We start from the raw sequence: 72,089 nt of genomic DNA, 5'->3' as shown, positions 1-72,089 counted from the left end.
GAGCGAGAACTGAAATAAATATTTAACCCGTTGCCAAAGGACAATAAAAAAGCCAGCTCTGCTTTTTGAAATGAAATTTCCTACTGTGATATGTCAATTGAGGATAGATAAAAACGTAGAGAGAGAGAGAGAGAGTGAGTGGGAAAACCTTCATTTCTTGAAGGCGACGATTTTAAGTCCCGATGATATATTTTAAAGTAAAGTACTGGCAGGTTTCACCAAAAAGTGTGTTCTGTTGTCGTAGTTGAACCATGTGACCGGATCGGTACGTTTAGAAATCGGGTAAATGTGTCTTTCTTTCGTCGTATTTGAACCATGTGACCGGATCAGTACTTTAGGTTTTGCTAACCAAATGATCAGAAAGTACCGTACCTAGCAACATTTGCTTTCTCGGCTCAAATCCATCTGAGTTTTGGCACCAATGTCAAGAATACTTATAAGGGTTATCAAACTAATCAGTACATTTTTAAAGGAAAAGATGATGGAATATAAAGACGAAAGAAATTTTATTTTCGTCCAGGTAAATTACAACAGGGTAGTTTTGTACACAAAAGATCAGTGCAATCGAAGAGCTTTATCTTTGGTGGAAAGAGCAAATTAGGCAATATATGAAGTTTTATTGGCTTCGCTCACTGATCGGCTGGATTGCAGTAACGTGGCCTTGGGCGACTTTGGCTATAAACAATAGAGTTGCATGATCATTTTTTTGCATGCTTAAAGCTACTGTTAATGTAATTTATTGTATTTTTTGTTTATTTGGCGAAATATTTCAAATTTCAAAGAATTGTTTTTCGTTTTTTAAAGAGTTTTTTAGCCGTTTCAGTTGAAGAATGCTGTTTATTTTACATAGGAGGGTGGGGGTGGGGGGAGGGAGGGATGGGTGATTTTCGCTTATTCAGAGAGTGATTTTTCCCTGTATCAGTTTTTTAAAACGATATCCTTTCGATTGTTTCATTCTTTTTTCATACGGGGGATGTTTGCAGCGGGATTTCCCGTTTGCTTTAGATGGGTAGCTAGTTTTTTTACACTTAATATCTGAGGACTTTTTTTATAATTTGAGTATGGCTGGAGGAACAAACCATCAAGTACGGGAGAAAAAATAGCTAATAAAACAACTGCTCAGTGGGCATTAAATAAATCAAGTTTTAATAAATATACGCATTATGACACCAAGCAGCTAAAAACACCTCTCTTTTTACTTATTTTCTTCAACAAAACGGTTCAAACACTTGATAGTTTATTGAAATTTTTTAACTTTTTACCATTTACAAAGTTTGAACAGAATAACGTCTGCCGGGTCCTCTATCACACACACACACACACACACACACACACACACACACACACACACACACACACACACACACACACACACACACACACATATATATATATATATATATATATATATATATATATATATATATATATATATATATATATATATATATATATATATATATATATATATATATATATATATATATATATATATATATATATATATATATATATATAATTATACTTGGCCTAATTGTTACGGAAAAATCTGAGGCCTGCTTTCGTTTACATCTCAGTAACTAGACCTCTTAGAGACTTCGGGATTTTATTAAATGATTTGCTTAATCTTAAGGTAAAACTCAAAGCTAAAAACTTCAATTCTTCTGCTGTTTGCTCTCCCTCTCTTCTTTGCATTCAAAAAGAGGCTCTCTGTATCCCAAAAAGAAGGTTATGAATTCAGTTTCATTATTTGCCGCACTACATATCAAAAATGTATGGCGAGTCACTTGTTGAATACAGCTAACTACAGAATTTCCACTTGTATCTTATGAAATTCGTGCGTGTGTTTTTGCATTTGTTTTGAGCCCTTAGTGCTTCGACCAAATGTCCTTCATGTATGGTAATGAAAGTGACTTGTTCAGGGGTGCCCACCCAGGGGGGTCGGGTAGGGGGGTCATGGCGCAGACTGTGCCATTGAAATTTTTAGGGGGAGGGGTAGTTTGAGGGGCAATTTTTCTCTTGTTTAGGGGAGCTCTTGCTAGGAGGGTATTTGCGATATTTAGGGGAGCCTTGCTCTTAGGGGGTGGGCACCCCTAACTTCTTCCTTGGAGAAGACAAAAATTTAATTTATTCAAAAAACAAAAGCTATTTAACACACACATACACACACACAAAAAAAAATGTTACCTTCCTTGCCATTACGCATGAAAACAAAACACACGAGCATTATTTCGTCTTAAATGTCCGGAAACAGGATCTAAACTTAAATAAGATAACAATTTTTATATTCAAAGCATTGAACAAAAAAAAAAAAAAAAAAAGAAAAAAAATTGTTACAAAATGATATTTACGTCCTGTTTAACTGGAACCTTTCTAGAATAACTAATTCTGTTAGTTATTCCAGTTATTTCTGTTAGTAATTCCCTCTCTTTTGCGTAGTGAAATATTTCAAAACTCCAAGGTCAATTTGGCAGGTACCCGAACGACTTCGAAACTTACCCTTTGCAGTATTATTCTCGTACTACTGTCAAAAAAAGAAAGAAGAAGAAAAAAAAAAAAAAAAAAGACGGAAACGGTTTCTTATGGAAATAGGGACTCTGAGGAGAAATGTGCGACAAAGTGGATTTCCTTCTTAATAGTTTTCCTTAGATTATTAAGTTTAAGTGACATGCTCTGTGATTTTGTTTCCTTTTTGGTGTACCAGTTAAGCTGTTCTGTTTGTCTTTTCGCTCTTTTCTACTACTTAAAAAAACATACAAATTAAATTTAAAAAATTTTAGTATACATAGCTATTTAGAAGAAATATTTAACAAGATATTTTAACTATCGTTTTGTAGGCTAGACTGTTTCAAAAAATGCCCTATGCGATAACTTCAAAATACTTTTTAACATAATGCAGGTTAGCATAAAATAATATCCCGGTTTTAAAAATTTATATTTTATGAACTGTTACACTTACTACTATAAATGATGCATAAAAATATAGATAAACCGTGAAAGTTTTTTTTTATCCTACGTTACTACCTAAACGTGCCCGTTTCGCACTAGCGCAGTCAGAAATTCCTTCTGGAGGGCGTTTTTTGGGCACTACAGTTTTTACATTGGCAACAATGTTAATGCCAAGACCTCTGGGGCGTGTTTTTGTCCCCGTACCCCCAGCTTCTCTGCGCCTATGACGTTCCGCAACGCTGGATTGGCCGCGTAAGTGATGATGATTGACCCTTTATGGCGTTGGTCTGCCAGATCCCCAAACCTAACCCCTTGTCCTTTTTTCTTTTAATGAGGTTTCATCAAAGACAGTGTTCACACACCACCATCGCCTACAACATTGCAAGAACTGAAAGATAGCATATATGTAGCATTACGAAAAAGTGACAGTGAGACACTCCAAAATGTATAATATAGATGTTTGACGCGTTACAAAAGGTACACGAATCAAATTTTTTGTGAGTAAAAAAAAAAAAAAAAAAAAAAAAAAAAAAAAAAAAAAAAAAAAAAAAAAAATTCACAGTTTATCTTTATTTTTATGTATCATTTATAGTGCTAAGTGTAATAGTTTATGAAATATATTTTTTTAAAATTGGGATATTCTTTAATGCTACCCTGTATATATTTCTATTAAGTAATAGTATTGATGAGATTTCCAAATGAGGAAGCACTACACACGATAAAAATGCTCTATTACTTTTTTTTTTGTTTAACAACATGGTGCCATTTGAACGCACGAAGATATAAAATTCCCTAAAATATCATATCTGGAACATTTATTACTTGTTTGCCAACTGTACTGCTCCTGACTACATCTAAATGTGATCTATTGGAAATATTACACCATCGGTTAAAAAACTTATTTATTTTTTTCTTTTGCTGATCCAAACATGATGAACGCATCTTATCGAGATAAAAAATAAATCCAGGCGTTTATCTTGCATCGAACGACATCTTATTCTTTGTCAACTTTCAGAACGAAAAGTAATTCGGAAGAAGAAGAAAAAGTCTGGGGACATAAAAGGACATCATTTATCACCGCTTTCGTAAAGTGCGGCCTACGCATTTGTCCTTACATCTTAGGTTGATCCAGAGAACTTTGGAAAAAGGGGGCGGTGAGAAACTTGATTGGCTCAGAGAGAATATCCTGTCAATTTGGTTTTCGTCATTTGTTCTAAGAAAAGGTTTCTTCATTTGAGTGTACACCGCGAATAAATGGCCCTTGTCAATCATTTGATAAAACAAGTCCATCCTTTAAAATAGGGAGAGAAGGAAAAAAGAACGCGTGCCTTATTTTTAAGTTTAGCAATATTTCGGTGATGTGAAATTAAAAAAAAAAAAAAATGTACTCCTAGTATTATTTCGTTATGTGATTATTCAGAACTGAAATGTTTTAATTGCAGCAAAAACTGCATTGAATTGGTGAGAAATAAAAGACAAGCTTTGCAATCTTTATGATAACCTTGCTCTCGGCAATTTTCAATTGAAATTAATTACAGGAGGTGTTGTTGTTTCTAACCAAGAGCTGCTGAAAGAAGTAAAACTGAGACCCATCCACTTACGTAGGATGTGATCTGTCCAATGAGATATCTGCCTTCGCCGCATAAATTTAAAACGTTTGACATCTTTGGCTAATTTCTTAAATTCCAAGTTGACGTATTCAGCTCTACAACCAACAACGCACTTTCAAATTCCGATCTTCAACTGTCCTTTTCGTATCTCCCCTCCACGAAAATGGACAATTTTGAAATAAGGCGGGGTGGGGGGGGGGGGGACGGCGAGACTCAACTTTTCACGGTCATACTTTATTATGTTTAACCATTTTTGTAGGTCATCCACTCGCCGATGGCATGGATTGTCTGTCGATTATAGCTTTCGATTATATAATCAAAATGTAAATTTGAGCTACTATATATCGTTCGGTTATTTTTTTTCATTTAGAATCCTTCAAGTTATCTGTAAATATCAATTTAGAGGCGATTCATTTCATATTTATACATATATGTAAAAAGATATATATATTGTGTAGATCTATCGCACTAATTAATTTAAAATAGTTGATTAAATACTTGTTTAAAATGCTGATCTTACTTAAAACTTAAAATAAATCTTCATCTGCGGCGTAAACTCGTCCAATAAAAAGTCGAAGTTCTTCTAGGATTGAATTTTGAATATTAATAAAACAATAACATAAAAAAAAGTAAAATATAGATTATTTAAGCTTCCAAGTTAACCTTCTCAAACTCCCGAATTAATAAGATTAATGTTTTTCCTTTTGGTAATAATGTTTGAAAATCTCAAAATCAGTTCTCAAAAGATTTTCAAACCAGCTTCTCGCTCACTAACTTTTAATTTTCAAGTACAATGATGGCAATTTTTTTTACAAAGAAAAAAATCAGTTAATGGTTTACTGATTGATAATGTATGATATTGCCACTAACCTCATAATCTACCCAAAAATTTAGGTATATTTTAATTTATAGAGGACTATGAGTGAGTTTTCTGAATTTCTATTGCGTAAAATATTAAACATTAAATAATATTTAAATTATTTAATGTTTAATATTTTATGAATTATTTTAATACCTAACTAATTATGTACGATCCCTTAATTTTTAATAACCTTTTGAAGTCGAGGCCTCCTATAAACTACTACCTAACGTAACTGACAACCCACGTGAGTTGAACACTAATTTAACTAAATGCGAAATTGGTCTTTAAATCGAAACCTACTCAGTTACGTTAGGAGACCTCGACTTAAAAAGGTTATTAAAAATTAAGAGATCGTATATAATTAGTAAGATATTAAAATAATTCATCGTACGGTAATAAAAATCAGTGTTTAATTTATAATTGGGTGTTTAGTTGATTTTTGTACAGGAATTGTAAAATAAATTTGATTTATACGTTTGGGTAAAAAATCGTATGTAAGTATGATCCGTTATTTTTTACTTTTCAGTTCCTTTTTGTTTTTTGAAGTCAGTTCTTTTTTTATTTGAAAATAATTTATTTTTTGCTTTTTAGTGGAGTAAATATAAAATAAGTACGTAGGGTAGAGTATGTGGTTCACTCTTTACGTACATCTCGAGTGAGAAAGCGCAGGAGTCTGAAAACAGCTAAGATGAACAAATAAAGAAAAAAAAGCACAGCATCTCGGATACTTCCGAAGACTGTGAAGAATGCTTTTTCAAATGCGCAATTATTTGCAAAGAAAATGTCTTCATCATCAGTTTGGCTTTATTAAAGTATGCTTTCCGACAACAATTCACGAGTCACTAAAAAACTACCTAAATCGCTTTGACTTTGCCCATAGAATTTGAAGAGTTTTCTTGATTTTTCAAGGATTCCAGCTTCAGATACTGATTTGATGACCATGGGATCACCTGGGAAGTATATACCTTTTCAACCGAGAGAAAAAAAAAAAAAGAATTTTCCAAATTGGTCCATGCGTGTTTGAGTTTACAGGGGATATACATAAAAAGATTCTGATGAACTGAGAACGTCCTTTTTGAAGTCGGTTAGAAAAAGAAAAATTCTTAATGCGCATAACATTTTGTACGATCGGCACTAAAAACGGATCTTTGTTCCTCTACAGGATTTATTTGTGTGTTAATCTAGTTAGAGCCATTTAAATATCAATGATTTTCCTAACTATTTTATGTTTCACAATAATATGTGTCACGTAACTCGTGAAAAAAATCACATTTCTCTTTACTAGGCCCCGTTATAGATCAATACCACACTAGAAACTGAGTATCTACTGTGATGTTGCATATATGAAGATCAAAATACTACTAGAACAATGATACTGAATGAATTTCCTGTTCGCTTCAGAGGAGTCTTTATTCAAAAATTGCGATATGACTACGAATGATTAATGCAGGGGGAATAGTTAGGGAGGAGGGTACTCCCCCAAAGGCAGAGCCCGCTAAAAAGGAAAAATACACCTCATATGAAATTTATTTTATAATTCCAGTACAAAAATCAACTAAAGTAAACACCCAGTTATAAAATAAACACTGATTTTAATTACTATACGATGAATTATTTTAATACCTAAGTAACTATATACGATCTCTTAATTTTTTATAACCTTTTGAAGTCGGGGCCTCCTATAAACTACTACATAACGTAACTGACAACCCACCTGAGTTGAACACTAATTTAACTAAACGAGAAAGTAGTCTTTAAATCTATCCTCTCCCTCAATTTCTCCAGGATCCCTTATACCCGGACTTGAAGACCATTAGACGACAGGGAGAAGTATACCGTTTCAAACAGAAAAAGAATTTTCCTAATCTGTACAGTCGTCCTCTAGTAATCGGGGAGCATAGTACATAAAAAAATTCCAACTAAGTCTGTAAATTAATATTACCCTAACTGTAAATTAAGCTGACGGCGTCATGAAATTTTAAATCTAGAATACTAGTCAAACTTCAGAAATCGGAAATTTAATCTTCGGAGGGAGCGGCGGGGGGATTTTTGTCTTAAATTACCCTTGAATTTAACACTAAATATATTTCAAAACTGAAATATTAAAAAAAAAAAAAAAAAAAAGACTAAATGAAATTATTTATTAGCAAAAAAAAAAAAAAGTTAATTAATTCAACTTTTTCGCAGCAAAATGCATTTATTTTACCGATTTGCTACGTGAGTAAGAAATACATTAGTTAAAAAATTAAAATTAGCCGGCCGCGCCGTATAAATCAAACCCCGATGCGAGAGAAATATATAAGTATTATTCAAAACAAGATACCTCCGTCGAAAAAATACACCGTTCACGCCAAAACCACGTGACCTCGTCTGACGTATCGTGTAGTGACGAAAGCTGGTTACGTAGCCACAACGTGTGAAATTTAAAGTTTCTTAGGTTTCTCCGAGACCCCTCAACAGATCCAGACAAAATCAACGTGGAACCATCTGGAAAGCATACCCTTCCAAACAAAAAAAGAATATTTCAAATCGGTCCAGTATTCTTGAAGTAATACGAAAACACACATAAAAAGCCGCAAGCCAAAATCATAACCTCCTTTTTTGAAGTCGGTTAAAAAATAGTACTTTTGACTGAAGGAAACAACCCTGTTGTTTAATGTATTCTGCATATTTAACGGCCACTCAGTTCTTAAAAACAAACGTAAAGCTTAATAGTCGGTCCTAAACAAATTGTGTTCAATAATCTAAATGGATCCACTCTTGCAGAAAATATTCTCTAAGGGCTCATAGATGATTCTTTCTTCTCATTGAGTCATATTGAAAAGAGCAGCAAGTTTCGAGAGAGACGAATGTACAGTCATAGAAAAAAAAAACGAAACACTCGATCGTATTCAAAGACTATTGACACTAGAGACACGTGTAAGGTGTAATTGTTTCAGGAATAACAACTTCTACATAATTATGTTAAAAATTTTTTGTTAAGGGGTCGTCTTCATATTAAAACGAGCATCAACTTCAAAATTTTCAATGAGAACCCCTCTCTTTTATTACATATTTGTTATCAGCATCCTTTTTTAACTTCGTATACAAAATTTTGTTGAATTCGATCCAGCCGTTTCTTCAGAATCGAGTTTTGAAAAATTCCTCTCGTAATGTTAAAACGTATTTTGATATTTTTGCTCATAACACAAAAACTAGATTAGGCACGGCAACGATTGTTTTTTTATATCAAAATATGAATCGACCCAATAATAAAAACATCATTTACAGCACCGAAAGTGTAAATTTTATTTTTTTATGAATTATTATAATATTTTTTGAAAAAAATATGATCTGAAACATATTAAATTTTAACAGAGAAACAATCTAGAGTACCTCTTATGAGGGAATCCAAAATTTGAGCTCAAAATATTCAGTAGTTTTCGAGCTATGCTTAAAAATTCATTTTTCCCACTTTAGGGGACCGTATACTTTTTTAAAACAGAAATTACGAAAATTAGTTTTCTTCGTAAAAAAAGAAAAAAATTGTTCAACAAAATAAGCAAACCAATTATAACTTTTTTTTCCACATTAGAGTTACTTCTATGAATTTTTTTAAATGTATAAATGTATTCGGTGTCTCTGCAGATGAACAACACAATATTGCAACCGTCAGTTTTTTTGTGGATATTGTTCAAACGTCAATGTATAAATAATGCGAAACACTACTTCATTGTCTAATAAAAGAATACTTAATGTAACTTTTAAAATTAAAAGTTACACTTAAAATACTTCTGTTTTTTTTTCTTTCTGCGTTTAGCCATTGTTTTTGCAAAACAATAACTCAGAAAAAAAATTAACATGCACAACTTTTCATAGAAACGTACAATAAAATCTCATTGTCTTGCTAGTCATATCGCAATAGGCAGTGTAGAATTAATGGCTCTTCCCGGAGATAATTTGCTAAAAGGAAAAACTATTGAAATGTCTAAATCGGGAAAAAGCACTCGAAAAACAGCCGACAGCGTAAAATTTCCTCTTTAACAGTATCCAGATGGGTCAATAGGTAATATTTGCTCTTAGATAAGTTTGCTGGTTTTTAGGAATCATTTTTTTTTTGTAAAGTGTTTGAATAATTTTCAATGTGTTAAGATCTAGGAGAAGAAATGTCAGTCGCATTAGTGGGCCGCGTGCTTTGACCCCGTATTATGCACGAAAGTAGTAGTTGTGGTTAATTGAGAACTTTTTTTTTTTTGACTCCGTCAAAGATTTAACAAAACATTAATTTGGGGTGTTAGATTAAATTGAGTTTTTGTCTATTCTTAATTATAATTCAAATACTATTTTTCTACTTACTTTCTCTGTCATTGTCCGTGCATTTCACATTTAGTCATTCTCTCAAGACAAAGATAAAATTTCAAATTATTTTCTTCTTTTTTGAATAACATGGAAAAATATCGAAAAAGAAAGTTATAATAAATTATTGTTATCAACTACTGAACGCGTATCTCATTAAATGCATATTTTTCAGAATCCAATATCTGAATATTCGGCTCCAACTTTCTGCCACTAATTCTGCTTTCTCATCTTATACTTTAAGCACGCAACGTGCCACACAGACCAGCTTCGCGGGCTGGCTGTGGCCCGCGTCTTCACTGCAATATCAATGCGCGTTGGTTACCACATTCGAAGGCTGCTGTTGGTCCGAACAATGAGCACAACAGCCCTGAATTAAGTTTAATCAAACAATGAAGCTGATGTCATGTCATTGAAGCTGAGAGTGCCTAGAAACTGGTGGATGAAGAAAATTTATCTCACCAGTGAGAGGCCGTAAACATACAGCAGAAAAATTTACTTTACCTACCAGTTTGTTCGCACTTTCAGCTTCAATGAGGTGACTTCTGCATCGAGCACGATTAGTTCCGATTCCAGTCTGCGAAATCCGCAGCAAGGACAAAATTGCATCCTCTGGAACGATTAAATCGCCTGTCGGGTATGCTGCGTGTTGTTTTGCTACAAGTGCGACAGCCTAATGCCTGATACACTAGAAAATGTTCGTTTGCAAGTATATGGTGCGTGAAAGAAAATTAAATAATGTTACACTTTGCTTGCATGTGCAAAATTACAAAATCAGAGAAATGACAAGAAGTATGATTTCGGTTCACTTTGGTTTAAGCTAAAATAATTTTTTTCTTTTTACATTACGGTTTGGACCATCTCAAATCTCGTTGCTAGAAACAGAATTGGGAAATTACTTTCCTAAATTACTTTTAAGAAACATTGCATGTTTAATTAAAACCGTCAATTGTGTTATGCTTTTTTAATAATACCACGCATTATGATCTTCCGCATCAAATTTGGATTTGAAACAAATTCTCGTTTTTTTATTACAAAAAAAAAAAAAAAAACCGCTAGAACAATTACTGTGTTTGTCCACTGTGTTAATTCATATAAACGAATTTTTCCTATATAAAGTTCGAGTATGAACGGTTTGCTCATTAACGGGTATTTATATTCTCCTGTTTCTTTTTTATTTTTTAGATTGTTACTTCGTTCATTTTATGTATTTAGAGCAAATTTTTACGGAATAAACGGACCTTGCTTCGTTCGAGTCTCCAATCTATTTAATGCTGCGTCTTCCCACGTTCTGCCAATGTTCTGCGAAATTAAAAACGTGCAATTTCATTTTACATCAAAGACTTTCTATTCTTTCCAAAATAAACCTGTAACATACGTGCAATACATTTATCATATTTACATCATGACTCTAGGTATAAGGTTGGATATTTATATTTCTATGAGTCTTGAATGAATATATAAGCAATAAAATAGGTTCATATTAGGAAAAGTTAAAAAGTTCCATTACTTTTAATTTGTCATTACTCGATTTATTAAACAACGGTCTATACGATGGACCAGTCAAACCCCATCCGTCTTTCTTAAGTTAATCCAGATAGACAAAAATCAGTAAATATTTTAACCTTTTTTCAAAAAAAAAAACAAAAAGTTTTCGACCGTAAATCGCTTTGTGGCGCTACATAATCGGCCAAAAAGTGTCGAATTACGGAAAAAAAGAGAACTTGAAAAAAACATGAATTGAGCTTTATTCCGTTACTTTATAAGCCGTGACCTTGAAAGATGCGTTTTCAAATGTGGTGACGGTCCCTAAAACGTTTTTCTTTAATAACTCCTGTTCTACTGCTCAGATTGCAATGAAATTTCGTACCATGGCTGCATTTTGCTGTCTAAACATAATTATGTAGCAAAAAGTAGGGGTTCCTATTGGAAAATCAAGAGTTGGTGCTAATTTTGCTTTGTATATGGTACCTTATCAATATTTGACCTAAGTAGTTTTAAAGTAAATTTTAAACCAAGTCAGATGACACCTTTTTTTTCTTTCTAGCATGTATAATGACAGAATAATTAAAAGTGTTTCGTTTTTTTTCTATGACTGTACCAATTAAAAATGATTTGGAGGCGTTTAGTTATTGAGTGAGTCGAAAAATTAAAAGGCGTAACACATAATGAGTCTGAGGGATCTCTCAATAGTTAACGTAATGGAATTGGTGGTTATGTGTTTATATTTGTATTTGCATTCGAAAAGCATCCAATTATGTAAAAATGGGATCATTTCCAATATTTTAAAAGTATTTTTTTCCGAAAGAACATACTTAAAAACATAGGATCTGACCATTTTTTAAATAATTTGTTTAAGTTGAATGTCTTAAAAAATTACTTAAATCGGTGATCTTTTATTGTTTACATTTCTTGCCGATGACATCACAAATGATGAAATGCCATTCTGTTTTCCCATTCACAGAGCAAAATATTTAATTCGCAACTTTACTCACATGTATTGGCAACGATATGGTTGATAGCAAGAGTAGAGCGCAATTTTAATTCGCTTCTTGATTATCATAACGTAGAAAGATGCGCCAAAAAGCATCATTTGTGACGTCATCAAGACCACGCCCTGTTTGAAAAAGCGGACATTTAAAAAAATTAATTAAAAAATAACTGTTGGGAAAATGAAAGAATTTTTTTGGGTTCATGTTATTATTGTTATTTTTTTTTTTGCTTATTCTATCAATTTGAGTGACTAAAAGTACTACTTTTGACTGAAGGAAACAACTCCATTGAAACAAATTGCTCAATAAAGTGTCTCGAGTTTCATTCGGGACGAAATGTCGATGTGTCAGACTGTGAATGAACTTGACATACATCATTGTTCGTAGTTTGGAATGAAGCAGATTTTGGTGATTGTTGATTTTGGCGATATAATATTGCATATCGACAAAAATCCGATACAAAAGTATTCTTATTTGATCGATTTTCAAGAGTTGTCAATGATTACTTCGCAAGCGTGTTTCGGAGCTTTTGATAAAATTTCAGCAAATTAAATAAAAAAGAACTATAAAATAAGGTTTAAATTGCTACAATTATCTGTGTTTTCTGGTCAACAATGGACGCTATCTACTGGGGTTGAGGGTTCACCCACTGGATTTACGGATAAATTTCAACTATCAAAATATCATCAAACAGGCAATTGCTTTGTTCATATTTAGAAGTAATTTTCACCGTCATACCTTGACGGGCGATTTTCTAGTCATTAACAATCGTATTGGTGTTACTAATAAGTCAGTATAAAATATAGCATTAGAATATTGCAAATCCTAAACGCATTCATAGATAATGTCAAAGAAATTTCACCTTAAGCTTAATTATTATTGGTTTTTACACTCAAAATATAGTCTTTCAGAAAGTACATCATTTTTGACCATAGTGTAGAAACGTATGCTGAAATATATTGCAGTAGCTTAAAGCTCCTGTTTTAGCAATACTCCACTAGATAAAATAAACAACGATTTCAAATTAATTATCCTCTATGCAAATATAGCTTTTTTATGAATCTTTCAATTAAATACGCCAACTTGCACAACTAACGTAAGATAAAATAATTATTCATTAGTTAAAGTTTTAAGGCTTAAGATTTTATTTCCTTGAACTTTAGAAACTTTTCACATTATTTCAGGTATACTACTTAAGGACTTTTTTTGTAAAACCAATTAAAGTTAAAGGTATTACAGAAGTTTTCTTTTGCGGTACGCAGAATAGCGATTAAACTGTTTAAAGGAAAAAAATGAACCAACGATTCTTGACCCTGATGCTACTTATAATGTATGTAAAGTGTGTCTACTCTTATTCAGTGAAAAAAAAAAAGTGTGTCGTATTGTATGCGTACCTGTGCTCATTTCAATCAGAGTTATATTAGTGAACGCAAGTTGGAATTGTAAAAAAATGTTTGTTTCTTTGCTTTGAAACTTAGTCTGTAAAGAAAACACATTTACAGAATTCATTTAGTATCCTAGATGAAGACTAAACACAATTTTTGCCGTCAAGACTCACGATGGAAGTGAAACGTTTATCTTTTCTTTTTTTTTTTTCACGTTCTGAACTACGTTCTCACGTTTTCTCTCACGTCAAGCTCTTGTTCTTTCTGCGCCTGATTTAGGCATATTCACAAAAAAATTATATATTTTAATGTAGAAAATAGATTATAAACAACGAGAAAACTAAACAATACTCGAAATCCGCTTTTTAATTGTAGCTAAAAACAATTACCCTTAAACTTACGTTTTCTGTTTTTAATTACCCCTCTGAAAACACAAAATTAGTTTTCACTGGCTTGACTTTTTAGTTACCTTTGAAAAATGTACAATCGGTGTTTATTGAACAATCCCTGTAAATACCACGAACGTAGGCAGATATTAATTTTCGAGTTCCCAACAAAAATTTTCATATCACGTGGAAAAAGGTGATTTTTTTATGGTAACTGACTGACATCACGAGACTATATAATGTAAAAAAAAAACTAACCTTTTTTCTTTTAGTAAAAAAAAAAAAAAAAAAAAAAAAAAAAACGCTGATTGCTACATACCAAGTTATCACAAAAGTCGTCCAGAAAGGAGATTGGCATCTGTTACGGCATATTTTCAACAAACGGTGATTTAAAATTAAGTTCTCCATCAGTATAAAATAAGTTTCCGACTAGGTGAAATAAAAACAGAGACATCAGAATGAAGGAAAATTCTCTACATAGTCACCATTAACAGCAACACATCTGTTCAATTTTTCTGTCCATCTCTTCATTCTGTCCATGAAGATAGAGTACAGTTGAACAGTTGACTGTGTGACGGCAGGCATCCGTTTAAAAAACATTGACAAATTAACGTCTCTTTCAATTTTGAGAGCAACCAAAAGACAAACGTTGCTAAATCTGGGTAGTAAGGAGGTTTTGAAACCAATGTGAATTTTAGGTCTTTCCATAACATCCTGTGTTTGTGCACTAAAATGAAGTTTTGCATCGTTACGGTGCAAAGGGAAACAGGTTTCTTTCCTGTCTGGCGGATGCCTTGCTTGAGTGATCGTAAGGTTGCACAGTGCCTATCGCAATTCACTATAAATCCTTGAGTCAGATATCCCGGGGAGAGCACACCATTTGCATCCCAAAAGACGGTAAGTTTTTTGCTGGTGGAACATATTTCTGAATTACTTGACACTCGGAGAACCAGGATACAGACAACCCTCACTGTTAACTGTTTCATATGCCTATGAAATTCGATTTAATACCATATAGTATCAAAAACTTTTATCAACTACCGCTGCTTTGTACGAACATTGGTCAGAAAACTCATTGCTCATGGCCACCTCCACTTACAGGTATCAACGATGAACAGAAACTACGCAGGAATTTTACGACAATTATATCAACTACAGAACGCATGCGCAATCGTGTCTCTCTGCCCACTAGTTGCGACACCACGCGGTAAATCTTACTTATCAATCACCCTTCGTAGTATAGAATAATTGTGCTAGTAATGTTTTTCAATAGAGATGATTTTCCGAAATGTAAGTTAGGGGTTCTAGAATCCGTATAAAAAGTTAAGTTTTGCATTTTATGACTCACTTTTGTTTTGCTCCAAGCGTTCAATATGTTAACTCTGTATCTGATTTTAACATTTTTGCAGTTGGAAGTATGCACCTAGAACTAACGGTTGCGAGAATAGAGGTCTTTTTGGTTTAACGAGAACATTCCCTACAGTCTACTTACTCTCTTTAGAACGATGCTCGCCATTATTGTGACTCTTCCGTTATAATGATCGATGCATGAAGACCATTTGCTCTTTTACAGTTGTATTTTAACACTGGTTAGAGCATTGAAATTTTATCACTCATTTCAATATAACGTCAAAAATTAAGGAGTTTTATTTATTTATTTTTTTTAAACTCATCTCTCTCTTCAGAAAAATAGTATTTAACTATCTCATGCGTCTGTAGGTAAAATATTTCAATGGGATTGTTTCCTTCAGTCAAAAGTACTGCTTTTAGTCACTGAAATTGATAGAATAAGCCAAAAAAAAAAAAAAAAAAAAAAAAAGAAAATAATAATAAGATGGAGCAAGAAAAAGCTTTCATTTTCCCAACGCTTAATTTTTAATTAATTTTTTAGAATGTCCGATTTTGAAAATAAGGCGTGGTCTTTATGACGTCACAAATGATGTACTTTGGCGCATCTCTCTTACCACGTTTCCACGTTCTGATAATCAAGAAGCGAATTAAATATTGTTATCTGCGAATGGCATCAGTGAATGTCATTTCATCATTTGTGATGTCATCGGCAGAAGCGTAAACAAAGAAATCGCACCAAGTGAAATAGTTTTTTCAAAAATATTAAACTTAGTCGAATTATTTAAAAAATGGTGAGATACTATGTTTTTATGCGTGCTCTTTCAGAAAAAAAATACTTTTACAATTTCGGAAACGACCCCATTGCCAGGAGTTATTTAATGATAAAAATGTTAAAGAATCGATGAGAACTGTGCAGAGACGATAGACATAAGGATTTTTTTTTTTTTTTTTAACGAGAAAGTAAAAAAAGAAAAAGTGAAAAGCTTCTAAAACAGTGTCGAAATAAAAGGTGAAACTTTAATATCTTGAAACAAAATCTCAAACAGATCAGACGAAAAACATGATCTCTAAATTAAAAAAAGAATTTCTTTGTGTCTGTTGTTTTTAGTGCACTTTGTAGTCAAATGATTGTTTTAAAGTTATATGCAATTAAAGGCAGTAGTTATTATTTTCTATCAACAATTATTTGTTGTTTTTTCAGTTCCTTGATTATCTTTTAACATAAAGCATGACTTGGTAAAATATACAGTTCAAAATATGAGAAAAAACAAGAAATATATTATACATTAGAGTTTTATCTACTTCTAGATTCTGTTAGGACGATAAGAGTATATATATATATATATATATATATATATATATATATATATATATAATATATATATATATATATATATATATATATATTATATATATATATATATATATATATATATATATATATATATATATATATATATATAATATATATATATATATATATATATATATATATATATATATATATATATATATATATATATATATATATATATATATATATATATATATATATATATATATATATATATATATATATATATATATATATATATATATATATATGTGTGTGTGTGTGTGTGTGTGTGTGTGTGCGCACACCGCGAAACCTCTGAAGAACGACACTTTCTTTCGATCTATGACAACGGCCACTAGAAAATAGCCCCACCAACTATGGGTAAAAGCAAATTCTTTTCTTTTTGCTCTTATCAGATTCCTAGAGTTGCCTTTTATCTTCCCTGACCTTTTACTATTATAAAGGACTATGCAATTTTGTCTGGCAGACACATTAGCTCTTATCAAAACTATAAAAACTAATAGAGTTTGCTGTGATGCTCCGATGGCATTTTGGTGTAACAGTCTTTCTGTTTTGAATGCCATTTGCTGTGTGCTACATATGAATAACGCATTCTCTGGGTAAAGAGAGAATACTAGCGTTAGTTGGGGTAAAAGGCTACTGGGGTAAGTGATCCACTGACTAAAAAACCTATACTGAAATGTATAAAAATGAAACGGTTTTTATTCTTTTTTATACTGTCACATTTCATTGCAGTGATTGGTTTTTCATACATTTGCATTCATATGTAACCTTTTTTTCCGGGCCATAGAACTTACGTCAATTAAAGTTTTCCGAAAAATATTTTTTTGGGGAGTTCAAGCAACATTTTTCAAAGAAGTACTTCCAGTTAAGTCTTTTTACCTTTTTAACCTCCTTACGGTTGGACAGTGGGTGGGAAGAAAAAACAACTGCTTTTTTTTTTTTTTTTTCAATGATGGGTAGAGCAGAAAAGGAGAAAAGTTCACATAAAAAATTAGAATTTTTCTGACAATTCCTTGATTTGCCGCAACTGGGTTGAAGTTTAAAAAAAAAATGCTCTTTTTTCATGTTTTTAGCCAAAATTAGTAAAAATGTTTTTATTTTCGATGATGAGTCGGGCGGAAAAGATGTCATTGGAGGCACTAAACTCCTATAAAAATTTTGGAGTGTGTGGTAAAGCTCTTTACTTTGCTACAAATGAGTAGAAGTTATGTCAATTTTCAGTTTTTTTTAACGTTTTCAATAAAAATTCTAAAACAGTAAAAATTTTGTTTTCGCCATATTTCTCTGCCATAATTCTATAGTTTTATCACATGTGATGCACTTTTAGATGCGTGGTGTGTCATAAATTAAATACCAATTGCGTATAAAGCTTTAAATTTGAGATATGCTATTAAAAAAACGTTTTGCATCTGCGTTCAAAATTAAAACTAAACAACACATAACTCAACCAAAGAACTGAACTGAACTGAATTTCTAAAATTGTGTCAGATGCTATATTTATTGATGTTTCTTGTGACGAAAGAGATTTCGTGATTTGAGGTTGACTGACATTGGTTGAGAACCAAACCGAGCATATCGTCGTATTCAGTTAACCTGAATTTTAATTTTGGAAATTTAAACCTTAAACACTTGAATTTCTTGATCCTTGTTTCTTCTTTTATATTTGCTATCTATTTATTCAATTAATATTCATCACAATGTTTTCATACCTTGGTTTTCGTCAGTTTCCATTGCTATAATAGCATTGTTGTGAATTCTTAGGAAGGCCTATTTACTTTTTTAAATCCCTTTTGTTTAAGAAATGACTTAAAGAAACGACCCTCCCTGGTCTTTTCTTTAGGCGAATCATATGAGCAAATCAATTCATATTACGAACAGTGCTAGACATCGATGGCGTCTTTGGATTTCGAGGTATTTAAGTGCAAGCAAAGAATTCTGTAGGCAGCTATGAGTCACTTAGTCTACGTGATAGGCCCTGGTTAGTTGTCTTGTAACTCTGCAGAGCACATTTCAGCTGTAAAAGTTGCACAGCTATCAATTATGTGTTTTTGGTCTGTGCTCAAATTTTCAGCATTTTCATTTTCTTTTGCCAATGTAGAAATACATGACAGGGGTAACCTAGAATGATAGCACAAGTAGGTTTTTGCATGCCATCAGCTTGGGTTCGATTGGTCATTGGTCCAGAAAGTTCTTAAGTTCAGTACTTTCTCTATCTAATTTATCAGGTAACAGACCGGGAGTTCGTTCGTATGAAAAATGTAAACCAAATGTTGCAGTTCTATTTTTATTTCCTTCTTTATTTCAACACCTGCAATGACACCGTTGTTTTCTATTTTTGTTTTCATGTTTTTACGGGAGTGCCGTTTCACGCGACTGTTTTTAGTTAAGAGATAATAACTTCATTCTTATTTAAAAATATTTAACAATGATTAAGAATGAATTCTGCTTTTCTCCCGTTGGTTTTGAATGCTAATCAAACAGAGAGCTGCACTAAGTTTTCTAATATTTTAAATTTAAAGCGTTATACGCAATAAGTAGTTAATTTATAAAACACCACGCATCTAAAGATGCATCACATGTGATAAAACCATAGAATTATGGCATAGAAATATGGCAAAAACAAAATTTTTACTACTTGAGAATATTCATTGAAAACGTTAAAAAAACTGAAAATCGACAAAACTTCTACTCTTTTGTAGCAAAGAAAAGAGCTATACCCCCCACCCAAAATTTTTGTGGGAGTTTAGTGCCTCCAATGGCACTTTTTCTGCACGACTCATCATCGAAAATAAAAACATTCTATTTTTACTAATTTTGGCTAAAAACATGAAGAAACAGCATTTTTTGGAAACTTCAACCCAGTTGCGGCAGATCAAGAAATTGTCAGAAAATTTCTATTTTTTTATATGCATTATTTGCTCCACCAATTTCACCTTTTCCGCACTACCCATCATCGAAATTAAAAAAAAAGTTGTTTTTCGGCCCACTCTGTTGGACAGTCCCAGAATTGCATGTTAAATGGACGAAATATCTCGTCAAGAACTGCAAGGTAGTTATGTCAATCAAACTTTGGAATTTTTACACGGAGAAATATTATTCATGAGTGTCAAGATTAGGGGCCACTACTAACTAGTAAATTTTCCCTAATAGTGGTTTATGGGACCCTTAGTAACAGTACGACTTCAAAATGAAAATGAACTCTGCTGAAGAAATTTATTTATTGTAGAAAAAAAAAAGTGTAAGAATACCAGCATTAATGGGTGCAATGTTACACAAATTCTGAAACGTATAGTATTGTTGTTTTAAATATTCAAATTGTTGGAGGAACCTTGCACTGTGGTTTCTGTAGAACTTAAAGCGCATGCGTAAAGATCAGAATGGATGCAGAGCATGTAAACTCTTATTAGCGAAATGGAAACCAGACTTAAAACCGCGGTAAAAGCTCTTGCTTTGCAACCTGTCTATGAGATTCGCATTGAGGGTTTGAATACCACTCAGGTTATTTCTTCTCTTATTGCAAAAAAAAAAAAAAAAAATCTTGTTTGTATAATAAAATAACTAAATAATTGGTGTATATTGGTTGTAAAAAGCATGAACTTGATAAATATTGAATAAACGAATATCTAAAAGCAAGATCTGTAGAGAAGGGGTTTCTAGGATCCTTAATACTGTTATAACGAATTTTCAAGTATTGTAATCAACTAATTTATTTTTGTACTTTCAATTTAAAAGGTATAGAGCGAAATTATTACGAGATTACTTAATATATCTGGACAATTTAAATTGTTGAATGGTTTACTTGAAGTATAAATCTACTTACAATTGAAAATGAGTACCCATTCAAGAAAGTCAGATAAAAGCTTATTATTTTTATACTAATTTGTAACCTTTCAAGCAATTTATCTGGAAGCATACAGAAAATTCTTTTGTAACCTTATGTAGAAATTAGCGAGACGTTACGTTATAGTTACATTACCATGGTGTAACCTTCCACAATCGGTGTGTATCTTTACGCCAGTTATATCAGTTAAGTTACTTCAGAGCAGTGGTAGCAGCTAAGCTGCCACCTTTTTTATGGAGTAAGTTTACACATTTTTACTTACTTTTACACTAAAGGAAGTATTGTATTCGCGAAAAATATTTCACTCAAAAATCGACCTTAATTTCCATTTTGCACACCCACAACAAATGTTGAGTTTTTTTTTTCGACTCGAACACACGTGGATAAGTGCCTAAGAACGTATAGACACGCGAAATAACCATTTTGACGAATCCCGAGTTAATTATAACGAGTTTTCTCGTGACGTCTGTATGTACGTATGTATATATCTGCCGAAGTGCGTATGTGCGTACGTTCGTATGTATGTCGCATAACTCAAGAACGGAATGTCCTAGAAATTTGAAATTTGGTACGTAGACTCCTAGTGGAGTCTCGTTGTGCACTTCCCCTTTTGGTTGCATTCGGGTGATTCTAAAGGGCTCTTGGGGGAAATCACTGTTAATTTCGATATAAACTGAAGTGGTGTTATAATTTAGCGGATACTTGGCAATATATCGCCATTCATTTGGTCGCCAAGTTTTGTCGCGACAAATATGGCGATTTTTGTTTTTGTTTTTTGAATCTGGTTTCAATTTGGCCACTGTTGGTGACATTTAGAGAGTAACTATTGAATCACATTCAAACTGCCAATAATGAGAAAATAACATTAATTGGAGTAAACGGAAGTTATGTGATGCACTCATCAGCTCGTTTTCTACAGTCTATGGATGACGTACAAGATAATTATGAAAATCTGTAGTTGGGTCAAACCTAACCATGCAGTTTCGAAATTCTGTGATTAGGATTTGAGTAGCCTTCATAATGCTAACACGTTAGGTTTTCCCCAACTGTAGAAGAAATTTGCAGTTCAGCTACAAAAACTGCAAAAGTTGGTGTTTATTTATGTGGGATACTTGCATCAAAGAAAACCATGAAATACTATTTACTCTAATTTTGGAAGTTGATGTTGCAAATGAAAAAAAAAAAATACTGTTGAATTTGAAAGAAAGGATAGAAATAGCTACTTTTTGTTGGCTTGATGCTGAGTTTGGATTTATTACTGAAGAGGTAAAGATAATAATTCGCCCCCAGTCTCAGTCAACTTTAAATAGATGGTCCCGCATTTAGTGTTTCTGATTTCTTTTTCTACTTATAAGGTTCGTTAATTTACGGAGATTGATCCTAACCAACTGTATTATGCATATTCAACACTGTTTCATATGTAAAAGTAAAATATACACGCCTGAAAGTTATCAATAAATTTCACAGATGATGTTATTTTATTTTTTGTTTCCTAATTTTCCGTAAAATAAAATTAAACGTCAGTATCTCATAAATGTATGCATTTAAGAAATAATAATAATAATAATTACATACTTTGTTAAGTAAGACCCACTTATCCCTTTTTCAGATATAGGGGAACGTTGCAGTCAATGGACCGGTTCCATGACTAGACCGCGAAGATATTTCCCGTACCAGAGTTTGTGCAGACGCGTAATCAGCTTTAGTACCTTCTTCTGTCTGAAAATGGTCCACTGCAGAGTCGTCAAGTTGCTAAAATTACTTCATCACATTGTTAATCGGTCAGATAAGATTTCTACTATTATCTTACTAACTAATGAGATTTTCTTTTAGTTATAACATGATTTGACTATCACTGATCAATTAAACGTGAACATTGATTTAAAAGAGTGTCTTTTCAAGTACAATTCCCCATACTTCATGTTTCATCACGATTCATCACTGCAGTAACTCCTATAAGAATATTCAAAATGACACAGTTGCTATCATTGGACCGCTAGGTGTTTTCACGAATGGACCTCCTGACAAAGTGGTTCATTCATGGAAAATACAAATGCAAATGTGACGACCAGCAACAGGCTCTGGGCCCAGCTAGGCTGGTCCTAGTCAATTAATTAGTCCCCAATGAAGATCAATGGCCCTCTTAAAGCGATCCACTCCCTTGCTCATGACCGCCTCTTCCGGTAAGCTATTCCAAGTGCCCACGACCCTGCTAAAGTAGTAGTTTTTCCTGATTTCCAAGTTAGCCTGAGATTTAAATAGCTTAAAACAATGACCCCTTGTCCTGCTTTCCCCGCAAAAATTTAATCCATTTACATTTTTCATTTTGATAAATTTAAATAACTGAATCATGTCCCCTCTGACTCTCCTTTGCTCCAGGCTATACATGTTAAGCCTATTAAGTCTGGTATCATAATCTAAATCTGAGAGTCCCCTTACTAATTTAGTTACCCTTCTTTGAACCCTTTCCAATACAAAAATATCTTTCTTCAGATAAGGCGACCAAAACTGAACAGCATACTCCAAATGAGGTCTTACTAAACTCCTATATAAAGGCAGAAGAACTTTCTTTGATTTGTTTGAAATAGATCTATTGATAAACCCAAGCATTTTGTTGGCTTTGTTACTAGCAATACTGCACTGTTGACTAAACTTGAAGTCCTGATTAATAAAGATACCCAGATCCATAACATTTTCTGCCTGATTTATGACTGAACCATGTAAACGATATCTCATACGTTTATTTCCATGACCTAAGTGTAGCACTTGACATTTCCCTACATTAACTGCCATACCTCATTTATCTGCCCACTTAGTAATATGATCTAAATCCTTTTGCAGCTGTTTTACTTGTTCTTCATTTTCGACAATCCCCATAACTTTTACATCGTCAGCAAAACAATTCATGCTTCCAGAAATATTTTCATTGATGTCATTCATAAATATAATAAACAAAAGAGGCCCTAACACTGATCCCTGAGGAACCCCACTTAAAACATCACTTCAATTAGAATGATTTCCTCTCCCAACTACTCTTTACTTCCTACCAGTAAGCCAATTTTTAACCCAAAGTAAAGTTTTTCCTCCTATTCCCATGTCGGCTAACTTGCTGAGAAGAGCAACATGCGGTACCTTGTCAAAAGCTTTTTGAAAATCAATATAAACAACATCCACACATTTTTTGTTATCTAAAGCTGAGGTAACCTTGTCGTAGAAATGCAATAAATTAGTAGTACAGGATTTACCTTTCCTGAAACCATACTGCAAACTAGTCAACAGACTATTAGTCTCTAAGAACTTCATGATCTTAATTTTGATCAAAGTTTCGAAAATCTTACAAATCACCGAAGTCAAACTTACAGATCTATAATTCCCAGCAATACCTTTAGACCCCTTCTTGAAGAGTGGCGTTATGTTAGCCAGCTTCCAGTCCTCTGGCACCGTCCCCGAGTTATAAGAAGCATTGAAAATATTCAAAATAACATCCACTAATTCCTCTGCACATTCAACTAAAATTTTTGGATAAATATTATCTGAGATTATAAATAAAATCTCAAGCATTGTCGTAACTTCAGTTCAATAACCTTTGAAAATTACTCAATTAATTAAAAAATAAATATGATAATAATGAAAAAAAGTTTCTCAGTAATTCATGAAAACTCTTTTACTTTATTATGATTTCAACTCAACATTTTTTATGAAATTGATTCAAAATTTAAACCATAGTAATACAGTTTCAAATATTTTTGCTGTTCAAGAAAACTGCAAAATTAGTAATACATGGCCAGCGGACAAGAGAGAGCATGTAACATGCTACAGTAGTTTGGCATGGACCTTAACGAAGTCTGTCAACAATATAGAGTCCTGAAATCAATTTTAAACAGTCGCATGGAAGATAAAAGGAATAGAAATCAGGCCCAGATCTATAATTTTTCGGCCCCAGCAAAAGCTCTGTAGGCCTTCCTCCCCAGAGGCTATTCGTGCGTATTTGTAGCGTTGATAAGTCACAGTGCTAGTTTTTTTTTTCATTTCTTTTTCCAATTTATTGGACCGTTGGACTCCCCGGACTGTGGGTATGCAGACGGGCCTGATAGAAATAAACAATGAAGAATAAAAAACATTTAACTGAACATGAAAATATTTAAAGCGCAAACATACACACACCCATACATAAACATATATTTCGCCTTTAAGCAATGTAAATACTTGTATTTTCTTGCATTATTAAAAGTACAAACCTTTTTATTTGTAACCTAAAATTTTGAGTGTGATAGAAACAAGTTTTTGCCAATATCTGCATCTTCAACTAACGGCCATCTCTGAAGTGAACAGACAATAAATTTTGAAATTTTAATGATCAGTATTATTACGTCAAAAATGTGCCAGTAGGAGAGAGTTGTACTTTTTGACACTTTTCATATTTCAATTTTTAACATCAATTATTTAAATGAGACTAAAAATCTAAAAGTTACATTAAAATACCCCAACTTATTTCTATGCATTATATTTTTTGCAATTCAGACAGTCTGAAAATAAAATATTTGCCAGCCATTTAAAGAAAGAGTTCCAAGCTGTAACAAGGCACAACACTCTATTGTACCTTGGGACACATTCTGTTGTTCCATGGGACGCTCGTCATGATTCAGAAAACAGCCATATAGGGGAAAAGGGGGCACAAGTGAACATTTTTTTTTCATTTCTTTATTTTTCAAAAAATATTATCAATTTCTGAATGCAAAAGTGTTTCCATGATTGAATACACTTTTCTTTGTGTCATGGATTTTTTCGGGATTTTTTAAAAAAATAATTTCTTTAATGGTACTTTTGAAAATCGTCAGCAGTTGTTCACATGCGCTCTAGAGAGGAGCACATGTGAACAGGCCTGGGGCACACATGAACAGGGGCGGCAAATAGGGGGGTCAAGAGGGGGCGGTTGCACCACCAAATCTTTTGAACAGAATGATAGAAAATAGGTGTATTCAATTTATGCAAGTCGGAAATCCATGTTCATTAAAAAAAAAAGTCTCGCTGGTTCTCAGTAGCTATTTGATGAAACTCGACACATTCCTTGACTAGAAAAAGTATTTTTCGTTATTGGGATGATGATTTAGAAATTCATGAAATATTTTCCGGCCTTTTTTGAACATAGAAGATTGATAGAGAACCATGGTTAATTTTAACTAAAGAAGACATTTCTTCAAATATGTAAATATTTCATACTTGTGTGCCCAGTGTAACGATGTATGTCCAATATGAGAGGCTCGTGCAAAGTGGTGTTGCTGCATGATTTTCAGAAGAAAATTCCTTGATATTTTACAATCACTTTTACGCTCATTTTTTAAGTGTATATTTATTTTATGAGTGTTCATCGCTTTCTTCTTCTAGAAACACGTTTCAGCTGCTCAATGCATTATATGTTTTCATAGAACCGTATTAAAAATGCATGTGATTATTGAACTAAAAAGAAACATATCAACAAATACCTTTTTTGGGGCTCTATAATTATGCAATCTCGGAGTGACACAAGTTGGTCTTCAAGAGTTAAAACCATAAATACATTTCTCTATAACTTCAAAGCAGCGATTCGACGACTGGAAGAATTATTGCAAAACAATTATTTCATTGATGAAAAAGCTCATGCCCTTTAGCATATATGACTACGTTAGAATTTTTATTCAATTTCTTTGTATTGAGGAAAGTTTTTGAAAAATGTTTTACTCTATCAAAACATCTTCAATCCGCTACCCTTAATTTTCGGACTATTCAAGCCACAGTTCAATCTAACAATTGATCTGTGCACCATACTACCATACTTCAATCGACAATTGAAACTGAAAATAACATTTTACATATAGATATATATTTCAACCAAGCGTGAAACTTTTCAAAAAAAATTCTTCCTCCGAGCTAATTATAAAAAGACGAAAAAAAAGAAAAAAAAAAAAAAAAAGAAAAAAAAATCCACATGATGATGTCAGGTCAAAAATTGATTTTTTAATATTTTGTATAAAGTAATCGATTCAGTTTCGAATGAAATTAACACAAGATTTGATGATAATTATTTTTCTGTATGGTTGGCTCTATATTATCTGGATTGGATTTTGAAGACGAAAAAAAAATGTTTCAATTATGAGTATTCAATTTTTAGCATAAGGCAAGAAAAATTACAAGCACTATACCGACAGACCGGTTATCACATCCAGAGACTGCAGTTTGGTCCTTGTTATGAACTCATCATTCTGGAATAGTGAATAACAGAGCTGGAGGCAGATGACATCTCCTTGAAGCTGAGAGCGCCGATGAGACTAGATTATTCAATGATGAAAAATTAAGCCCCTTACAATTTTTGAAGTTGCCTGGGTGGTTTTGAATAGCTAGACGTAAAAAATGTTTTCATACATAACTTTGTAACTTCAATTATTTTTTAACTATTCCTACCAGCTCAGCCAGTGGAGGAAAATTTTTTTATGTCTCAGGAGGTTAGAGAATTATTTTCGAAGCATAATAGGCAAAAAATTCCAGCGAAGTCATATATGCCAAAAAGCATGAGCTTTTTCACCATATTTTCTATTTAGCTGTACTGGCAAAACAGCACGACACTGGGCACTGATTAGTAACACGATTCCCTGCTCTTCCGAATTTCAAAAATCATACATTAAAACTTTTCCAAAAGGTATAAAAACTTTAGTATCGAGATGTTTTGTATGATAACTTATTAGAAAGTTAATCAAAATTTTTAATAGTTTCTAAACACTAATTTTTATTCATATTAAACCGATTTTATGACTACTTCCTGTTAGCTAATTTGCGTTTGGGACCGCACTGTGGTAATACCTATTTAAGAAACTCGACCCCCCAAATGAAATGCTGAAATACCGCCCCTGCACATGAACACGGGCAGAAAATGAAGGAGATGCATCATATTTTAAAAGAAAATTCTTCAACATGAAACATATACCTAAATAACAAATAGTGGAGGGGGGGGGGCAAAGCGGGTAGGTTTTCGAAGAACGCTCGAAAAGTGTAGTTTTTGGATTTTAATCGACAAAATTTCGGTTGTATTTCCTAGCAGGGTTCTTGAACTTCAAAATAAAAAGCAATTTTTGTATTATTTCAAACCCAATATTTATTTATTATCAAAACAAACATGTGAAAAACCCGCTTTGTCCTACCATTGATCCCAAAGCGGGTAAGTTTGACTAATTGTGGTTTGGTACATTTTCCAATCAAATATGAAGTTATAAATGATTAAAATAGTTGACTAGCTACCTGCCATTACATAAAAAAATGTAAAACAGTTGTACTTATCCAATAGAAAGTCAGTACATCTGTTTTTAAAACATAAAAAAATAGCTGAGTTAATTAATGGACTAATTAATTGCCATTCTAAAAATAACTTTTTAAAGTTATACTTATCCTATTGAAAGAGAAAATCTAAGTCAGCACACGAGTCAAGAAATTTTAAATAAATATATCCTATTGAAAGAGAAAATTTAAGTCAGCACACGAGTCAAGAAATTTTAAATAAATATATGATTAAATCCTATAACCCGCATTGCCAAAGGCTCGTTTTTTATTTCAATAATTATAACCTTAAATTAATAATTAAAACAAACCGGAATGACCATCGTAGTTTATAGGTGGATAGTGTCAGAATAAGTTAATATTATTGACACTTAAAAAAAAAAAAATGCTGGTCTTCGACTAATCACAAGTTACAAAACTTCTTTTTTTTTTTTTTAAATAAATCATTTTTTAAATTTTAAGCCTGGTAGCGCCATGCCCTTCACTGCTGCTTCGCTGGAACTGGTAATAACTCTGGAGTATTCGCGTAAACACGACATACGTATTCATCGCCGCTAACACACCATGGGGAGGGGGAGGGCATACGAAGGCCTACCCGTTTTGGGCCACCCTCCCCTACGTTGAAGGATATGTAACCTATATTGCATCAGTTTCAATTGAACAGTTATTGTTTCATTTAGAAAATATTTTTCCCGAATATCTAACTACGCACTGTCAAATTCTGAAGTCTCGTAGTTTGTTCTGACCAGACTAGTTTGTCAGATCTGTCACTGAATAGACTAGAAAAAAACTTATGTGACTAAATAATGGAAAAAAAAATATGTAAAGATTACTCTATATATATTTTGCTTTGAAAATTCATACATTATTTGTTAATGTGTTTTCAAACGATTTTGAACTTCATTTTTTAAATAGATGAAAGTATTTTCAGTGTCTTTTTATTTCCTGTAAGTATTATATAACACTAAATTAAGGATCAAATATTTAGTAACAAAAAAAATCTATTTATGTTTATTGATATTAATAACAATTGACAATAAATTTACAAACTGATTATAAAAAAATAATAGTTATAGATATTTACACATTTTTTAACACTTACAATATCCTACACTATTAATAATATTAAGGAGAGTGGTTATGAGAACTGTTCACTTGTGCCTCTAGATGCTGTGTTCAAAAGAGCCCCATCGCCTATTTTAGAGCTAATTCGCAAAAACAAGAATTTTTAATTAAATAAAAAAATTTAAACAGTGTCATAAATTTACTTGAATATTCATGCAAGGGTACTTAATAATTAGATTTAGATTAGCAGTTAGTTTTAAAAATGTTATCACTTTTCCACTCCTGCCAAAACAAAGAAGTTGCCACCACAGAAACACAAAATGTCTCATAGCTCTAAATGTTTGTCCAAGAGGAACAATTGGTACTGTTCTTAATGCAGAATTTTTCCAGATTTTTTGCTTGAAGCGATCTTAGTAAAACATGCCATGTTCACATGTGCCCTTTGTTCCCATGAGCCCCCTTTTCCCCCTACTTCACCCAATTGTTCACTAGAAAAAAAAACACTTTTTTATAGTAATAAATTAAATCATGAATAATGATAGCAAATTATGAATAACTAACTAATGAATTATTATCTAACATTATATGAGTTTAAAAGACTACCTCAGATTAGAACATTTTTCCATAGTGCTAAACATATCTTAATCAATAAGAACAATGCATATGTTGTATCATGGGACACATCCAAAAGTACAATATATTTGGCTGTCCCGAGGTACAATCACCACGTAGTTTAGAAAAACCAAAATGGTGGTCAATCTACATGCACTATCATTATTTTGTCTAACTAAAATATTTAAAGTTCTTCTCTTTTATAACGAAACAAAATTCAGTTGATTAGTATTACAAATACAAAGACAAAATGAAATAAAAATGAAGAAAATATTTACTTTGGAGTCTTGAAATTTTCTTTCTCTTACAAAATCGAATTTGACTCTTTCGATGCTGATTGTTACTTTGACACCATTCAGTGGTGAAGGTTACTACTGAGATTACAAAAAATATGACTGTTAAAATAGATATTTAGAATTTAGAATATTCCCAAGGTACAAGCGTCCCAAGAAACAACTCTCCCCTATGAAAGAAAATTATTATAATTCACACTACAAGCAGTTAATTTATTTCTTTTAGTGTTAATTGTTTTATGAGTAATTGTTCTAACTTCCCGAATGAATATTTAGTTAGAACCATCCTCTTTAATAAAGCATTTTCTTCAGTACTAACTGGAAAAATGGACAGAACTAATATGAATAAATTTCTTCCTTTTTTTCGTTTAAGAATATTCCGTTTACTCGTCTGAGTCGTAATGGATGACAAAGTATCATTTCACATTTCAGAATGACCGAATTTTAGAGAAATACGACCTCGTTCAAGAATCCATTTCGTTTCTCGTGTTCATGCACATGAGCTATCGAAAGGACCTCTCGTTCCTTCTAAAATGTCCTGCCGGACATTCACGACGTTCATCACGGTCACGTGACTGGTGATCGTTCAGTAGCGTTGGAAAAAGATCTTCAAGGGGAAAAAACTTTGATGCCCGTCACGCAGTGCACCAAATACTTCAGCCAGAATCATCAAGAATGATTGCCGAGACACGAGATGTTCTTTTTACTTCCTTTTACAAAAAAATAAGTATTGTATTTGTAAAAAAATCTTCACTCGAAAATCGACCTTAATTTCCATTTTGCTCACCCCCGAATGAATGTTGAGGGTTTTTTCGACTTGACCACACGTGGATAAGTGCCAAAAAACGTATAGACGCGCGAAATATCCATTTCGACGATTCCCGAGTTAATTACAACGAGTTTTCTAGTGACGTCTGTATGTACGTATGTATGTGCGTATGCGCGTATGTGAGTATGTGCGTATGTATGTCGCATAACTGAAGAACGGCATGTCTTAGAAAGTTGAAATTTGGTACGTAGACTCCTAGTGGGATCTAGTTGTGCACTTCCCCTTTTGGTTGCATTTGGGTGTTTCTAAAGGGGTCTTTTGCCCCTTTGGGGGGGGGGGGATCAATGTCAATTTCGATGTAAATTCAAGTGGGGTTATAATTTAATGGACACTTGGCAATATATCGCCAGTCTTTTGATCGTCAAGTTTTGTCGCCAACTTTGCGACAAATTTGGCGATTTTTTTAAAAATCTGTTTCAATTTGGCTACTGTTGGTGATATTTAGAGAGTAAACTATTGAATCACATTAAAATTGCAAGTAACGGGGAAATGACATTCAATTGGAGAAAAGGAAGTCAAGTGATACACGCATCAGCTCGTTTTTTTTTTCGAAGGGAGTTGGTGAAAGATTTCTTTCTTTTTTTTAAGCTTGTTTTTGAAGGTTATGCAAATGTGCAAAAAATCTCTCAATACCCTTTAAATAGTTTCCCACTTATCGCGACATCCAAGTTCAGTCTCCATAGTAAACAACTTTACCATCTGTTGTTAGCAAATATATTGGTTCATTTCTCAGTTTGATGGAAATATTCTCACCACCTATTGCATAAATGTTGCCTAATGCATCAGTTACCATTTATTATTGGTTGATACCTTGGTGCCTTTCGTAGTTAGATGAAAATATACTTATCACCTAATGCATAAATATTGCCTAATGCATAAATCACTATTTGACCATTTGTTTTTCTTGATACCTTAGTGTCTATCTGAGCCTGATTCAAATATACTTATCACCTGATGCATGTATATTTTAAAAACTTCAGATTAGAATTCCCTCCAAAAACGGGACGAGATGACGTTTTGGAAATGAGTTTTTCTTTAAACAATCTGAACCCAAAATAATTTTAACGTAATACAATAATATCCTTATAAAGTAAGATGCCTTTAACTATTGCCAATAAGGTTACAATCTTTAAATACAGGGGAATGTTGCCCAAAGCTAGTAGGCATTCCTATGCCGCCTCATGGTGTGCAAGTGGCGATGCATGCGTATGTCGTGTTTACCCGAACACCTCCCTGTTTCAATTAGTCCCAGCGAAGCAGCGGTGAAGCGGCATGGCGTGACCTGGCTTAAAATAAGAAAAGTTATACATATCTAAAAAAAAAAAAAAAAAAACTGAAGGTATGTAACTTGAAATTAGTCGAAGATCAGTTTATTATTTTTTCATCTCAATAAAATAACATTATTATGACACCATCCACCTATAACCTACGATGGTCATTTCGTTTTTTTTATTTTTAAATTTAAGGTTATAATTATTGAAATAAAAAATGTGCTTTCGGGCAAAGCGGGCAGGGCAAGAGAGGTTATAAGATTTAATCACATATTTATTTGTAATTTCTTGACAAATGTGGTGACTTAGATTTTCTACTTCAATAGGATAAGTATAACTAAAAAAAGTTTTTTTTTATGATGCAATTAGTTAGTAGTCCATTAATTTAATCAATTACTTCTTTATGATTTATAAACAAATGTGCTGACTTAAATTTTTAATTTAAATTGGATACGAATAGTTTCAATTATTTATTTTTTATAATGGCAGTTACCTAGTCAATTAATTTAATCATTTAAAACTTCATATTTGATTGACAAATGTACCAAATCACAATTAGTTAAACTTACCACTTTACCTGAACGGCTTACCCGCTTTAGACCCCGTGGTAGGGCAAAGCGGGCGTTTCAAGTGCTTGTAAAGTTTGATAATAAATAAATATTGGGTTTGAAATAATGCAAGAATCACTTTTTATTTTGAAGTTCACGATCCCTGTTAGGAAATAAAACCGAAATTGCTACGACAAAAATCCAAAAACTACAACCTTCGAACGTTATTCGGTAGCCTACCTGCTTTGTGCTACCCTCCCCTATTTTTTTTTTTTTTTTGCAAAATTTAATTTCTAAAAATGTTACTAGCCACATCGTGAGCTAAAGCTTTGTTTCAAGAGGCGCGAATTGAAATGAAGGGTTTAATATGCCCGAGGGTAACAAGCAGCTAAAGAAATAAAGCTACTGTAAAATATATGATTTTAAATGCGTACTTGCATACACTAAAAGACAAGTGAGAACATCTTTTTGAATTTAAAAAAAAAAAAAAATATTTAATGAGTTTTCAAAACAAATCTACATTCAACACCAGTATTTACTTTACACAGTTTTCTGTGGATGTTTAGCTCATTTCCCCTTTGGAAAACCAAAATGAAACAAATAAAATGAAACAAATACAAAAGCACATCCTTCGTTTTAATATCTAGTTCACTATTTAATCCCTTTCCATCAGTTAGGAATGAGAAAAGCAGCGTAGAGCGTCGAATGAATACCTATGGAACCACCATGCGAGCATAATGCATTCCTTCGACAACCAATACATTCGATTCAATGGAACAAAATGAGTAGAAATCATCGAATCAGGATACCGATTGTCAAAGAAGGGATGCATATTTTAGAAATTCTTTGTTTTGCGGTAAAAGCAAAGGTGTGGAGTGCAGCTGAAACTCAGTCATTGCAAAATGTATTAGAATTTTAGCTAAAAATTGTTTAATGTGGATGATATTAAAATTAATAGCAACAGGGAAATGTGGGGTAAAGTGAAATAGTGGGGCAAAGTAAAAAGGGAAAGTATCAGTTTTTAGCGCCACCTATCTAGCATTGTTTTTATTATGACCTTATGTTCTTAAACATGCACTTGATTGCATTAAAAAAAACAAAAAAAAAAAAAAAAACTCTAAAAATCATGCAAATTAATAATAAAAGTCATTTTCCAAATTTGATACATGTATTAAAATATTCTGTCGTTTATCAGTAAAAATTTATGCTGTTTTAAAATGATTAGGTTTTGAAACTAACATTTTAAGTATTAATTGAGATCTACTGATGATCAGCATTGTACTTTTAAAATTAGTATTAGGTATATTTTGATTTAAATGTTTAACATAGTTTGTCAAGTGCACACTGAGTAAAATGAAATGACTCATTTCTCTCACCTATTCATTCGTTTATTAAATCACTCATGTATTTATTCATTTGCATTATTTCATTTATTATTTCTCTTATTTATTCATTAATTCACCAATTTTCTTTTTTACTTAATACTAGCTACGTCACCCAGATTTGCATGGTCTACCTTGAAAAATAAAGTTATATCAAGTGGCGCGTGTTCAACAACTAAGCTTTAAGCAACAGAAAAAAAACTATGATTTTACTCATGCTGATTAAAATGCACAAAACATTGAAATTTAGTGTTGAACTAATATCTAGTTTTATGGTTGTTAAAACAATAAACAAACTAATATGTTGTGGCCATCACGAAACTTTCTTCTATATTTTTCTTTTTTTTTCTGATCCCTCCCCATGCTTGACGAGGAAGCAATATTCCCAACAAAAACAAAATTACACATGCAAAAACTTGACGACCATCCCAATGTCTGAATTATTGCAAAAGCAAAGCCAAGAGCGAAAATTGAAAATTATTTTAAAAGCCTTGCTTGAATTAATTACAAATATTTTATTTGTTAACATACATAAGATGGCAACAGTTAAAAATTTTAAATCATTGAGATAATATTTCCGATCATTTCCATACAATTAAAATCACGAGAAATACGGAGACGACAATCTATAACGATTTATTTTTCTTATTGTTGCATTAATAAAGCTATTTTTATTCGCACAAAAAAAAAAAAAAAAAAAAAAAAAAAAAAAAAAAAAATCAACACCTATTGGAGCGAAAATTGAACCAAAGCCTGTTTACATATGGATTCACACATATTCCAAATTTCAACCAGAACGTAGCATTACTTCTTGAGATAGGGCACTCACAATGGGAAAAAAGAACGGGCAATTGCGCTACCCCCTTTTTAGCTGTTGACACCAAAATAAAATTAGCTCTTATACCCACTAAGGGCTACTTGCCGACAAATTTTTCTTTCATTCCGTTCATTATTTCTTGAGATACAGCAGTCACAATTGACGACGAAAAACGTTCTATAGCTCAACCCCCGTTTGAGTTATTGACACCAAAATTGAATTAGCACCTGTTCCTGTTAATGGCAACATATGGACCAAATTTTGCTTGTTTCCGCCAGTTACTTCCTGAGGAATAGCAAGCACGCGTAACTCAAAAAACGTCCCATTGCTCCACCCCCCTTGGAGGAATTCGCGCCAAAAACCAATGGGCACAAGTTCATATAGGGGCACATATGTGTACAAAATTTCGTTCGGTTTCATGCGGTAGTTTTTGCTGTAGAGCGGCCACACACAGAAGTGACACACACACACACACATACACACACACAGACAGACAGACATTTTCCAAAAATAGTCGAAATGGACTCAGCACACCTCAAAACGTTCGAATCCGTCAAAATTCGAAAATTTGCACGAATCCAATACTTTCTTCTATATATTAGATATAGAAGAAAGTAAAAACTAGAGATTAGATTTTAAAACACGGCTTTGGATCAAATTTGCCCTAGCGATTTCTAAAGAAGTAACTGAAGTTAGTAATACATTTTTATCGAAATGGCTTCCTAAGCGAAAGATTGCGAATGGTGATAGAAGTTAAAGACGATGATTAATTTATTCTAAAAGTAAATAGCCTTTTTTTTTGTGGACCATACTTAGCATTTAGAAAAACTTAGTTACTCCTCGTATCCCTATATTGCATCATTATATTTTTCACTTCTTTTCGATTTCATGTGAATTTTTGCATATAACCGGGGAATTAAGATGATACGACTGTAGGGCTTCAGCACTTCTTTTTTTTTTAATCAGAAACTAAGCCATAAATACTTTTGTACACCTTACCCCAACTCCTAACGCAACGCCTTAGGTTGTACATATGAGGGGTCCGTGAAGCAAGCCCACCATATGGTTGGGTTTGGAAGCCAAGGACATGTATACTTGGCCAATGGTCTAATTCGTGCTTTTCTGCATATCTTTATACTCTAACTCTTCTCTGTTGTCATAAAAAAAACATTTATAGACTTCGAACAGCATAATAAAGTATATGTCATTTAACTGTAAGACCATGAAAATAAAATATCCCCAGCCTATTAATTTAAGTGTGAACATATGCCTATTGCATGCACGATTTAAAGTGTTTTAGGTTAATCTTTTAGTAACAGCCAGACTAATTAGACCTTCAGTTTCAATTCGCTTCATCTTTTAAACATTGAAAATCACTATTTAAAGAGGCTTTTAGTTGCTATTTTAGAGTTGAGGGAAGTTGCTTTTAATTTTAAGCAGGGCGAGGTGAGATGAGCTGCTGATTTTAAGTCTGCCTAGGGTTGGCGTGGAGCTAAATCCGGCTCTGCCCGCGGGCCACAATTTATGGGAATGCCCTTTCTCTATGCCGTAGCTCAGCGGCGTTGAACCGATCTCTTTAAAAGTTCAATAATCGGAAATCAATAGCATCTCTCTCTTCATTTATGAAGCATCCGCTCCAGAAGCTCCCTTCCGTTCATTTTCATTTGCCTCATGAAAGCCGCGCCCTCTCCGCCCCACCACAACACAAACACTTGTCCCATCCTCGCCATTAATGGACTCTCTCTCTCCCCTCCGTCGTGGGCATGCGCGGTGCGGGGAGGACACACGAGCCTGTCCCCATCGAACTTCAGACAAGGAGAAGTACCTCGGAAGGTAGCTTCCCGGCATGACCGCTGTGCGAGGCAAGGAAACTGGAAGGCGGATATTCGGCGCTGGATGTGAGGTCGACACGATGGTCAGACTGTTTGCATGACCGTTCTGTGCGTGTGAGCTCTGGAGATATTCATTCAGGCGAACGATGCCTCTTGGTTCACTGGTGTGATTCCACACCTCATTGGCTATACATGTGGTGGATATTTCCATGGGTTAGTCAACTGGATCCTTTTTTGTGCGCGCGGAAATCTTCCGTCGACTTTGTTTCTGTTCATAAACTTTACTCGGTAGTTGGATACGTTACTTCTCTGATAATAATTTTACCGCTCGGTGAAAGTAGGAAAACCATTAAGGTTTTAAAAAATATTTTCTACAATTAGAATAAATTTTTACTCGCCTAAGGTGCTACGGTATGACGAAATACGCTTCAATATTTTCTTAGATTAGATAATTTTATAGGTAACAACAACCTTCGTAGCATTCAACCTCTGTGGAGGCATTCACTTCTTAAAATCGCCCGAAGTCACTAGTTTTAAATCGCTGCTCAACGTATTTTCTATAGATTTAAGAGTAGATTCGAAGAAAATGTCATCTTTCGAGCAACTTTACAAAATGAATACTAAGACAAATTAGCATTTTTCTTGAGGAATATACCAAAGAAAGGGCCTTCAAACGAAAAATTTCAAAATCTAATGAGTTAAAACATTTCATAATTAAAAATTTTATCAACTATACTTAATGCACAAATACTATTGAGCTTGAAGTTTAATGTTTAATATAATATTTTCAAATGATAAGAGGCTCAAAATATTCAAGTAATTTATAGAGTAATAGTGATTATGTATAATAGTAATACATTAATGAAATTCAAATGTAGAGGTAAGAATTCAAAGCAGTAGTATAGTACACGTATTTCGAGACTTGGACCACTGGAAGTGCAGCTAGAGCGTTTTGGCACTTAACAGCAATAACATTATGTCGCTAGTTGCTAGTTATATTTGATAACTGGAATTTATCAAATGGAATGAATGATTAAAATATTTAAAAATAACATTATAATTAGTATTTATTAAATGCGCGAGTTTAATTTAACAAATGTCGATAAAAGATCAGCAAGATAAGATATCGCGAAATATTAGTTAAATCATATCTTTCTGCTTCCAAATTCGATGACCTACTATTTTCAATAGATAGCAATAATTGAATCAAAGATACGATTGTTAAAGTGAACTTCAGTAATTAAAAGCTAAATTATTTCTTTGCAAGTTATTGAGCAAAACTCAGAAAATCAATGCATTAATAAGTTCTTCAAAAATCTTTTTACGAGAGAAAAAATAGAATTATGAGAATAATTCGATTAATATTAGTGCCTGAAGATATAGTTAAAAAGCTTTTCAGTTTAGTCGAGAAGATGATAAATGTTGCCTTACATATAGAATGCTCTCGGAGTCACAGGTGCTATTGTCTAAGAAGTTACTTTTAGTGGTTAGTGAAATATTAACAATTTTATAAACAAAATATTTCGATAATAATTTAAGAACTGTGGTTTCTGAGTATTTTATCTTTGAACGTGAATATGACTAAAAAAAGAAAACTATGATGAGCAAAACTATGAAAGCTAAGTGATTGATTTTTTTGTTCTTCACATTTTTACTGACCAAAAGCAAGAGAAAGATATCTGCCGAAACAGTGTTCCTGTGATAAATAAGAAATGAATTCTCTAAAAAGCTGTAAGTACTGAAATGAAATCAGTTTTATTTCTCTACATGGCGATTTTCCAAAATCGATAGGGATGTTTGACATACGATCATCGGATTGACACCAAATGATGGATTTTCACACTTAGGTCGAAGCGCTCTGATTGGTCGCAGGTGACAATGACACAATTGGTTAACTGATTCAACCTGAGCATTATGAGGAAAATCACTGCTTTTAGGGACAATGCGAGGATTGTGAAGTACTCAAAGTGCTCGAGTAGAGGTGCCCAGCATGACGACGATTTGGACGACGTGACGGTGGTCAACAGCGCCGCCCCGGAAAGCGTCAAATACGGGGGCGCTACAGGAAGCTGCGTGACCACAAACGGTCCGCGGGTCGTACCAGGCATCATCACATCTAGTGGCGGAGAGATGTCGGGAATGGTCAGCGGAAGCGAACGAAGAGCAGTTCCACCCTATAGCCCTCCCCAGGACGAGAAAGGGGCATCTGAGTCGCGACAGTCGTTGCTGGACACTGTTACGCGACGCGTCCCCTCGTCGGAGCCGTACGCGTTCGTCAACAAGGCCCACGTTGGTTCTGAAGTGGAGATTCCAAGGAAGACCAGGGAGCTGAGGCGAAAGGAAATCAAGAAAGACCTGGAGAAGTGGGAAACGAGTACTTCCACCAGTGACCGAGCATCTTGCAAATGGACTTTCGTTTTTGACCCTTCCGGCCGGCTCTGCTACTACTGGTCGGTTGTGGTCAGCGTTGCTTTCCTATATAACTTCTGGGTTATCATATACAGATTTGCTTTCCAGGAGATAACCACAGACACTCTGCACGCCTGGTTCACCCTGGACTACCTATCTGATCTGGTGTACATCTTAGATATAGCTGTCCATTTCCGGACAGGATTCCTCGAAGAAGGGGTGCTCCAGACGGATTCCGTGAAACTAAGGCAGCACTACATCAACTCCACAATGTTTTACATAGACTGTCTGTGCTTGTTGCCTTTAGACTTCTTGTATTTGTCCATCGGCTTCAACTCAATCCTCCGCTGTTTCAGACTCGTCAAGATCTATCGATTCTGGGCGTTCCTGGACAGAACTGAACGCCACACGAACTACCCGAATGTGTTCCGAGCTTTGTCCCTCACGCACTACGTCCTCGTGATATTCCATTGGAACGCGTGTATGTTTCACATTGTGCTGAAGAACGGTGGTTTCGGTTCCAGGGACTGGTTCGGTCCCAGAGAGGACGTCCATTGTAGCGACGTTCTATGCGAATATCTTCAAGGCTTCTACTGGAGTACTCTTGCCTTGACCACTATCGGCGACCTGCCCAGACCGCGAACCAGGGGGGAGTATCTCTTCCTGGTTCTCGAACTGGTTGGAGGACTCTTCCTATTCGCTGCTGTTCTGGGACACGTGGCAAACATCGTCACCAACGTCAGTGCCGCTAGGAAAGAATTTCAAGGTAAGAAACTTTTCTTGATACATTGTATCGAGGGAAGGATTTCAATGTAAGAAACATTTCTAGATACATTGCATTCCTTAATGAATCAATAATTTATCTAACTTATCTAAAATTTAATGATTTTGAGCAAAACTTTATTGAAAAGTTATTAAAAAAGGAAAACGAAAAGTACTTCTATGATATAATGGTATAGAATAATGAAAAGAATTTATTACCGTATGTACAATTTTGCAAAGAAGAAATTTAATAACTCCTTTGATGTTTCTTTCTACAACTAATTTAATTTTTTCTTTCAAAAATAGATTAAGCACCACTTAATATATATATATATATATATATATATATATATATATATATATATATATATATATATATATATATATATATATATATATATATATATATATATAATTTAACGTTCCATGTTTTTTATTTACCATTTTTAAGTCACGTTTAAATAAGTAATTTTTTAAGTGATATAATGTCGTTGTTATTAATTTTTTTTACAATAACTAAAGCGAAATCATGAATTTCCGAATTTCCAAAATAATTTTTTTGTCTTATATAGAGCTCAAATTGATATTATGTTAAATTGAAGTATAACTACACTTTTCGCGGATTCAGTTACATAATAGTAGTTTGTTTTGTTTACTCAGTACATAATGGTACTTTGTGCAACTAAGTGCAAGTAATGTCATGCCAATTTATTATGCTCAGTCCTATCCATTGCAATTTAGCAAATTGATTTCGGAATTGTATGTCGTAATCTACATTAAGGATGACTTATGTGGCGCATTTATAATTCAATTAATTTCCATTCACTCAAAATAGAAAATGAAGTTTTGTGAAGACAAAAAGTCTACTAACTGATAATTGAATCTTTAAATTCTAAAATATGATTTGATCATTATACTAGAAAAATGTTGGTAAAAATACGCAAAGATCATTTAGTTCTGTACATTTTTTTTTCATATTAATTGCGTTACTTAATTTACAACCTTGCAGATTCGCTGAGTGTTTACTATTTTACTGATTTTCTTTTCTTTCTTCTACTTTTATTTAATTACAATAAACTGTTACGGATAAAATATGGACATATTTTATTAACAGAAAGACAACATATTTAAATTGGTACTGTTTGTGCTTTAAAGCACAAAGAAGTCGCTAAAGCATTCGTTTATTGCATTCTGTCTTTGCCATGGGATCAAAATTAGAGACCACGTAACTCCGAGTTACGTGATTCAAGACAGTATACGTCAGTGTTTTTATGTACACAGTTTCAAAACTTTTACAGTAGAAGAAAACAATAATATCATTTTCATTTTTCTTTTGTAGCTATGCTACTTGAGGTTGATTTTGTTTATAAAAATGTATTATTTAAATTTATTTCAAAGAAGTTGTCATTTTTTTATTTCATCAACAGCTAATTGTATTATGTAACTTTTTGCATTTTAATGAAACTTGATTTTATATAGCTCGCGTTTACCACAAATGCATAGTAAATAAATCTAGAACTGAGTAAAATGATTTTGAAACTGTCGAAATATGTTAAAAATCACAGTAGTTTTTTTTTCCAATTTCTAATTATTTTTTATCTGTTACAAACATTACAACGCACAAATAAAATGCATTAAGAATTTTGTTTTGCGTAAATTAGCAGTTATTACGTTGCTTGTATTGTGATTATTATAGATTTGTATTCATTTAGTTAACTGTTAATACTTTTTGCTTGTTATACGAAGTTTAGTAATGTTATCTCAAGTGGGGCATTTAACCTGATGAAATGGGACGAATTGCCTGACTGTCAAGGTAATATGACCACCCTATAACCACCCAAAGTAGCATTTTTTTTTTTTTTGCAATAAAAAATTTAATTCACAGTTTTTCGTCATAATAATTTTTATACATAATCTGGACCTATATTAAAGAGACCAGAGGTATCATTTTTTATTTTTCGTCATTGTATTTTTTTTTTAAATAAATTTTCTCCTTAGGTGGGGCGAGATTGCCAGACTTACTCTAATTAGGTTTTATTTTAATGATACTCATTTCTTCAGTCTGACTATTCTTTTCGCTGTTTCAGAAATAATAAACAGTACGCGTATGCTGTAGGGTACAAACAGGAAAAATTGCTAGGACTAGAGTTAAAAAATGGGGCGAAGGAGGAGTGACAGTTGCACACGCAATAATAAAACCAATAACGCAGAATAAAAACAGTTGCACACGTTTTTTCGGCAATGGTGGCCTGATGAGTAATGCGTCGGACTCAAAACTGGAGGGTCCCGGGCTCGATGGCAACCGGTCGAAGATTTTTCGTGTTTGCTAACGGTGCCAGGGGCACGTTAAATATGTTCGCGGACACAAAGTTCTCTGAGTTCTCATTCCAAATCAATACCACTAGGAATGCTGAATTAGGAGTTGCTCGGCTTGTGTTCTGGATCAAAAAACAGAGTTCTTTCAGGACCTCATCTAACTGGTTAAACCACGGATAGTGATTGGTACGGAGACCCTGGAGTTTAGTGTAGTATAACATACTTTCTTGCAGGTGAACTGCCTATAGTAAAAAAATATTCTTAGCCCTGGTTTCGGGGCGGCAGTTACTGCGAAATACTGCAGTACTTCTTAATACCTTTGTGCCATTAAAAGGGAGTAATGTCATGCTTTTATATACTATCCTCAGTTCTGTCCGTTGTAATTTAGCAAATGGATTTGGCAGTTGTATATATTTAATCTACATTAAGTATTCTATGTCACGTATTTGTAATTCGACTTCCATTCTCTGTAACTGGAAAATAAAGTTTTTTGATGACGAGTTAATGACTCCTAATAACAATTCCTAAAACGTGGAGGAAAAGTTCGAATGACTATGCGTAAAATAACGACAAATTAAGAACGAGTGCTAGAACGTAATTATCCAGTAGCTAAAAATTTGATGATTAAGAGAAAACTTTTAACGACTAAGTGAAAAGATTCATCAGATTCAGAATCTAATGAAAGTTCTGACTGAAAAAGTAAAAAATCTTAATAAGAAAGTGAAAGCTATAATGACTTGAGGGGAAAATTCTTGTGACTAAGTGAGAATTTATAGGGAAAATTGCTATTCGTTTAGTTCAAATTCTAATGAAAAATTGATTTGGTTAAAACTTCTAATGGAAAAGTGAAAATTTTCACATTATAAAGTAAAAAAGGCAAGACTAGGCAGAAATTTTTTATCAGTAAAAGGAAATATTTCTCTAAATAAAAAGTGGCTTGTTTAATACTGCCGTAGGCAGGTAAAGGACGGTAATTGCAAATTTTTCATTTTTCCTTTTTTAAAATATTTTTTGTATTGTACAAGACTGCTTCTTTGGTTTTCGTCGAAAAATAAAACAGCACGAAAAAAATTCTGTTTCCAACATTTCCCTATTGTTAGTATTGAATCCAAAACACGTTTCTTCAAATATCTTGAAAACTTATTTCTGTAGATACTTCCGTTCAGGGGCGGCAAACAGGGGGGTCAAGAGGGGGCGGTCGCACCCCCAAATTTTTTGGGCAGAATGATAGAAAATGGGTGAATTCAATTTATGTAAGTCGGAAATCAATGCTCATAAAAGGAAATCTCGCTGGTTCTCAGCAACTATTTGATGAAACTCGACACATTCTCAGACTAGAAAAAGTGTTTTTCGTTATTTGGATGAATACTTAAAAATTCATGAAGTATTTTCGGCTTTTTCAGAACATAGAAAACTGATCGAGCACCATGGTTAATTTTAACTAAAGAAGACATTGCCTCGTATAGGCTAAATATTTCACACGTGTGTGCCCAGTGTAACGATGATATGTCCAATATAAGAGGGTCGTGAAAAGTGGTGTGGCAGCATGGTTTTCACAAGAAAATTCCTTGATATTTTACATTCACGTTTACGCTCATTTTTTAAGTGTATATTTATCTAATGAGTGTTCATCGCTTCCTTCTGCTAGAAACACGTTTCAGCTGCTCAATACATTATAATGCTTTCATAGAAACTTCTTAAAAATGCATGTGATTATTGGCTAAAAAAAAGACATATGAACCAAATACCTTTTATGGGGCTCAATAATTATGCAATCGCGGAGTGACACAAGATAATCTTCAAGAGTTAAAACGATAAAAAGATTTCTCTATAACTTCAAAGCAGTGATTTTACGACTGGAAGAATTATTGCAAAATGATTCTTTCAATGGTGAAAAAGCTCATGCCCTTCAGCATGTATGACTTCGTTTGAATTTTTATCGAATTTGTTTGCATCGGAAAAAGGTTTTTGAAAAATGCTTTACTCTATCAAAATCTATATCTTCAATCCGTTACTCAACTATTCCAACCACAGTTCAATCTACAATTCATCTATAGGGATTGGATTTTGAAAACAAAAAATAAAATGTTTCAACTGTGAGTAAAATTTTTAACATGAGGCAAGAAAAGTTACAAGTAATATACCGACAGAATGGTTTTCACATCCAGAGACTGCAGTTTCGTCCTTGTTATGGACTCATAAGTCTGGAATAGTGAATAACAGAGCTGAGGCAGATGATGTCTCATTGAAGCTGAGAGCGCCGACAGGACTAGATCATTCAATGATGAAAAATTTAAGCCCCTCACAGTTTTTGAAGTAGCCTGGGTGATTCTGAAGAGCAAGATATAAAAAGTGTTTTCATACGTAACTTCGTGTTACTTCAATTATTTTTTTAACTATTGCAATCAGCTTAGCTAGTAGAGAAAGATTTTTTTTATGTCTCAGGAGGTTAGAGAAATATTTTCGAAGCACAAAGAGGGGGAGGGGACTCTTTCATTTATCTGAACTGGCAAAACAGCACGACATTGGGCACTGATAGATTAGTAACACGATTCCGAGCTCTTCCGAATTCCAAAAATCATGCATTATAACTTTTCCAAAAGGTATAAAAAACTTTAGTAGCGAGATGTTTTGTATGATAACTTTTTAGTCAATGAATCAAAATTTTAATTGTTTCTAAACACTAATTTTATTCATACTAAACCGATTTTATGACAACTTCTTGTTAGCTTATGTGTTTGGTTTCGCTATGGGGTTATACATATTTAAGAAACTCGACCCCCCAAATGAAATGGTGAAATGCCGCCCCTGCTTCCGTTTACCAGTTCACGGCAGAGTAGTGTTCCGCTATGAAAATGTAGATTTAAACAAGCTTCTGAAAACTTGTCTTTGATTATGACTGTACGATGGTAAAAGATCGTGATAAAAGCATTTATTTCTCACTCTGCATATTTGTCTCCGATTTCATTTCCAATTTCTTATTCTTTCAACTCTCTGAGAATATTCGAAAAGATATTAGTTTTAAGTACATCTAGATGTGAAATGAGTATCCACAGTCATGAATGGAAAAACGAAAAAGAGAAAGATATTTCCCCTCTGGAATTATTCACGCAACTGAAAAACCATTAAGATATCGACCCCAAAAGAAAGAAGCAAAAGGTCGATCTCATTCCAATACGTAAGAGAAGTGCCTAAGGGAATCTTTGAGGAGAAAAAAAATCACATTTTGTAACATTTTATCGAGTGAAGGTGGAAGGTGGTATGCCGCGGAAATGAAGCTTCGATGTTGTTTTTCTCAATCCAAAATGGGTATTGAAATTGCATTTGACTTTTTAAATGAGATTCAAGTTGAGTTTTAGTTATTTATGTTTCTTTAATTCTATTAGACATGCGTTAAAAAAATTCTTGGTGATGCATGTTTTATTTAATCAAAATCGATGCGATCAAAAGTGCAAATGAGTGTTTTGAGTGTTTGACTTTTTCTATATTCGCACAATCCTAGCAACCAGGGCTTCGGAGTCGGAAGCAAAATGACCGACTCCGATTCCGAGAATTTTAAAATATTCAACTCAGACTCCGACTATATTACACCAAAACCCGTTCGAATCCAAATACGACTCCGCAAGCACAGAGTTATAGACTTGGAGGGATCGACTCCGACTCTTGGAATTTCAAACCTACGACTCCCGACCACAACTCCGACTCCTTTTTCCCAAAATCAATTCAACTTTGACTCCACTGCCCTGCTAGCAACAGCTCTTTTATTAAATGCATACTAAGGTTGATAAAATGACTCTACATTTTTTTATATGAGAATAGCATTTTTATTTATTTACTAGCGGAGTTATATCTTGTTCATTCAAGATCTGATATTTTGTTTGATATAGTGGTACCCGCACGGCTTTGCCCGTAGTAGAAAATTGAAAGGTCTTTTGGTTTGCCTTATATTTACAAACAAATAATGTATGGTGAATTTCTCACCAATTGGCTCGCCCATGTTACTGTTCCACGTTATGATAACTTGGTAATTTACTCGTCCATCTTATGATACTTTTTCTCGGGAAAATGCTCTTAAAATTAGAATGGAAAAAGAACAAAATCAAATTTTCAAAAAATCGCTTTGAGGTGCACACCCTCATGCTACAAACTAACTTTGTGCCATATTTCATGAAAATCGGCCGAACGGTCTAGGCGCTATGCGCGTCACAGGGATCCAGACGAGACAGACAGAGATCTAGACATCCAGACTTTCAGCTTTATTATTAGTGATAAAGATAAAAAAGTGCCCTTTAAATCTGTGAGAACTAAGTTTAGTGATATTACTATTTCTCCAACGTTTAGATCTAGAGGATGGCAATTTTGTGAGGACAGAGTTTTTAAGCACCTCGTTTATTTTGAAAATATTGTTGTACTGATGCGAAATTAAAATTAACTACAGTAAACTCTCAATTATCCGCGGGCGGCTGATCCGTAGGGTGGATTATTCGTGACCTTTCACACTTTTAAATGTTTTTTGACGATTATAAACTGAATTTTGATAAATGCACATTTTGATTAAACAACAAGTGCAAAATCTATGTTTAGACATTCCAATTTCCTTCATTCATTTCCCTTACAATGACATCAAACCTTCCAAGGTCATCAAAATCACACAAGTTTACACCTAAATTTTAGATATACACTAATTACTGAATTTTAGATCTACCCCACTAACTGAACTTTAGTCAACATCACTTACTGAATTTTAGATCTACACTATTTAAACGCGTAAACGAGTGACTGGACCAGTCCTGAAAAAATTCTCCACCTATCTCCCAAGCGTTTCTGGTATAACCCAGTTCCGTCTATATCAGGTTATCTGTTTGTACGGTTTGCTCGAGTGTATGTGCAATCCGTTTGCAATAACGAGCGATTCTGCTTTTTGGCCTTGCATGCTTTTTTTGCATACACTGTTATCGTTTTAGCTTTAGTGTCAATGAATTTTAGTGTCATTGATATTTCAAAGCTATTGCATGCACTAGCAAAATTTACCCAGTTTGCGGATTATCTGCTTGATCTGCAATTACCGTGCCTCCTTATTCTGCGGATATTGGGGAGTGTACTGTATTTTATTCGCTGTTCATACTAGCTAACAGCTATTACGTTGAAAAAAGTGGTACAGATACGATTATATTATCTCTTATATAATTAAAAACTGAGCGTACCTATGTATGTCCAAGCTTATTCTCCCGAACGACAGTGAACTGACCATCGAACCAGATGTCGATGGATTCGTAATCCTCCCGGATTCATGTTTGGCTATTTAACATATTCCTCCGATAAAAATTAGCGGAGCTATCAATTAAAAACTATTAATTATGACTCTTAGATTTCGACATAAAATCCCTATTTTTCGAAAGCTTTCCTCCATTGAAATTATTATTCAGTGCTTCATCTCAACTTTCCGCAACAATGTTTTTATTAAAATGTATGGCGGTGAAGAAAGATTTATTGCCATTTTTTTCTCGAATATGAACAGGTAAAATTATTGTTTCTGTTTTAAGACTTTTCCTGTAATCAAGAGATTTAAAATGTTTACTTTTTTGGGGTTTTTTTCGCAATTTGCCGAAAAATTACACTGACTTTTTTTTTTGGTTCAAACCTGAGTGTTGAACACGTGTCACTTGACATAACTTTTATTTTCGAGGTGGACCGTGCAAAGCCGGGCGACGCAGCTAGTATGATTTAAAGTTTGTGTTGTGCTTATTTATTTTACTCTCATACAAATATAATTATGACAACTAAATTATGAGACATTTGTTTGTTCTATATCAGCAATTAGTCAAACATAATGGATATTATATTACAGTAATTGGGACAGGGGTTATTACACTCAACGTTCGAGATGAAAAATGCATTAGTGTTTTGGAAGCATTACAGTGTTTTAGAATAAGAAGGAACCGCATAATTCGCTCCCTAACTGACAGCTTCCCGGTAAGCAAAAATATGGAAAATTTAAAAGTACTTTCGATTGTTTTATAAGAATTTCCAATCCTAAGCTCTTTTTCTTTTAACTTTAATACGTAATTACTGTTAGCACCGATTGTATAATATGCTAGCTGTTACACCCGGCTTCGCTCGGATTTTAAATGCAAAATGTTGTTCTAAGAGAGGAACATGGAAGTAAGCAAAAGACATAAATTACTCGTACCTAGCCTTTTGCCACCTCAGGACAAAATCATGACGGCTTTTTCACGCAGGCAGCAGCTTCTAACGACAACTATAAATTGCGTTTCAAAAATATCATTCTTTATTGACGTCACCAAATTTGTCTAACGAAATTTTCATGGTCAATGAATTTTTGGCATCTTGAATTCAAATTATGTTTTTCGCAATCACGAGCGTGTGTGTGTATGAATGCGCGTGTGTGTTTGTGTAGGCGCATGTGGGTGTGTTGGTGTAGGCGCATGTGTGTGGGTGCGTGTGTATGTGTGTATGTATGCATGTGTGTGCGTGTTGTGTATGCAGTACTGTGTGTGTACACGTGCGTATGTGTGTAGGCGTTCATGTGTGTGTATATAGGCATATGTATTTGTGTCTGTGTGCAGGCATGAGTGTGTGTATGTGTATGTGTGTGTAGGAGTGTGTGTTTGTGTCTGTGCGCAGGCATGAGTGTGTGTATGTGTGTATTGTCGTGTGTGTGTATGCGTGTGTGTGTAGGATATGGTCGCAACCAGGAGACGGTTTTCGCAAGAGGAGCAGCACCGTGAGGCCGGTCGACGCGGCGGTGGTGCTGGCAGAGGGTGCTGGTGGGAAAATAAAATGATAGGAATTCAAAACAGTCAAATGAGAACAATAAGCAATCGTGATTGCTCAAAAAAAAACTTTTTTTGTTTCACTGGAACAAAAGACAAGGATTAATAGTAAAAAATCAGGATATTTGTTGTTACCATATAGCGCATTCAATGGTTTGATATTGAGCAGAGTACCAAATCGCTTTCCTTTAGTGTAAAATACCGGGAAAAAAAATCACAGCTCACAAAATACATGTTTCTGAAATTCACTATTTAGTAATTTTGATGATTACATTCATTTCAAAAATTAGAAGTCACATTTTTAAACTCACATTTTTAGGGATTTCTCAAGAAGTAAAGAGACCAATTGCTTTGTAACTTTTGTCACATAAGAGGTGTGCTCCAGCTGTCATTAAAAAAAAAAAAAAAAAAAAAAAAAAAAAAAACCCTTCAACTATATGTTTAGGGGATCAGCAAGAAATTGAGGAAAACAAAAATGTCTTTTGATCATCATTCATCGCATAAATAACTGAGAATTAGTTGTAAATTTCGAACATTAGTTAGCTTACCAGGTACAATTATTTTACATACGTCGTAGAAAGTGTCACTCATATTTCCTAACGATATAAGCATTTTCTTGAAAACTACGAATGGTATTTGAAAGTTTTTGGCTGCAAAATATAATGCCAGGAAGCAATAATAATAAAAATAATAATAATTTTTATATTTAATTTTGTTCACGAAATAATAACATTTTTGCTCTTTGACATAAAATTGGCACAGGCTTTATGTAATATTGTCAGGGTTGAATGTATAGCTGTAGCTTTAAAATCAATTATTAGGCATAGTTCATTCAAAACTTAACTGATGAATTGCGAGATTTTTTTTCTCTCTCGGCAAAAAAAAAAAAACAAAAAAAAACCGCGTGATGCAACTAATAAAAACGACGGACAACCACACATGATTCTGATACCATAGTTTAATGTGTAAAAATAAAACAAGAGATATCTGTTTAAAACATAAAGCACTCATTTGCAAGATGTACAAAACTGTATTCTTCGATTTACACACAACGAATTCAGCAAATAAAGTTACGTAATTTGTAAAATTAGTAACTGGTATATATTTATTTATTTATTCATTTCTTAAAATATTTTCAAGCATATAAAACCAGATTCTCTGTTTTTCATATGAAATTAGAAAATCCATGCTATATTTTGTTAGAGACGATGCTACTAAAAGCTTAAAGGGTATGACATTTTAAATAAAGTACAACTTTGTAAAAATTAAGTTTGTTCCCATTGTTTTATATAAATTTTTTTGATGTAAATTCTGAGAAACATTAATTACTACTTTAAAAAACATTTTTTCAGTCAACATATTTTATTGGTTTACGATCAAAACGACCCGCTCTAGGAATATCGAAAGTCCCATGGTTCTAGTATTAAATCCAAATCTACTGATGCAAAATCCAGATGGCTACAAAACAGTAACGTTTTGTCACTTCTGCTTATAACGGAGTCAAAAAGCAGCTTAACAAACATCCTCATTGAAATTACCAATTTCACTGGAAGTTTGTCATGGTTTACCGATGAAATTTGAATGTGCATAGCGAGTATCACTTCATATATGTGTTTACTTCGGGCCAATGGTCAGTTTGAAATGACTAGTAAACATTGCAGAAATTGTCTAAACATTCCCACTCAGCAATTTCATCATAAATGAAGACCGCTCCTCCGTAAACATCTGGAAGCAGAAGCTACTGTCTATAGGGAGAAGGCATATTAGCAATGCATTCCCAACAACGTAGTAATCAAAGTAGTTGTTTTCTAAAGGCAATAAACAACTTCTTGTTGTAAAAGGAGGTTTTTTTCGACAAGAGTAACAAATTGTTAGTCTAAAAACAACCTCTACTTCAAGAATATCTTCAAATCAGCCAAGGAGAGGGTTACACTAACAATAAATCCTATCCCATCAGCAAGCACTGTCCCCATTTACAACTCACCTCTGATCATGTTTTCAATTGTAAGGTCATTATTCGCTCCCTCCTCCAACTTGGAGCACCACCAGTTGAAATCCTGTACAGCCATCGGGCTCCAGAATTAGCAGATCTTGTTATCAAGAGTTTTGGAGGCTTCTAAACCTTTCGCACTCTGCACGTCATTAGATCATTAGACACGACAACAACAACAGGGTTACACGACCAAAATCATACGACGATTCCGTATTTCATGAGGGTATGGTTTTATTGATGGTTCCTGCTATAAAAGAAATCGCGCGGAAGGAAAATGTACAAAAATATTTTATATTAAAAAAAAAACAACAGAGAAAAAATCCTCAGTATACAAACGTATCCTAAGGTCAGTCAAGGAGGGGTTTAAAAACGGAAATTGCAATGCTGTATAACCCGTATGTAACTCAACCGCATTTTTCAAGAATCCGTTTTATTTTTAAACATGAATTCAGTAAAAACAAATGGTTTATAAGCCTTATAAAAGGAGCACAAAAAGTGAGGGTATCATAACATAAACTTAGGAAATGTATTCATCATAGTTTCTTGTTGAAGGTAATTCTTTTAAAAAATATTTAGGAAAATACTCTTTCACTGATTAATCGGCAAAATTTTGCCGATTAATTGTAGCTTCCCTACTTTGTACCATAAAACTCCAGATTTTAAGGGAAATATTAATTTTTGATTGTGCGATTTCATGCTGCCAGCCACTAGAAATGGAAAAGATATCTTTTGCTAAAACGGAGAGAGATAAAGAGATAGAGAGAAAGAGAGAGAACGGGAGAGAGAGAGAAAGAGAGAAAGAGAAAGAGAAAGAGAGAGAAAGAGAAAGAGAAAGAGAGAAAAAGAGAAAGAGAGAGAAAGAGAAAGAGAGAGAAAGCGAAAGAGAGAGAAAGAGAGAGAGAGAAAGAGATGAGAGGGAGAGAGAGAGAGCGCGAGAAAGAGAGAGGAGAGAGAAAGAAACAGAGACAGTGTAAACTCTATGAGTAAAAATATTGTGATCCTTTCGTTTGCAACGAACTCCTTTAAATGAATAAGTATTAAAATGAAAACATATCCTTTCTTTCTTATGATATATACAACATTACAATTCTTTTCCAAAATTGAATATATTCTTGGGATTCGTGGGAAATCTTGCGTCTGCTCAATCACTGCAAACGGCTCCGGGGATGAAAGATGCTTCGAATTCTTTCTCTCCCCCAATCAAGCTGTTGTCTGGGATACAGGACTCTAGGTTATGTTTTCTGATTTGGTTGGGACAAAATGCAGCATGAAAGTGTCGGGAGAGCCTTCTTGTTAGTCTTCCATGCTCCTTTAAGTATCCTGTTTGGGTGATTCTAACAGATTTTATGTATAAAAGGCTAGCAGCTGGAATCTATTAAGAGAAATTTATACCATCACATATGCTATGGCACTTTCTAAGTTCAATATTTTAGGATAAATGATTTACGAATTTGTTCTCTTTCTTTTAGATTCCCAGATGCAGTTTCGTTTTTGGTTTATTGTTAGTCTTTTTGTTCTTCCATATATGTTATTCTGCTCCATGCTTTTTAATGTTTGTTCAGAATTTTCTTTGATGATGTTCTTAGCAAAGAATACAGTTTGTTTTTGTTTAAAGTTTTCTTATTTTCTGGTGAACTATGCAATTTTAAATTGTAGGATGATATGTTCGGTATGCTAGAAAGGGGAAAATCTTTTTAAACCTAAGCTTCAATTTCGTATTTTGACAACTTTTCCCTTTCGGATGCTTCAATTTTCTACTTTCGTTTCTAAACAAATATATTTTGCTCTTTAAAAAAGCTGTTTTGGTTTCATGGGCAGAGAGGGAGCTCGATTCGCGACGACGTCAGTGGAATATGTTTCGGGTTCCCTTTATTCAGTTTACAAATTAATAACCATTGTTTCTCATAACTATCGATGTCCCAGGAAACAATGAATAGCTCTTTACAGTTATAAATGAAACAATCACTTTTGACTGAAAATAAACTGAGAGGCATAGCATTCAAGATTTTTCTTTTGAATTTCCTCTTTTGTTCATTATTCTTTCATCCATAACTTCGATAATGAGAAATTGGATCCCTCCAGAACAAAACGAGCTTGTAACGATGCTGTTTACCATCTCCGATTTCGTTACGAGAGCTAGATCTCATTCTTAGGTGTGGTCGTCTGTGAATTATTTCCAATACACATGATTCATAATTAGGGTCATTTCCAAAAACGCATTATCTTTTTTATGTTAAAAGAAAACTATTCATTAATATTGAGATAATACGGAAATCATTCTTTCAAACCGTCAGCATATTTTGAAATTTTTTTTAAATACACTTCAACTTTTTTGCAACAAAAGACAGGTAAAACAAACTATAATACTGGTTCCAAATGAATTCCAATTGAAATCGAAATTTTGCCTCGGACTCTAACCTCATCAATCGTTGCACAGAATTTTATCATCTAAAGTGAAGACACCAGTAATAGCCAGTGTTTCAGTAATGGCCACTTCAAATCTTATATTTGAAAGAAATAGGAGTCAGGTCTCCCAATGGATTCAAAGGTGCATCAAACGTCCGGGAGTTATTAACTGCCACACGTTTGAATCCATTGGGAAACATGGAATCCTATTTTTTCAAATATAAACCTTGAAGTGGCCACTACACTGAAGCATTTTCAAGCACTGGCCACTAACTGGTGTGTTTACTTTTAATGGTTAATAAATATAAAAGATGACTTTCATGGCTAGCTTCAACACTTGACTGATTCACAGTGTTCTTTCTAGGCCACATATATCCTGGATATTTGATATGCTACCACATTTGTCAGTTGTGGTACACCCTCAGATGGGTAAAGACTGCATTCCACTTAAAATCGGGAAAAAGCTGCCGCGAGCAAGGGTCACGTGGGGAGCAAGTAACACCTTGGCGCCCTAAATTTATTGGCGAGTGTTTGCATGCGATAGGTTGCAAATTTTAATCTTTCCGCTTCTTGAAATCTTTTAAAGATTACTTGCAAGGGGCCATTCATTAATTACGTAAAGGTCCCGAGGGGGAGGGGGATTAGAAAAATCACTACATACCCTTACTTCAGGGAGGAGGGAGAGCAAACCCATTCATACGTAATATTTTCCAAGTCGATATTTTATAGTAGAAATCGGGCGGTCAAGTGGTTTGCAGGGATCATATTTCATTTGCGTCTGTAAGGAAAAAACCTATGAGGATCAGCTGTGTTTTACTTGTTTTATAAGGAATGAATAGTGTTAAATATAATAATAGAATTGCACTATGTATGGAATGTTTTATTTACAATTAATATCACATCATATAATATAGTTGAAAAACAAAAATCTTTAATGAATTGATAAACAGGAAGTTTCAGTGTAACTGATCCTTTTCTAACAACATTTTTTGTTTTGAAAATCGAAATGGAATCTTACGTAAGAATAGGGGGAGGGGTTTGAAAAATCTAACATACCCTTACATGGGGGTGGAGGGGCGAGAGATGTCAAAAATTGCCAAAATCATCCTTACGTAATTAATGAACGACCTTCAACGTATAAACACAGTCTGCTACAGGCATAACCCAGGAACGGCAAATGGGAAAATAAATTTTCCACGTGTTTGAAATCAGTTTCTAAAAGTTTCAAAAAAATTGCAATGAATGCATATGAATTTATCACAAAGCATTCATAATGTCTTTTGCAAATAATACAATAGAATATTGAGAGAGTATTTTATTTAAAATAAAATACACGATTGCAATATTCACTGTACAAATTTTATTTAAAACAAAATACTAGAAACAAGGACTTCCTGTTTATCAGAAATAAACTATACAGATTATTCGAGTACATAAACCAGAATCATAAAGCCATATTCTTGGAGGTGCCCATCCCTCCAAGAGCACTGCCTCAAATGCCGCGTAGTCCCCCCCCCCCCAAATTAGAACTCCATCCTCCCAAAAAAGACCCTGTTAAAATAACCTTCCACTAGAAATTGCATTCGCTTAGTTAGTGCAATTAACCCCCCTCCCCCCCTTCTCGAGTACACCTTGAACCACTAATGATAATTCACACAAAAAAAGTCACCAATGGATACAATTTTGCTTACAGTTTCACTGACCCTTAAAAAGTAAACTGAATTGTATTTCCCCACGAATAGCATTCATCCAACGATGTAATATTAGTATGAAGCTTAATTCAAGTGAGAATAAAATCCCAACTTGAATTGGGGCAGTGAAAAGGTAAGAAATTTAAATGAACATTTTAAAGGATTGAGTAAAATGCGTTTAAAGATAACAAGATAACGTCCTAGGTAGGCTTTCACTGAGTTTTTTTTTCTTATAAATCACCATTACCTACCAAGGCTACTAATTCTATCTCTTGTTCCGAAAGAGATGAGAGGTTCCCCTTCTATTTGTACTGGTTATCTCCAAATTTTTAATTTTGCCACTTACATACCTTTGCTTCTCACTGCCTCAATTTGTTTTATGGAAAAAAACTTAATGAGGTCACAGGTATCTGTAAAAATACGAACATCTATATTAAGTATTTTACGAGATAAGAGATGACAGCGCAAACGCTTAGTTCTAAATGTTAATTTTGGTAATATAAAATGTTTTTTGCCAAAAAAGGGATAAATGACTTTCTAAATCTATTTTTAGCTATAAAATCAATAAATTTATAAATAACTGAGATATTATTAAAGTAAAAAATTACTAATGAAATTTTATTGGTCCTTCCTTGATCGATTTTTCTTCACATCCAAATGCAGAACAATAAGAGACCATTTTGTTTTAAAACAACAGCTCTCTCGTAGAAATGCATGCTCCGCTACTCCGCAGTGGACGCTTGTCACGAGATAAAAACCACTTTCGTGCTGCCGTGAGAAAAGGTTGCCCCACTCTACCCATCTTCACTCTGAGGGTACAGCCTTATGCTGCCGTGTTAAACGCAAAAGTATCTGCAGCCTAGTTCAAAATAAGGAATTGCCGTTTATAGTTTTGCCTTTGCGCCTCCATTTATTTGATTCAGATGCAATTTGTTCAGATTAAAAAAATATATATAAATATCACATTGACAAATGACTGTAAAATATGGTATTTAAGTTAACTAGGAGACAAAGAACCACTTGGTAACCGTAAACCAATTTTGATAAAAAGTGCAGTTACGACTTTTGTGCTTAGCACGGCGGTATTATGGTGCATGGTCCATCCAGGAGCAACTTAGATCACGGTGTACAAAACCGGAAAGAAGTTACGTTCAGGACCTGATTACAGCCCAGGCCTACTAGGCCTGGGCCTGGGGTCCCCTTTTCCTAAGAGGGGGAAATTACTTAAAGAATTATGCATAGCATTACAACTATATAAAAAATACACACATTTTTTAAATAATAGCCTTAAGGGGCCTCGAAATTATTGTGGGCCTTGGGCCTCACTTTTAGTTATTCGGGCTCTGGTTGCGTTACATACTAGGTAAATAGTTACTTCGGTAGATTGCATAGAAACAGCATAGTATGAAAGTTTCCTTTTGAGACAGACGATTTAACTGTTTTCAAAGAACCTTTTAAAATTGGTTATAGGGCTGTGTACGAAAAAGAAAGAAAGAAAAAAAAAAAAAAAACAAGCGACATGATTGGTCTCCGATTGTTTTTAAAATCTGAGTTCGAAGAACCTTTTTATAAGATTATAAATATATATAAAAATTACAAATATATCGCGGGAGATTTTACCTATAATGAATATTATCTTTCAGACTTTTGTTATAATTATACAGTGAAACTGTTGCAGCAAATAAAATAATTCTAATGTATATTTCACCCACCAATCAGCAATCTAAATTACTTTAAAATATTTATGTTTGAAAAACAATGAGACGGAGGTAGTGTCTTGCAATATTTTCCCCTCTCTGCTTTCTTTTTTCCTTTTTGAGTGCGGTTTCTTAGCAACGCAGAGTAGGGAGCAAACATTCGCTCGGATATCCGCGATTCCGCTCACGCCAATCCTAACGTGGATCAGGTGACGTCACTCCTGTCAAGCCTCGGAATATTAGCTTGCCAGAGAAAACGAAATTTCCTTGACGTTGTTATTCGTCCCCTCTGCGGTATTTTTATTGGACCCGACGGGGCTCTTAGAGAAGTACAGTAGGTTTCTGATTACACTGAAGAAATGGAAAATAAAAAATTCCGAATATAGAAAGCCATGTGTGCGCTTCCATTGTCTGTGCGAAATTTCAATAGTATGTACACTGTACAGTGCTTTAAAAATAATATCTTATTAAATTTATTTCTTCTTCAAATTGTAAAAGAAACGTGATTTTTTTTTTTTTTTTTGTCTTTTCAATTCTCAGATATTGTTTCTATATTTGTCAGGGTTAAAAATTTTGTGCAGTTACTATTTTAAGCTTTAGCGTTACAACACAAGAGTTTTCTCCAGGTTGGAGAAAGGTATAGTTCCAAAGCGATACTTCGATTTGATGTACTATCTAACCACGGATTGCATGGAATTTTCAAATGTCCACATAAGACGAATCTATGTGAATAGGGGGGAAAAGCAAAAACTTGATGCGCGTATTTCACTCATTTGAATAAAACTCTGCTTCTGCAAGAGCTGACATCAGTAAAAAATAATACATTCGTCCATTTGTGACTGTAAAACAGACGTTTGTCTTTCCATACAATCCGTGGTCAGACAGTATAGTCTAAGACTTTACGAAGTTAACCTGCAATGCCTTACTAGGATCCTTGCTCTAATTAATCATCTTTAAATCCTTAAGCATGCTAGTTGCCAGTGGCGGATCATGGGATTGCGAGGCCCCAGGCGCAGCCTTATCCGGAGGCCCTCTAATGACACAACAAAAACGATATAGTTTATTAATATTAACAATACAGAAAATCATATATATATATATATATATATATATATATATATATATATATATGATAAAAAAACAAGTTTTGGAAGAGGTGGGGGCGCATTTACATTCTTATTTAAAAGGGAAAAAACGACATTTCTGACAAAAAAAAAAAAAAAAAAAAACTATATTTTTTCGTAACTTAGTCAGTGTAAGGGGAGATTTCCACCGAGCCCCGATTTCTGGCATTTAGCAAAATCCCAGTTTTACCCAGTTTTCCAATGCAAGTGTAATTTAGTGGCGCAACCAGATAAAAGTCTTTGGAGGGCGGGACACTTAACAAAAAAAAAAGAAAAGAGAAAACCTGTGATCTGAGAAGTGAAGAGGGTCCGGGGGATTCTCCCCCGGAAAAATTTTGAAACTTGAAGTTTTAAAAACGTAATTTTAGACTTTTTTTGCTGATGTTTGGGAACAAAAAGGTGCAGGTGTTTCAGCGGAAAGTAGTAGAAATTGAAGCCTTACAAACGCGATTATAGGCCATATTTATCAACGTTAGGGTAAGGGATGGAGCCAAGGGAGTGCCCCCAATCAATCTTTTTAAAAAATAGATCGAAATCAATTTCTCTCTCTCCCCCCCCCCCCTTCCCTATTTTCGAAATTGAAGTTTCAAAAACGCAATTGTAGACAAACTTTACATGATAAACAATTTTTCAAGAAAGAGGTGTTGAATCTCTTCCTTGAAAATTTGTTCAAAAAACAAAAATTATGGCCCTAAACTTCAGCATTTTTTTTTTTTTTTACTCAGGGGCTATTCCAATTAAGTTTTTTTAAATGTAGTTTAAAAAACTTGATTTTTTTATAATATTAAAGGAGTTCGGGGACCCTTGCTCGAATATTTCCTGAAATTTAAGTCTTAAAAAGGCGATTCTTAAGATCATATTTTGTAACATTAGGGTCAGTAATTTTTCGAGGGTCATTTAATAAGTCATCAATGAAGCCCTTTTATATTCGCTACTTTATTTATTTATTTATTTTTCGACTTCAGTTGGATGATGAATTTCTTTTGTAGTACGTTTACAGAATGAAGAAAATATGAAAGAAACATCAGAATTCCTGAGTATCCAGATTTTTTAACAGCATTTTCCTAGAATTGTTTATTTTCTTCTGAAATTCAAAATTCGAAAATCCTTATTCTTCAGAAGTTTTCAAGTAAATCTAAAAGGCTATGTTTTTAAAATAATATTTTTAAACCATTACCATCATTTTTTTTTCGAAGCATTAAAACACGCTCTTTGCCTGTGTAGAATATGGCATATGTACACTCCTGAAAATGAAACTTAAACACTTCTATAGTTGGGGAAAACCTAAACTGGCAGCATTGTGAAAGTTACGCAGGTCTAATTCTTAATTATAGCATTGCGACGCTATCAGGTTAGGTTTGCCCCAACTACAGTTTATAAAACTTTTGCCTTTAATGAGTAAATCAATCTTTATGATGTAGAAATTGTAATATGTATTACAAACAAATGGCACCAGTGTAGTTCAAAAAACTTGATTTCCTTATAATATTAAAGGAAGGCAGTTCGGGGAACCTTGTTCGAATGTTTCCTGAAATTTAAGTCTTAAAAAGGCGATTCTTAAGATCATATTTTGTAACATTAGGGTCAGTAATTTTTCGAGGGTCATTTAATAAGTCATCAATGAAGCCCTTTTATTTTCGTTCCTTTATTTATTTATTTATTTTTTGACTTCAGTTGGATGATGAATTTCTTTCGTAGTACTTTTACAGAATGAAAAAAATATAAAAGAAATATCAGAATTTTTGAGTATCCAGATTTTTCCACAGTATTTTCCTGGAATTATTTATTTTCTTCTGAAATTCAAAGTTCGAAAATCCTTATTCTTCAGAAGTTTTCAAGTAAATCTTAAAGTCTATGTTTTTTTATTTTTTTTAAAAAAAATCATTACCATCATTTTTTTGTAAGCATTAAAACACGCTCTTTACCTGTGTAGAATATGGCATATTTACACTCCTGAAAATAAAACTGAAAGACTTCTATAGTTAGGGAAAACCTAACCTGGCAGCATTGTGAAAGTTACGCTGGTCTAATTCTTAATTATTGCATTACGACGCTGTCAGGCTAGGTTTGCCCCAACTACAGTTTATATATAAAACGTTTACCTTTAATGAGTAAATCAATCTTTATGGAGTGGAAATTGTAAAATATATTACAAACAAATGGCACCAGTGAAAGAAGGAGAACACTCAAAATCAACTACTTTCGCAGCAGAGGCATTTAAAATTTTTATAGTAATTTTATAAAGCGTTTTTGCAATGAATTAACAGATGTTCCTTTTCTCTGTAATGGAAATATAATTTAAAGAAGAATGAACGGTATATTTTTTTCCAAAAGCTATACCTTTGTACCATTAAACCTATTTGTTCAAAACACCATATCATCATTTAACACCATGATAGCAGCATTATTCTAAAAATTAAAGTTGTTAAAACATATCATTAAACTTATCTCAAAAAGAATGGTCTTGACGACAGAGCAAAATTGAAGACAGAGCAAAAGCACGTTCACGAGCACGAGTGAATCAAAACAGCGAATGACGAACGTTCTTCGTTCTTCCTCCAAAAAAAGAAAAAATTCCTGTCTTTTCCAAATTACTTATTTAACTAAATACGTCATAAAGCTATTTTGTTACGGGTTGGTTACTGGTGGGAAAGCGGGAAACTTTGCAAAAGTAAAGAAAGAAAACACAGCTGTGCCATTGTGCCGATGGCTTCGATCTGGACCCCCCACAGATATGTCTGCTCCCTTCTAGATAAGGAAGGGCAATATAATTGTCAAGAAAAGTGACCATTCGAAGAGGTCGAATTACGTCGAGTTACATCCCATTTAATAAAAGTCCTACTTGCCTTAAAAACACCGACTCGGGCATAATCTCACAAATGACGACTGGGATAATTTGAGGACTGATATAATGCTGCGACAAATAACGACTGGTTATCGTTTGTTTGGGGGGGGGGGGGGTCTAACCCCCTCTAGACACGTTCTTGGCCAGGCCCTGAGCTATCTCTAGAGGTCAGCAGTGTATATTTGTAATGTTAATAAGCCTTAGTGCTTATTTTTTTTTTCTTTTTTTAAAATTTTTCCTTCAATTTCTTGGGCCGTTGGGCCCCTTACGGAGGTGGGCCCCCCGCACTGCGGGATCTGCGGGGCAGATCCGGACCTGTCCTTGGCTATTCCGATTAAAGCAAATATCTTCGTGATCAATAGTGTTTTTTTTTTTTTTTTTTGAACAAGATGAATATTCTTTATTCAGCCGAGTAGTAAGTGGTCGAGTGTACGGAGTACTCGGCCAAAAAACTGCTTGGAACGGGAAAAATCATTCTAGCAAGACTAACTGCATTTTATCGGAAAGTACTAAATAGTTTTGTGGAGCATTTAAAAACATACTATTTTGTACTGAAATTCTGGGAAGAATGAGGAAAATCCAAACTCCTGGGGAAATCTAAACAAAGGCACCTGAAGCCTGGGGCCCCTTAAGACTCAGGGGGCCATATCTCTATTGGGAGCAATGAGCAATCATCCCGCGCCTAAAATCCATGATTATCTATCAATTCCCATGAGTTTTGAGGATTTGTCATGGAAAACCATAATTTTGAGAATGTGATACTTGGCAGCTCCGAGGCCCCCTGCTTTGCTGGAGGCCCCAGCTATCGCCTCATGCGCCTATGCGGTGATCCGCCACTGTGACTTAAGCTGATTTTATACCAATCGTGATAGCCAGTTTATTTTACTACATGGCGTAATCAGAAACAAACATGGTTCTTTTGAATAAGAGTATTTTATTTACCAAATAGCGATTGATAATACCGGTACGTGTGATTAGTTATATCGGAGTCAATGGCATTAGCAGAACATCTACTCCAACGGTGGGTTTGTGAGATGCAGAAAATCGTCAGCGCCCATGTCGTATGCTCATGCGGCATGTAAGAGAACCATTGGGCATTCGTTTGGCTTTGAATGTCATCGGAAAAATTAAATACCTACTACAATTTTGTATCGAAGAAAGCACAGGTGCCTCCATCTGGTGGGAAACTGGGTGTCAAAATTATCTGTGCCATTGATATTCGAATTTTAATGGTGGCTAATGAAAGACTATGTCGTATCAGGGAATTGCCCTAGGCCTGGAAAAGGCAAAATAGCCTAACGATTGTATCTGTAGCTTTAGTATAGTTGTTGTTTCAATAAATACTACCATCCGACTCCAATTATTTATTAATCTTACAATAACACACACCAAAATCAAACGCGTCTATTTTATCGCCGAATGTTTTTCTTCTCCTTCTTCTCTCTGCTCGAGTTGAGTTGCCCGCTCGCTGGAATCAGAGGCGGAGAGCTGGAGGACTCCAAATATCTGGCCGGAAAGCGGACCCTGCGCCCTGTTCTTGTTGTTGTCACTGGTGGTGGGGAAGAAGTTTTAGTGTTCGTGATCCGGAGCAGGTTGAAAAGTGGGAACTGCCGAATGGCTGCCCGTTTCGTCCGTGGACTCGACAGGAGGCGCAGAAGCGGGCACGGTCGGTTGAGATGAGCATTCGTCTTGCAATAGGAAGGCAGGCTTTAATCTATCCACTGATATTCGTTTTGGAACATGTGAGTCATTGATGTCGATATCAAAATATTTAGCCTTGCGGGCTATAACTTTGTACGGCCCTTTGTACGTTGGTTGTAAAGGGGCCTGCACAGCGTTTTAATACACAAAAACGTGTGAACATGTGGCAAGATCCTTAGAATGAAAAATGGCCTTATCTCCACGAGTCGTAGTGGGTGTTGGCATCAGAAAACGAATGACTTTTTGCAATTGCCCAAGAAAAGTTGAGTGACTCATGTCTTTTGACGGTGTGAACAATTCTCCTGGTAGCTGAAGCGGCGACCCGTAGACCAGCTCAGCAGAGGAACATCATCCCAAGTCTGTTTTAAGGGCAGTTCGAAGTTCAAGCAACACCAATGGTAGGGCTGAAACCCAAGATGAAGCCTGAGACATCAAATGACATTTTAAAGCCGTCTTGAGGGTCTGATGCTGACGTTCAATCAATTCGTTTGATTGCGGATGGTACGCGGTTGTCGTGTGATTTTGGAACCCTAAGTAAGCCGCAAGATCGCAAAACATCAACTTAAAGAAATAATTTTTATTATCAAAAAAAAAAAAAAAAAGAATAAATAAATAAATAAATAAATAAAAATAAAATAAATAACTAAATTAATAAAAGAATAAAAATCGTCTTCGCATATCTTTTCGCAGAAACCAAACACTGAATACGCAAAAATTGACTAACATGATAAAAAAAATGACACTGAAATCATGTCAACAATGATAATTTCAACGTAAAAACAATGGTTGTGGGGTCGGTGCCGGAATCAATGTCATTTTTATAGAAAAGAGTTAGATTCGGGAGGCAGAAAGTTTTTAATTCAAAAGTTCGGAGTTGGACTCGGTCATTTTCCCTTAAAATTCGCATCTCTGCCAATGTTTGTGGAGTCGGACATATTTTGAGACAAAGGAGTCGGAGGCGAATTTTCGAGAGCCAGATAGTCATTGATTTTTCTTCCCTGTATAATTTTTTGCCAAAGCTACGAAGTCAGAGTCGAAGTCGGGGAGTAGGAGTCCGACTATTTTTCGGGCGCAAGAGTCGGAGTCAGGTGCCCCAAAACTCTCGGAGTAGGAGTCAAGTGATGTTCGTCGTGAGCTATTTCCAACAAAATTTGTTTGAAGTAAATCCGCCTTTATGTTCGGAATTTGTATTGCATTCCAGTTTTCCCGTAGGCCCTAATGTTAAGGGATTTGAACTGTTTAAAATTGAACGGAAAATAGTTCAAATCAAAAAGATATTTTCTATACAGGTTCTTCATCAAAAAGTTTTTTCCAATCACGTTTTTCGAAGCAAATTCGCCTCTAAGTTCAGGATTGACTTGAATTTCCTCGTAGGTGCTAATGTTAAGTTTTTTTGAGCTCTTCAAAATTAAACGAAAACTCGTTCAAATCAAAAAGTGAAACATGGGAATGAGCTGTCCTTGTCGAGATCTCTGGAACAAAAAAAAAAAAAAAAAAAAAAAAAAAAAATCAAAATGGATTATACACTCAAAAATCCTTGGGGGGGGGGGGAGGCAGACATGGTTCTCCATCTTAATACCCTACTTTCCAATTTTTTACTTTTCGAAATTTATTAAATTATTTTATTTATTTTCGACTTTTTTTTGGTTTTTCGCGATATTATTAAGATGCATTAAGACTTTTCTCATGCTTTTTTCTTCTTTCTAAGACTTATACTGGGAAAGTAGGCTAAAAACGATTAAACATATTTTACTAATGTTACTAAACTTCTAAAAACTTGTCTGAGAATTTCAATCGCTTTTACATAAATTATATTTTTTAGATCTGATGCACTTCAACTATTTCTTTTCTTCTTTCATCCAAATATTTCATGCAACTACAAGCAAAAATGCATATATTTCATCGTTTTACGTTTCATGATTTTGCCTGTTAATCGTCTAAAGAAATTGGCATGCTCTTACGTAAACTTTACACTTGTTCGTTGGCTTAGTACAGATTTGGAAAAGCATTAATCTCGACGAAAAGTAATTAGTGACCTGCCAGAACTCATGCCAGCGAAAGAACTCGAACCTCCTAAAAAGTCACTTTAAGTAAAAGGTGGAGCTTAGAGTCAGTGATGGATCAGTTTCGATTTTGCGACCGATTACCAAACAAGCGCTCCTACGGATTGAAAAATGTCCAAATTAGCTTAAGAAGCGGGACTATCTCCATTAATTACTCTTAAAGTGCGTTTTGCATTTTCTTTAGCGTTTTACTACAAATTAAAAAGAAATTATATATGTGGATGAACGCTACACTTTTTAAAACTAAATAAAAGTGATGTTTGGAATTTTTTTGCTAAGCAGTTTTCAAACTACGTACAACAAAGAACCGTTTATATTTCAAGGATACTGAAGGAAAAGACCCATGTAACAAAGAAATGTAAAATCCTGCAAACGAAACTGCTCAAAAGTACAAATATTTTCGCAAAATCCTCCAATAAAAAATGTCTTTAGGTTCTCCCCTTAGAGTTTTACCAATTGTGCCGAGTCTTAATTTAAACTTATTTAGCCGTCCTGAAAAAACCGAACAGTGGTATTTCATTCAATTTTTTAAGTTTCTTTTACTTTCTTCAATAGAAGACATCAATTAAGCGGGAATTTTTGCATTACGACAAATAAAACGAGCGTAAAAGCAGTTTTTCTGCATTAACAAACTTTTTTGCTTTTAACCCGAACTATTTTTTAAATGCAGGATCTGTTTCGAGGATTATTTTAATTTAAATTCTTACGCTTATAATTTAGCGTATTAAAAGTTGAAATTGGTAAACATAATTATTTGATTGTACTAATTTATCTTGAATGTGAATGTAAATAGTATGAACTGTCATTGAAACAGTATAGTATGGTTCTGATAACTTGAATGCGACATTGACATAGTTAAACTCTTTTTGAGTTGTTCAGCGTAAAAGAAAGCGTTATTGGCACTGATTTGAGCTGGGAAACTTTTGCGAAGCAGTAATTCAACTCAACTCAACGCCAATCGCTCTTCCCTATTGCCTCCAAGGAAGAAAACACTGTCAAGGTCATAGCTGAACTTGTTAGAGTTAAACCATATCGTAGGTAATATGCATGCTACCGGAAAATTTTGAAATCCGGCATTTTCGAAAACGAAAAGGCATTGTATATACAGTCTAAAACTATCCGTCAATGTATGAAACGATTCATATCTGACACATTAACTAGCCATTCGATAGAATGCCACATTAGAAACCGGCAAAATATGAAAGATATCTTTGTTTTGCTTCTAATATCACAAGACAAGGTACGTGACTTTTGATTAGCTCTTTAGATCCCTAGTTTGTCAGTTGTACTTTGCTGTTCGTTATGGAGTAACAAAATAAGAAATTTTAAAAGTTAATAGTTTTTTTATTTTACGCTTTTGTCTAAAAACGTCTAGTAAAATGTGCAATGCCTTGGTGTTCTGCAGAATGTCGATGTTTCATATTCTCTCAACTCTCTTCCTCGTTAACACATATAACAGTCTTATCAGGAACATTTTTCACACTTTGCCTAAACACTGGCGTTTGCAGGTAAACAACAGTATCTGCAGAAATTAGTTTTTGAGATATTTGAAGAAAGGCGTTTTGTATTCAATACAAACGGTAGGGAAATTTTGGAATGGGGTCTTTTATAAAATTTTAAAAGTAGTTTTTTCTGCAAGAGCATGCTTAAAAACATAGGATCTGACCATTTTTAAAATAATTTATTTAAGTTTAATATTTTGAAAAAATACTGAAATCGGTGCGCTTTTATTGTTTACACTTCTCTTGTGTGACATCACAAATGACAAAATGCCACTCAATGTTGCCATTCACAGAACAAAATATTTAATTCGCATCTTTACTCACGTGCATTGGCAATGATAGGGCTGATAGCAAACGTAGAGCGCAATAAATTCGCTGCTTGATTATCATCAACGTAGTAGAAAGATGCGGTAAAGTGCATCATTTGTGACGTCATCAAGACCACGCCTTGTTTGAAAAATCGGACATTTTAAAAAAGTAATTAAAAAAAACTGTTGGGAAAATAAAAATATTTTCTGGATCCATATTTTTTTTTTTTTTTTGCTCATTCTATCCATTTCAATGACTAAAAGTAGTATTTTTGACTGAAGGAAACCATCCCATTAGACGATTTTTCCGCACTTTTTTTTCAGCGAAAACCAAATAACCTAGGTTGTACAATAAAGCGAACATGCAATAGATGAGAAAAATGCAAATAAATGTAGAATAAAAAACTTTCAGTTACTGTCCTTTACCTGCCCACTGCAGAACAGCAATTTTTAATCTTAAGAATGCCTAAGAATTATATACAATGCCCAGGGAAAGTACGTAATAATTCTCATGCTTCATACTTTGCCCAAAAACGTCTGGTATTGTAAAACATTCTATAGTACTCCGGCGTTTAACACTACGCCGGGAAAATACATATGCTGCCGTAGTAAGATAAAGATCAGTATTTGCAAAATTTTACATTTTTTTTGTCATCTATTGTACTTTACCTACATTGTACAATATTTCTTATTCGGTTTCCGCTTAAAACAAAGCACGAAAAAAGCGTTAAGCCCCTACGTTTCGTTATTGTTCGTATGGAATCCAAAACCCGTTTCTTCAATTATTAAAAAAAAAAAAAAAAAAAAAAAAAATGCCGCCTTTTACCTTCCCACGGCAGTACAAAGTAATGATGTAATGTTTACGTTCAATTACACTTAATTTATTAGTAAAATTCTTCTGTGGTGTAGAACATCCCTCCTCATAATGCTAAAGGTTAATGCTTAATGTACCAATTACTTGACAGATGATTATAATTCTATCAAAAGAACCATTTTAATACAGATACTGGTAAACTCTGCTTAGTTTCTGCAGTGTTAAAAATTCAGGACACTTTGATGATATATGTTACTGTAAAATAGAGTGTTTACAGTACAGAAAAAAATGCATCAAATTTTACCGGAAAAAATAAACGATTGCAGCGCCAATTGATACACCACGTGACTTACAGTGTGAAGTACATAACATCGTATTTTCCCTCACTCGATGTCTCCCAACTAGTACGGTGATCAGAAAAGTTGAGGTCCCGAGATCAAACCTGCTGCTCGCATATTGTGTTTTCTCTACCGTTTATTATATCGTAAAATTTTACAGTAAAATATAATTTTACAGTAAAAGTTACTGGCAACATGGATGCCAGTAACTTTTACCGAAAAATTTCAGGATTTTTTTTGAATAGTGTGTGAGCTAAACAAAGAAAATGAAATAAAGTTAATGACAATAAAATGGAAGCAGTTCATAAATCACTGAGTAAGAAATGCAAGCAATTTTTCTTTAAAAACTAGCCTGCGTGCCCGGCGTTGCACGGATGAAAGAGATGTTCAATTGATGTTTTTGTTTTATTCTGACATCAGTTTCTAAAGCGCTAAGGAGTAAATAATTACGCGTAATGCAAGGTTTGCAAAACACCAGTAGAGCATATTTTTGGCAAAAACCTCTTTAACGTTAATCATATTTATCAATAATACAAGTTATGAGTGTTTTCAATTAGCACAAAAGATGAAAATATATGCATTCTCAACTCTAATATGTGCTCACTTTAAACTGAATTAAATCGGATAGAATATATCTGAAATATTTATGTACAATTACAATAAGCTTTTTACATAAAATTACACACACTTTTTTGTTGATTACGTGAAACTAAAGCACCAAGACTTATTAAATACCAATATGTATTAATTTAATATCAAGTCATCAGATTCCAATTAAGCTTTAGTTAAAATCCTTAAAAACAATCTTTTTTGTTCAACTCTGTTTAAGAACGTTGAATGTGAAAAAATAAGAAAGGACAGACGATAAATGTCCGAATAGAGCAACCAATTTTAAACTAATTTAAAATGAAATTCTAGATGGAAACGTTGTTTTAAGATTTGGACAGCAGCCAAAAAAATATTTTTTAAAACAATTTTTAGAATTTTATTTGCTTACCCATATGCAAAATGGCAACAGGAAAGAAATAAAAATTCCTGAATAACGTTATGTTAATTAACGTTTTAATTAATATCTCCGCTAATTAAAGTCGTACAATTATGAGATTGGTCCTACTGTTTTCTTTGGAAAATTTCGAATTGGTCGGTATCTCGTTTGACTACCGATTCGCAGTGGTTCTCGAGAAGATCGATCTTCAGACAGACAGACAGACAGACAGACGGACGCGAACAGATTTTAATATTATAGTGGATATCAATGCATTTTCTCGCAAAAGGTATTACTTCCTTTTCTAGAAACACGTTTTATTTGAACGAAACAGAAAAGTATTTTAAATAAAAGAATGCCTCTGGGTTTTGGCAGCAATATCAAAAACGGATATTACATGTAATACATTTTAAATTACATTCTCAGTTCAGTAACAGAGCAAGAGGATTGAATTTTTTCTATGCTTCAGATTTGTAAATAACTTGACTGTGGTCTAAAAGGAATTTTCGCTGACAAATTGAACGAAAACACGAGTTTTTATGAACCCGCCATAAATCTCTCATCCCACTTGTTTTCTCTATATTCTGTTCATCTATTCAACGCGATATTCAATTTTCATATTCTTGCTGGGTTCTGTCAATTGAAAGATGACTCAAATATGTTTTGGAAACCAAGAACCAATACTGTTTCATTTACGTGTCATCTATTAAAGAAAATGATATGCTTATCGACAGCAATATTGAATGATATTTTTATAGTGAGGATTTTTGTTTGACGGGATAAACATGTTAATTTATTCTTTCAAGAAATATTGTTTCTTATTTATCTAGCTTTCGAAAAAAAAAAAAAATTTTAATGGTTGATCCTGATATGAGCCATTAATATCCATTATACCTTTCTAGAGGCTTATAAAATCTGAAAACCACCAATAAAAGTATTTAAAAAAAAATTATATCATCTGCTTTTATGCAGAGGACGAAAATATTTGAGGCAAGAAGAAACAAAGGGATGTAAGTGGCAAAAATTAAAAATCAGGAGATAACCAGTATAGGGGAACCTCTCCCCTGTCTTGGGGCAAGAGATTGTACCAGTGACCCTGGTAGGTTCTGCTGTACAGCATAAGCTGGGAAAAAAAAGAAAAAAAAAAGGCCGTCATGGGACTGTTGACCGAAGTGAAAACTTGATAATACAAAAAAAAAAATAAAAAATGGTATGTTTGTACTAGAGCGCGCGCACGTGTGTGGTGTGTGCTTAATTTTTATTTAAAACGAATTGTAGTTTCAAAAATTCAAAGTTTTATAATTTGTAGACTCAAAATATCAGCTAGTCCAGTTTAAACGTTGATCAGCAATGCTTGCATTAATTATATACATTTTGGTTGGTCTATTTCTGTTCATTTATAAAGTAAATATTGATGCAAATATAGGAAATATTAGAAAATGAATTCTTAGTTTGTGTTAATCAGTTTTCCATGCATAAAAATAACAAGCAATATACATATTGAACTTTCGATGTAATCAATTTACTGCATTAACCCTTTTTAGCCGATTTAGCGAAATAGCCGATATGCCGTGAGATTGATCAGCATGCCGGGAAATTCGAATTTTGAGGTATGTCAGATAATTCGGGGTTCATTTCGAAAAAAAAAATATCAGATTTAAATTGAAAAAAAAAGTGATTCAAATAAAAAAGTCCAATTATTTATTTTTTTCAAATTTCTGTATATTATTCATATTAAGGATCATGATTATTTTACGCCATGATCATAATCATCATCTTTATTATATTCCAAAACTGATACTCTAGGTTTATGGTAACCAAAATAAGAAATGAAAAACTTTGATTCAAATCTGTTTAAATATCGTTTAAAAACAGCCTTCAACTGCACTTTTATGTCTCGTTGTTCTAAGATTGCAATAATCGAATACCATTAAATTAAACCCTCCATTTAAAAAATTCATTTAATGGTAGATTTTTATCATCTGCAAAGTTGATGTTGAAATCCCTATTCAATATCATTGGCAAATCATCAAAGCTCTTCCCAATTTTATCTTGAATTAATGCAAAAGCGTTTTTAGAATAAATAACTAAATTTTCATTCAGAAATTCTTGTATTGCGATTTAAGACTTATCCGGTGAAATATAAACCGCAACCATAACAATTAGCAGTCCATTTTCAGAGTGGCAACGGCAAACACAATATCTCACCGATATCAGAAATATTGTTTTTTTCATCTCAAAAAATACCCAACGTTTAAAGAAGTTTTCACTTCAGAAATATTACATGAGGTTAAGGACCGAATTCACGATGAGCAGCTTGTTCGATTCTTGAGACTGATGCACTGCCGATCGTACCACTCAGCCTCGTAATCTTAACGAAGAAAATCGCACGTAAAAGAGCAGAGAGAAGCCGCGCTTGCGCTGTATTCCGGCGTTGGTGAGGTGACGGCATTTCGGTCTCGTGAAATGGATGTTTTTTTTCACTCTTCAATAGTGCTCAACGCGCCTAAAAAGTTTTCACTTCAAAAATTTTAATGAAAGCCTACCCAGGTCGTTATTTTTAAAAGCGTTTTACTCAAAACTTGAAAATGTCCACTTACATCCCTTTGCTTCTCACTGCCTCATTTGATGATCTGCTGTAGCGACTCATAATGTATTAATTAGCCATTTTGTGATGTAAATTAAATTACACATGTAACAATCTGTATCAGTTAACCTACTGTAGTAGTTTTAATACTTACTTTTAAACAAATCTAACACCAGTGTTTCGAAATCACTTTTTTAAAAAAATACCGAATATCGGTATTGCATTTGGAGTCTAGTGTTGTTATCACACTAGCGAAATGGCACTTCAAAGCAAACGGGAATTAGACATTCATTGCCATTGTAGAAATATACAGGTAAACGCAAGTCAATATGAAATGATCCAAAGAGTAAATATTACTCTCTGGAGAACCGAAATGATTAGATTAGTAAATGCTTGCACAAATATTAACCTAAGTTTCATTAGTTATAAGGGAACGGGATTTTAATATTTTGCCTAAGACTTCTAATTTGGTATTAGCGATCAGTAACCATTAAGATTTATTGCACTAAATGCAGTAGTCTTAGGAATTTGTTTGTGTTAAACTGCGTGTTATTCTAACAAAATTGTTGCATGAATCATTTAAGCGTTTATTGCAATCACTTAAGAATTTATTGCAATAACTATACAGTTGTTTGCCCGCTAAATCCGTTGTCACCCCAATAATTTCTGAATTGCAAGAGCTATCGTCATAAAAGGGTTTTCAAGGTATAGTAAAATTGCCATGAGCTACACAATGAAATCGCTTATAGTGCCACTTGGAGACAAACCTCGGAGTTAGATTTCTCAATTTAGAAACGGTATGAGATAAGGACAAAAATTCAGCTTCAAAAATTTTTAGCATTTTTAAATCCTCATGTATATAATAGCCAATTCACTGATCGAGTGATGTTGACGTCATCAATAGTGAAACTCGCGCCATAGCATGCGTGACGGCATTATTTCGTTACTAAAGCATCAAAAGTTCAATAAATTATTTATAATTTGATAATACTTTTCGGCAATGTTTGACCATGCAGGGAAATGCTTTATTTTGACAAGGCTGAACTAGATCCTGTAACTTAATTGCTTTACTGGTAAGACTGTCATTTAAGGAGAATTAAGAAACGAAAAAGTGGTCAACTATGAACACTATCTACTGGAGTTTAGGGCTCATCCACTGGAGTTTGGAGTTAAAATTTCTACTATCAAAACATCAACAAACAGGCAATTGCTTCGTTTAAATGTTGAAGC

General features: G+C 33.8%; 1 protein-coding gene across 1 annotated transcript; it reads left to right on the top strand.

Moving 5' to 3' along the window:
• Positions 1 to 38,438: 38,438 nt before the first annotated feature.
• Positions 38,439 to 43,273, top strand: LOC129230373 (cyclic nucleotide-gated channel cone photoreceptor subunit alpha-like; the record flags this gene model as incomplete). Its single annotated transcript, XM_054864775.1, has 4 exons — positions 38,439 to 39,699; positions 40,270 to 40,285; positions 40,616 to 40,654; positions 43,243 to 43,273. Coding segments are annotated over exons 1-4 (1,347 nt in total), but the record flags the coding sequence as incomplete, so codon positions are not given.
• Positions 43,274 to 72,089: the final 28,816 nt, after the last annotated feature.

The sequence above is a fragment of the Uloborus diversus genome, chromosome 1 (genome assembly GCF_026930045.1).
Source record: "Uloborus diversus isolate 005 chromosome 1, Udiv.v.3.1, whole genome shotgun sequence".
Classification (NCBI taxonomy): Eukaryota; Metazoa; Arthropoda; class Arachnida; order Araneae; family Uloboridae; genus Uloborus; species Uloborus diversus.
This window is presented reverse-complemented; position numbering and strand designations above follow the sequence as displayed.